This window comes from Mugil cephalus, chromosome 13 (assembly GCF_022458985.1).
Source record: "Mugil cephalus isolate CIBA_MC_2020 chromosome 13, CIBA_Mcephalus_1.1, whole genome shotgun sequence".
NCBI lineage: Eukaryota > Metazoa > Chordata > Actinopteri > Mugiliformes > Mugilidae > Mugil > Mugil cephalus.
In genome coordinates, this window is record NC_061782.1 from 5,583,589 (window position 1) to 5,655,677 (window position 72,089).

Genomic DNA, 72,089 nt, shown 5'->3' on the forward strand with positions numbered 1-72,089 from the left:
CCTGATTATACATCTGTGACAAAGCTGTGAGTCTGAGTAATAAAGCCACAGTGTATAGCAACCACCAGGTACCTGTGAGGGACCACAGTCAATTAGTTTACGTTTTCTAAACATTTTGTATTTTTTCTTATGGAATGATATTGCTAAAATTTGCACACAAATTCTTTATTATTGCTTTTATGCACTCATCTTCGTAATTTCTTTTAGTTACAGGACTTTAATCCAATATGTCAGAAAATGGAACTCGGTAGAAACTTCAACTCAGCTGTCTAGTTTTCATTTATTCTGTTTTGAGATCGTGAACCCAATGTCCGTAAGCCTCATTGTTGAGTACTGTGCTGCATTTTTATTTATTTTTTCTGTGCTACCACTACACACTTAAATATTTTGCAGGAAATAAATAGGGGTACATTTAATCTTAATTTAATCCCTGTAACCTGCAGTTCTTTAAATGACCACTTGAGGGTGGCCCCTCTAGGCATGAGCCATAGACTGTATGTAAATATGCACGATGCGTTCCCATTTCCTCACAAAGTGAAGCCTAAATCCTACGGAAAACTGCGCTGCGTTGCCGTCATTATTTGGAGCCACAGGTGCGTCTATTAATATATGTTATTGGCTGTACTTGTGTTGTTGTCAGTCACTGTCCAGGTACTCTTCTGATGATCAAATTTAGCCCTCCTGATTTATCAAGTTTTGATGTGGCCTAGCTACACAGCTAGTTGCACTGCATCTGAAAAAGTTACACATCTTAACACATTTCGGAAGTTTTTATTGAATGGTGAAATTAAACATCATGACTTAGGGAACTGACAAAACAACTATCTAGCTCAGATGATGATAGCCATGCAGCACACTATAAGTACAGTCACTATACTTGAATTTGAATTTATCCTCATTTAAGCAAAGAAAGGACATCAGCCTTTTTGAGTTCCTCCACAAAGGCCAGGAATAAATGTTAAAATCTGCAATTCAAATGTCGCTAATTGTGATTTTTTTGTATTAGATTTTTTTCTTTACGAATCTAGAATGATATAAACTGACATTAGCGATACGGATATTCGTTATCATCCTCCTCCCCTCTTCTATCCATCTCTACTCGGTAAGTATTTCAGCGATGCCCACAGAGCAGATAGTCGACATAACCGAGTACAATACCCCGATAATCAGATCAGAGTAATGTTACCTAACTCACTTTGGACACGTCAGTCTTTTCTCGTCAGAACACTTTAAATACTTCAGCTCACATCTTAATTGCTACTTGTCTTAAAATACCTCTGCCAGTACAGTCAGTGACGCAGAACTGACAGCTGTGACTTTTTAATTAGACAAAGAAGGACAAATTTTGTGGAAAAACACACTAGTAACAACTAGTGTCTGATAGCTGCTGGCTACCCAATTAGCATACTTCTTGACTGTATTTATAAAAAAATAATGATTTAACTGCAACAATAACTCAGATTTGAGGTGAGTTACTGCAGTTTACAGCAGAACAACTCATTCGGTTGGTTTTCAACACATCTCAGTCATGTAAAGTTGAGGCTGCATCCGTGAAATCCTATTTTGGAATCTGGTTTTATCTCTTCAGTGGCTTCACTTGCGTCTTGTTAACCCATCAGCCCTGTGTCTGTATTTATAGCCCCGTCGTCCCCTTTTTCACATTTCCTGTCGAGTAATCTGCCTGTTTTATTTTTCTTTTTTGGACTCCTGTGTTTGGATTTAACTTCTTGCCTTTAGTCCTCCATTAAATTGACTTTGAGCAACTCATCCTGCCTCACCTGACTGCTTGTCTCCTCCCTTCCAGTGCTATCTGTGACGTTTAAATAAAAAAATAAAAGGTCCTGGGGGTGACTCCATGTTTTGGCAGCCAAAGTCCAATTGGTCCATTACAATGCATGTCCTGAGCGGTCTCTCCGAGTACCTACAAGCGGTAGTGACAGTCAAACCCAGTAGGTACAGGAGCACAGTGTTTGTTCAAAGGCATTTTGAACAAAGGTGCTTTGGAGAGGGATCTGGGAGAAGATACTGGACAGCAGATAATTTGAGAAAACAGTAGGATGATATTCAGAAATTAGGACATGATGGCTGTGATGCAAAGCGATGCCACTGCACAGCTAATGAGACGCTACAGCAAAAGGAATGATAATATTCAGAGCGGAAACCAGAAAATTGAAAGGACAATCCTCGTTACAGCCACTCTCCCAGTCTTCTCACAGTGGACAAAGCCAGTGTTACAGTGTTGACTGCGTTTTCCCGAGTCACCCTGTCCTTGAACGGACGTGTCAGTGGAGAGACGGGGGGGGGGCGGCTGAGACAGTTGGGGGTATGAAGGATCTGGCCTGCTTGACGGCACCTGGAGTCTAAAGCCCCAGAGGGGGTGCCACAAGTGCAGCTCCTTGCCCGAGGGCTACTCCTGCATCCGCGCGGTGTCAACCACAATCCATCAGTGTTTCTCCACAGCCAAGACTGACACGCTGCCGGCTGCTGGTTAATCAGACTGACCCACTCCGTCAGTCACAACTGCCTAAAGGGGACTCATCACCAAGCCGACGCCATGAGATCCTCCCGTCCCGTCGTTGCTTTATACCCCACACATCGAGTGGAAATGTGATAGGTGCATGTCTTCTTTCCTCTGACAGCTTGTGTAACGGATGGCAGCTTGAGAAGAATTTGAATGGAGCTGTCGGACAAAGTTGCACCAGATTTTGAATTGCTGTGGAAAGCCCTTCAATCAGGCCATCGTTTCTGGGGACAGCTGGGTCTCGGTAGGTAAAGCAGAGTGTCCACAAACCAGACGGTTACCTGCAATTCATGCCTCTTAGCGTAGACCCTACACGGACCTCGCTCCATAGCCGACGTGCACCACCCCAGAAAGGTAACTACACGCTTTCAGCTTGTTGAAAGTGGAGCAGGAAGTAGAAACAAAATTAGCCTGACAACCAGCCAGGCAATAAAGACACAGCATCGTCTAGAGCAGAGGCCATGGACCCCCAAACTGATGGAGAGATTAAATAGGGACCCCCCTACCTACTATATGTGTTCTTTATTAAACTCAACCTAGTGCTATTTATAAATATACATTATTATCATTATCATTTTGTATTCAATATTAAGTTATCCCTATCCCTTTACAACAATATGTTGGTCCTCCTGTTGAAAACCTACAGTCTAGAGTTTGGGTGGTGTTGTTACAGAGCAGGCACACAAGTATAAGTGTCACACACTGATGGAGGGTCCATGTGTAAAGTCCTTGGTAAACTTGCACAGTTGTATAAATTACAAGTATTATTATTATAAATAATAATCATAATAATGCATCGGTTTTATATAACGCAGCCAATTCGTGCCTACGACCTCTCTGACCACCATCGTTCACGGAGTTCACATTGGGAGGTGGAAGGTGGGTTAAGAGTCTTGCCCAAGGGCTCAACAGACTAGGGATAGGGTGGAAAGCGGCGACCTTTCCGCTACCACTACCTCCTGAGCTACTGCTGCTACTGTCAAGTTGGGGATGTTGTATTGGACCCAAGTGCAGGACTATAGGATGAGGCAGGCAGGAAATTCAAACAAAAGAGGTATTTAATAATTAACCGAAGGCGCTGCGTACGGCAGGAAAACCAAAACACAAAAATCAAAAATGAATCGTAGCCATGGCATGGAAAAACAAGGAACGAGGAAACATGGAACAAGACAAGGAACACAGCGAGGAGACATTAAACAACGTGACAAGGAGCAAAGGGAAAGGCAGGGCTATATATACACGAGAGGGCTCAGGGCTGACAAGGCACAGGTGAGACGCATGAGGGCAATCACAGCAGGAGAAACCAATTAACAATCAAGGGACACACGAGGAAGCACAAGACAGGAAATCCAGAACTTAACAAAATAAAACAGGAAACTTCAAAACATTATCACAAAATAAAAGACGGACATAGGACTTTGACAACTTCTGCTTGATCCTGTTGTTTGGGGAGCAATGTCCTGGAATGGTCCTGTTCACACAGTACTCTTTCAGTCCAGAGTAGTTTCATCTCAATGTGGTGGATGTTATGTCGACTTAACACTAGTTATTGTCTCTTAGTTTCCACCTGTAAGCTTATAAAAATGGACCTGCATTGCATGGTGCAGATAAACCTGGTAATTTCTAATTTGTGCATCTCAACAGTCAAGTGTGTGTGTACCCGGCAGGTAGAACATATAAAGAGCAATAAAATGCCGCCCAGTGGATGAATTCTGAACGAATGGAGGCCAGCAAAGAGACACACGTGTGCACAAAGCCTGTCCAGCATCAGCAAATCACAGGTTTACGCCAGAAATCAAGTGATGAAACAGATAAATGGGAGAGGAAATCACAGCCGGGCACAGAAGCTCACTCTGCCGCCAGTAAATAAAATTCCCCTACTTGACTAAGAAGCCATTTTTACTCTGCTAATGACAGGCCAGGAGATTGCACTTAGCTCAGTCTTCTCAATCAGAGAAAATCCAGATTTCTCAAGTGCAGTCACCACGATAACACAATGGAGTGGTGAACGATCTAAAAAGTCTCTGATGGAAGCAGTCGGCCGGAAGTGACTGAGACGATAACCTAACATATCAGAGCCACTGTGCCCGTGCATAGGTCCACAAGAGGACCCAAAGCAAGTTCCCCCTCATGTGAATTAGCATGCTAGGCTGCAGGCCACGTCCTCACGTATTATACGGGGATAATCCGTTTGCTGAGGTGACGAATTCCATTGAGTCACTTTTCCGCGTGCTGTTGATTCATTTCAGGCTTCGTAGCCGGGGTGAAAACGCCAGATGAAATATTTGAGAAGCCCTTTGCAGCGTTATTATCCAGTTTTCCCATTTCATTTGCAGGCCTCAGTACCCATATCCTCCCCACGCTACGAGCAAGGGGGCAGGTAAGATGAGCACTCCTGCCATGAACGCCTTTGCCTCAAGGACGAGTGTGCATTAGCTGCTCTTGACATGCCTTTGTGGAGTAGCATACAAAGCATGCCTTTGGACAATGATGCCATAGATTAGACAAGCACCTTCCTAAATAAGTGTTTGATGGCTTCAAAAAAAAAAAAAAAAAAGCTTTGTGTCGAAGGGCCCTCCATTGCAGTGCATTACCTGCAGAAAATTGCTCACCATCCTAAATTGCTTAGGATGGTGAAACAGAGAGAGATTGTTCTTCATACCAGATTACCTTTATCTGCGTAGGCTCAAAAAATGAACCGACATTAGTTGTGATTTTAAATTGACCATCGGTGTGAATGGTTGTCTGTGTCTCCGTGTTAGCCCTGAGATAAGACTGGAGACCTGTCCACTATGTGCCCCGCCCCTCGTCCAGTGACAGCTGGGACACGAGTGAAGGAGAAGATCTTAATGACTTTCTGAAGCTGCTGCAAGAGTTTGAATTAGTCGGCCGGCTAAATCAACACACACACACACACACACACAGGAGACATGTAAATGGCACAAACCGCTCCAGAGTCAAATCAATGACATATTGACCCTTTCCAAAAACTCGTGTTCATTAGTGAACTTTTAGTGAAGGTTGGGGTCAGACGGGGTCGACCAGCAACTAGTAGACAGTGGAATCAATCATTTCATTCAGTGCTGCTTTCAGGGGCAAGAGGAAATGTGATGTGTTTGCAGACGTTTTCCAGAAATAAAGGAGATGGATTGGATTTACTAATTAAGTTAATAAATTGTGATTTTGTTGTCATTCCATTTTACTACTTACAAATGTGGTTGTCATATCTGAGCCTTGGCGTTACAGTTGCCTTGTAGATGCGGCAGATAGTTACGGCAGTTACCACTTGACCTGCCATGTGCCATGAAACACAAGCTCACTAGTTCCATTCAAAGGCAAAGCCTCACTCTACTGGCAACCAAGTAGGGCAACAATGGTGGACTTTCCCTTTCAGATTTGGGTTGGTGCAAAAAACATGATTTGTTCAAAATAGTGTGAGTCGGTTTCTTGCAGAGTCTAAAACGTCAAACATATCTTTGGCGAACTATCATCACATTTGCTAAAGCCTTATGTTTTTATTTTAGTTATTAGTCCAACAGTAATGGAGACATTGCAGCTTTAATCTATTTACCAGATATCTCGCCTTAGAGAATGGATTAGTTTGTTTTTTAGAGTTTCCTCTTTATGTGTGTGCACTTTAATGTAAACATGTAAAAAATTACCATTCATTCATTCATACCATTTATTGAAATAAAGTGCTGATTCTTTTACCTTTCTCCACTAAACTGAGAGGTGATAAAAATAACCTGAATACGTGACCTTGCTTCTATTCTTATTTGCATTTTTTTTTTTTACTTTTGAAATGTGGTCAATGCGTACGGCATCATATGCATTTAACCTTGACAACGAGTGAGCTCGGACAATATTGATAATCAACATGACGTTTGGCTTTGAAAATATTGGAGCCGTCTCTCAGAGCCATTCATTAGTTGTTTCCTTGAACAGTCAAATAGCAGCAGGAGTGAATGAGGCACAGTCTTCATGTAAATGTTCACGGCCTCTCTCCGTAAAAGGGGTCGACTCACTGTGCAGAGTCAATCGTAATTTCTTGGGGCTTCCGGTTCCTTTATATTATTTTGTATGTAAATACTGACACCTGAGCTGCTATATGCGAGTGACGTCGCGCGGATGTCGGCATCGGTCGGTCGGTCGAGTCAATTGAGATATTACCACATGCACTGAACCGTGAAGTTTGCTGGAGATATTCAAGGCCTCTGGGGTCTGTTTCTACTCCACGAAGAATACGAATGACTGTGGTGGTCGTCATTCCTGTTATCTGATGTCATCATCAAAAGTAAACGTATATGTATATATATAGAGAGAGAGACAGATACATAGAGATATAGCAATGACACAACAACCCTCCTGTTCCCGGTCAAATTAACCAGCTTTAAAGTTTGAAGATTTAAGAAAAATAGTCAATAGTATTTTTTCAATATGAAATTTCTTCTGCTTGGCTGTTTATATTACATAGACTCAGTCAAATTGGAGGTAAAAGGGTGTCACAAATGTGAGACTATTTCTTTCTTTGAAACTGTGAGACATACAGTTTTTCACCCCAGTCACGAATGTCAGCAGAATATGTTACGTTTCCATGAGTGTTTTGCTTAATAAAGGTGATATTTGTGAAATTTCATTCCGTGTTTCCATTGAAAGGTGTTTTGCAAATGAGCTGTAACTATCGTAAAGTCTTGTCTTGCGACATCCACATAATTCTCTTAAATTCTCATCACGCCAGACTTCACTTTGAGGACAATAGACTTGAATTAAACTGGTCATCTCTGGTGATGGGGATTTTTTTATTGTGATATTTGGGTTCTGTGTATTTCTAGGGGGAATGAAAATATAGAAATTGATGATAGATATAAATGATTCCCCCTGCAGCAGGTTGTATGTTTCTAACACAGTTGCAGCAGGAAGGTCTAAGGTCAAAGTAAAAGTTTGGAGGAAAATTTACATTCTTTTAAAATCGGACCTCAGAATTCCCAGGTCCTTGAAGTGCACTCAGGCACAATAACCCAGCACCGCACCAATAACAGCACGGCAGAATCTTTTGAAGATTAAATGTATTAAGTTGTTATAGGGGATGTAAATTAGATGCAGATTGGTTTCATTTAACAAAGAGAGCTCAGACAGACAAAGAAATGCTTTGAGAGGAGACAAGAGGAAAAAGCTTTACGAGTGGTGGGTTGGTAAACAAAACGATCAAACCGTACACGAACAGCACTGCAATAAGCATCTTCCCCTCTCTGCTCTTCAGGACCTGACCTTTTTCTGCATCTTGCCAATCTTCCCTTCAAACAGATCGTCCACCGAAACGCCCGAGATCTGCAGAGAATGTCAGTCGTCTTCCACCGGCCGGCCCTTTAACCTAGAGAAACATAATGATTGCACAGTAACTAAATCAACAACATGCTGGAGCCGTGCTCCTTTACCTGAAAACCGACGAACTAATCAAAACAATACGGAGTGCAAAAACACACAAACGACCTCAAAATGTGTCCGTGGACAAAATTACCAGCACACAAACCAAATCTCTCAACACATTAAAATGATGACATCGATAAAAGGCATGTGTGCTTTGAGAGCGAGACACGACCCTCGTATCATTACACCATCTAATTCTGTTCTGTTTGTTTTTTTTTTTTAGAAAGGTAGTATGATTATAATATGATTATGTCAATGGAGACCAAATGAGAAAAGCCGAAGCCTTCGCCATGCTGTAAAAGGACAGAGGGAATAGTTGGCAATAAAATGATGCCTGATTACCGGCTGTGTTTTCCCTCCCACTTCAAAGAAGAGGCAGTAGGTCTGCTGGTTTTTTTCCTTAGATGCAGTCCAGATTTCAACAGTGTCTGGCTTCTATAAAACACGTTACAGATCAACCAGGATGGGAACTTTGTTGTTGTTGTTGTTCCCAGGGTCAGGGAGAGCAACTGAGTGCGACATTAAATTCTCTAGGGCTTCCCATGATCCAGCATTCAAGACAACTTGGAATTCAACTTCAAGGTAGATGCGGGGGTATGTTACCAAATCTGCTCTTTGTCATCTCACAACCAGAGACGGTTTACTAACACTCTTTCATGGTTCAGGCCTGGCAATTATAAATCAGTTGACAACTGATTCAAAAGACGTAGTCAAAGTGAAGCCAAAGCAAGTAGAGCTCCCCCTGGTGACTGTCTGCAGTATAGACCATAAGCTCCACCCCCTCCATGTTAGTGGACGGATCTAAAACAAACTAAAACACTAAAATACACGTCTTTTTTCTTCTTCGTTCGATGAAGGTTTAGCAAAGGTAGTTAATATGACGTTGATACATGTTCAAGAGTGTATTTTTTTGGATAAGTTTCGTTGTGACATAATGGCGAGCACCTGTTACCATGCCAACTGCTCCGTTCTGTGGAATTGTGAGAGTTTAAAAAAACAAAAAAAACCCCACTATGATTCAAAACTTAATTTCTCACGGGCTGACCACCAAGAAAGAGCATTTTACAGTGAATGTTATAACACTGGATACCTGCCTGTTTCTGTTTAAATTTCAAAAAAATTCTTTATCTGATCTCAATTACTCAATCTCATGCATTTAGGTTGTTTTACGCTATTGTACAAAAAGTTAAAAACCTAAAAACAAAAATCAAATATGCATATGGATTTGGTAGACGAGACAAGGCCTCAGTTGTAGAGAATCCTATATATTGCCTAGGATCCAAGGGGTGGTCGGCGGTATCCGACCGACTACCCAGACGAAACACAATCACTTTCATGACGTCTCTATGCAAAATAAGAAAACTTTGCCAAGGGAAGGCGGCTGTCAAATCAAACATCACCATAAATCAGAGCAGTGTCTGGGCACGCCGGGTAGCGGGCGGATTTTACGGGCCTTGAATAAAGAAGCAGAGGTTCCTTGGATACTTCACAGGGATACATCAGTCAACCTTGCTTGTCAGAATGGTTGCGCATGTGTGTCACAGGCCTGCAGCAACATTGCCTGCAGCACCAAGCCTGAGGAAAGTCCATCTGAGGACGATGCGTGGGAGGCAGAAGGAAGGTGAATCTTAAACTGAGAGACGTGGACGAGGACGGCACAATTTCCTTTCTGACCCGAGTAAAAAAAGAACAAAAACAAGGTTGTTGTTGCCACAACTCAATTCTTTATTTTCTTTCCACCATGTTCCCTACATTACCTCAAATGACGGAAGTATCTAAAGTATTGATATTTTGATGTGAGAATCCGTTTTAAGAGCATAACGACCTGGTATCGGAAGCATCGATATTTCAGTATCGATCCACAAATCACTAGCAATCACAGCTGCTGCAGCCTGCTTTAACGTGAGCTGTACCTATGGACAGAAGCAGAAATGAAGCTTTACTCTCTCTACTCTTTTACCTTTCGTTTGCACCAACCGCCAGACACGCACCATCTAAAAATGTGCTTTCCTCGCATAGATAGTGGGGAAAGAAGCTAATCATAGTTACACTAGATGAGTCCCTTTTGTCATGTAGAATTATGCTAGGTTAAAATGTTAGCGTTGCAACGCTAATGCTGTTTCCACCTCCCAATGTATGCTTCATGTAGTGCTAAATGCTACATGCAATAAACCTGCAATTGTGCATTAACACACTAGCCTCTGAAATGTGCAATAGTTTCCTGCTGTGAGTGATTCTGATTCTGCTTCTGATTCTGCTTCTGATTCTGATTGTGAAAAAACTTAAAGTAGCAGAGGTCACGGAGGGGGATTTAAGTGGGTTCAGTCGCTCTGGTCGTTTCCCAGTGTCCAGTCCTAAGTGAGCCCAAAGGTAACAGGATGCGGCGATGCCGCGTCACTGCAAACCATTCCACTGACAGCGCCGCTCACATAGATTTCCAATGAACAGATGTGTTTCCCTTAATTCTGCCCATTTGTCATGAACCTCCTTCTTGCCTGCTTCCTCTCGTCCCTCTCCGCCGTGCAGAACTATGACGCAGTTAGGAAGACAAACTCGATTCCAGGACAGATGATGGAGGAGATAATAAAAAGCACGACGAGGTGCACCGAGAGATAGACTCCCCCCCCCCCCCAAGAGAGAGTCTCGACATTCGTCTCAAATTGTCAGGCCGCTGGTGGTTTTCAGGCAGGGCCACGTTTACCCAGAACAACCCCTGTGTGAATGGAAAAAGCGCGCAGAAGCAAATGAATCTCTCCCTCTTCTTTAGCGAAATACCTTTCACGACACGTTACGGGGTTTTCGCTGCCACCTACATAAACTAAACGCAACTCGAGTTGTAAATTACCTTCGAGAAGTAAGAATCAGAACTCTCCCTCTTCATTAACCCTGATGCTTTTGGTTTACAGCAGACGAAGATGAGGATGCTGATAAGGTTTATCTCCGGGGTATAGTGCCTCCAGTGTAGTGTGTATGAGTAGTTTCCTGGATGTCCACCCCTTTTCTATATGTGTTTTTTTTCTAGCAAGAGAAAACCGACTGACACATCTGTTGGCTACCCAGAGGCGTGAAAAGTCAACTTGTCCCAGGGTGGAAAGAGGAAAAAATAAATAAAATCCAGCGAGGCGGACAGACGGGGAGCAGCAGTTGTTTGTCAGACTGAGGGTAACAGGAAAAACCTTATCCGACATTAATCTGAATGTCATCAGCTAAACAACGAGCTGTCCAGACATCCGCCGCGCTGAAAACAATAATCGCTTGAATGTTATTTGATAATCATGCGCCGATCAGCCACAACATTAAAACCACTGACAGGAGAAATGAATAACATCGTGTGGATGTTACTTGCACCCACCTAGACCAGACCAGACACCAGCATAAAACTCAGTGTTACTTCACCCAGGTTCCTCTGTCATGTCTGTATTCTCAAACCGAACTAACCCGTCACTGTTTCTTAATCGCTGGTTTAATACTCGTAAGGGGTATTGATTTATTTTTTTTGTTTTTTTCATCTAAGTGTAGGCAAGAAAGTAATTAAGTTTATTTCCCCAAGTTGATCTGCTCCTTTAATTTTACTGAGAGCCCTGCACCGGTGGCAAACACATTCAGATGTACGGAGGAATTAAGCATCAAAATGGAAATTACGACTAAATATTAATTGGAGCTCAGTACAGGAAACATTTAAAACTCCAGGGCATGAAGTTGTAACCTTTTTCCCCTCCAGGGGCATATTAACCAATGAGAAAATTACAGAATTAATATTTGGTGCACGGCAATGTCTGATGGAGGCTTTTTTTTTAAAAAAAATTGCACATTATGCCTCATATTGATGAAAGAGTGAATCAGGGCTAAAGAGAGACTGTTTGGTCTCTGGTGCAGCAGGTTGGAAAAATGAGTCCTTTTTTTTTATTATTTCCTTTATCCAGTGAATATTAGAGTCGATGTAATCATAGCCGATCCAGACTAAATCATCAGTAATAATTTATGAATAATATAATTGTCACTAACTAAACATTAGAAAACATAAAAAAGAGTAAAAACAGAACTTCGTTACAGCTGAAGGATTAAGTCACATCACCACTACTACACTTAAAGCTCCCTGACTTTTAGCCAATGCTTTCTGGCTCAATAATTCCTAAGTGGTTACTCGGTGCAAAATAGTTTCCCACAAACAGTTTAAGTCCAGTGAAAACTCCCATCGATGAAACTTTGGTCATCATGGTAACCCATGTCGACAGCACAACCTCAACAATCAATATATTGAGGATGACCTGGAAGGCAGAAATCCCAGAAGTAAAACCTGTCAGCCTATTTTTCAGCTTTCTTTATTTAATAATAAAAGGCACGTATATGTCGAGTTCTTTGATAACATAGAGTCAGGCATGTTGTGTATTTTTTTTCGCTGTGGAAGTTTAAAATAACTACCTGAATCCTCAGTGGTGTGTAAATAAATAATCAATCATTACCTTTTTATAGTAATATACCAGAGTTGAATGGAGTCTATGCTCGTAATCATCTTGAACTGTAAGTGGGAGACATTGAAGGTATCCAGTCCATTATGTGACAATGATGTTGGGGAGTCCATACAGCACGCAGGTGAAGGCCGACGGCGTAAAAGCTGTTTTGTGGTGATCGCCGTCGTCCTTTGACTCTGACTCGTCCACTTGATCTGCAGAGAGAAAGAAGTAATGGCGTGTGAGTCGTACTGAATCGCGCTCTCTCTTTACATGCAGTCACTTCAGTTCAGCCGAATCCCCAATTTCAATGATTCTGCTTCCCATTTATTTTTCTCTCTATGCAAAAGAACCCACGCCTCGCTTAGAATGAATGCACGGATGCCTGTGATTATGCAAATCGAATGTATTGTGAGTAAACAGAACGGCAAATTGGAGGATGAAAGGGATTGCGAGCAGGATATACAGTACCAGATAATCCTGTGACCTTGTGGTGTAGTGTCTCTGAGCCGCCCTTTTTCCTCAACGCGTGGACGCTTTGGCCAGAAGTCTGTCCCACTTTTAGGATATCTGTAATAGATGGTGACACAATGTATTACTATAACGTTTAATGTTGTCTGCAGGCAAAGAGGAATAACCTGGTCATTCAGTATATTCGGAGTAGTCAGCTGACCTCATTCTTTGGGCGTAATGTTGCTGAACCTAAACCGTGTCCCCACAGACTGGTTCAGTAGATATTTAGGCATGATGGGGGCATCACTTCTATTAATAATAATAATAATAATAATAATAACAATGCATTGTTTTTTCCATTTTTAGATGCTTCTGCCTCTCCTCTTACCCTGATGCTCCCATCATGATGGTTCCTCACTATCGTTCCAGTTTTTACTATGTGTTGGACAGTTTTTAACCCAGTTTTAGTTAGTTTAATCTCCTTAGATGTTTCCTCTGCTTGATGCATGTCACTGATCTTTTCCACAACCACGGGATCTGTTTTCCACATGGTTGTTTACTCATTGCATCAGTTGGGGTTACATAACTTGTTGCCAGCTTGTACCTATTTGCTTACTTAAATCCAGAGGGCAACTTTATTTTGGCTATGTAGTGTACATATATATATCCAAATATATATAAAATATCCAAAACTTACTGTTGAGAAGCGTGGCCATATTATGTGTGTTCTGTTGAAGGTTGCTGTCCCACTGGTTGAGGACAATACAACCAACACCACACAAACTCAGCAGCAGCGCAGTCTGTGAAGGGTCGTCCGGCTCAAACTGCCCCGCGCTGAATGAAACAGAAAAGACCGTTAAAGACAGAAAGACGCGAAGCTGTGCCCGTAAACGGCTGCTGCTCCAAATATTTTACGTAAGGGCCACTAAAATGAATTAGGAAGGCAACAGGAAGACAGAAACGGAGTAGGAATAAAAGATAGGTGCAAATCTAGTTAGAGCTTCATTCAATAAAGCTGTTTTCTCACCTCACGTGCGCGTCGGGGTTTGAGCGGCGGCGAACGCTGGCATTGTTCTGGACCCGGTCAAAGAGCAGTGCCAGGCGGCAATCTGAGAACAACAAACTTCACTGTTAACTGGCAACAGGAAAACAAACAAGTATAGGCAGTGGCGTGATACGTTTTTCTTTTTTATGTGTATTTTCTCTGCACTGTCAAGTGTTATGCATGATCTGTGTTGTGCTAGAAGTGAAGCTGAAGTGTGTGTGACCTATTCTACGATGTGAGGTTAAATGATTGAATTATTATGAACAACAGGACGAGTCTTTTCTGCTAGTTCTGGTGTTTCATTCTCCACCTTTGACCTGGAGTCACTAAAGCTGAAGAAAGGCACTTTAAGCTTCCTTTGTATAAAAATATATAGATCTCTGTGACCTTTGAAGGGAGAGAAGTGGATCATCCCACAGATACATGATCAGTTTGGGATGTAGTGAATTTAGAGGTCAGTTCAACAACTTGTGATGTTCTTCAGCCACATGAAGGCCATGTTCAAACGTTTCCCAGCAGAACATTGTATTGTCATAAGATGATCAATGTTATCTTATACAGTTTATTTATATGTATTAACTACAACATGACATTTTAGCCATGTCCTATCAGCAGATTAGAAGTTCTTAATATATTTCACACAACTAGAATAATCAAATATAGATATTGTTCAAGTCTGTGTCTGTGTCTAAAGAAGATTCCTTCCCAAAGCTTGTTAAAGCCATTGTACTTTGTACCTTTAAAAATAATAAAACGCTTTTGTATGACACTTTAACAAGATAACGATGCACTGATAAAATAACGTAATAAAATATGAGTGCAGATGGTGCCGCATGTTCTGCATGGCACCTTTTTTTTTTTTTTTTTTTTTTTTTTTTATCTCCTAATCAAATCCTGGCGGCTAATTAAGTCTGAACAATCCTGCGTGTTGTGAAGTAACAGCTGCAATTCAGACCACGGTGTCAGTCACACTATAGTTAGCAGCCAGCGCAGTTAACGCCAGGCTAGCGGGAGGCGCATATGTCCGGCCCGGGGCTGTGTGTAAGGCCAACCTGACACTGGAAAATACATCCAAACATCCACAGACTTTCTTTTTTTTTTTGTGCTCATGAGAGAGAGAGAGAGGCCGTGAAGATGAAGCCGTGGTTGTTCAAGAAACATCTCTATAAAAGATAATCTGCAGGCAGGTTATTAGTTATTTAAAACAGTGAAGGGGGGGGGCAAGTTTTTGATAATAATTGCGAGCGGGAAGTCAAGTTTGGAGACTTCTAGTCTCGTCACTGTAAATAAATGAAAATGACCGGGGAGTTCTTTCAAGACAACTCCAAGAAAAACCTGGTTTATGATTGATTAAAGAAGCTACTTCAGTTGTAATCCTTCATTTATTTCGCACGTCATTAATAAACTGAACCCATACAGACTTTGGGTTGGAGAATGTGTCTAAAAATACCAAATGTTATCTTGTGTGACCTTCGACAATAATGCAAATTATACAGTAAGTCGTTAAAAAATATATGAAAGCAAATTCCCAAAAGAAAGAGGAAGAGAAGTACATGGCAGCTTGACCCACATCGTCAATGACCCTTGTTAAATTTATTTTACAAGGAGCAAATCAATTTACAACAGCCTTTTTGACGAGTGTGATCCACTACTAAAATTCAGAATCATTAATCCTCATTATTTTTACAGGCACTCAGTGATGTTACAGAAATGTTATGGGAAGTATTTGATAGTAAAACCTCATTGATTTCCGCCTGCGGAGCGGGGCTATTTCTGTATACAGTATATCCACTCGGGAATGAACGATTGATGTGTTTAAAAAGATTAAGCCTACTGCTCCATTTCCTGCTTACATAATTGGTAAAAACAGCTCTGCTGCAAATTTCAATCGTTCATTCATTACAGTATTTTGCCACCAATTTCCTAAACTAATTTACCATTTAAAATGCTTCAGAGAGCTCAGGATGTGTGGTTTCATAAAATCTAGCACAGTGCATAACTGAGGACATCAAGTGCTCTAGACCAGGGGTCTTCAACATTTTTCAGGCTAAGGAGAGATGAAGTAGGGACCCCCAACCTACCTATATGTGTTCTATAATAAACTCCGCCTAGTGCTATTTATAAATATAAATTATTATTATTTTACATTCAATATTAAGCTATTATCTCTTATCCCTTTACTTAAATATGTTGGATTCATGTTAATGTGTATTTAAAGAAATTTAAATTTGTGGTGGGAAATTAAAGAAAATGTCTAATCAACCAAACATATTGTCCCCTCCCCTGCAGTACCTCCACAAACCCTCTAGGGGTCAGGAAACTTCATCTAAGGGTCAAAAGTTTATGCTCATTTTTATTTTCTGATTTAAACCCACAGTACTATTCACACGGGAATGTTGAGCCTACCGTCATTTGTACCACAGTCCCTGGAGGAAAAACGTGTAGAGTACCTGACAGATTGAGGGCTGCCAGTTTGGCAGGTGGTATGTTCGCCATGAAGCGCTCCATCCCCAGGTAAATAAAAGCACTGCACCGGCACAGCAGCTGCTCCACCTCAGACAGACTTGACAGATACGAGGATGTGTTAAAAGAGGCGAACTGATCGGGTGCGTCGTAACGTTGCAAACATGGTAGGTCCATGAAACCATGAAAAGAAATGCTGCACTGCGATGACATAATGTACTTTAAGATTCAAACCTGGGAGTTTGTTTGCTGCCCATGAAGCCCTCCCACAAATGGGTGCAGTGCTGGCTGTGGGTTTCCAAAATCTCACTCATGCTCTTGCTCAGACTGGTTCCTCCTGTGGTGTAAAAACATCGTGTGAATATAAACGTTTGTATCTAGATTCGTAAAAGGCAACGAAATAATTTTTATTTAAACAATTCATGTTTTAAGCATTGAGAAAAAGGACATAAGTAGAATCGGCTGCTGTACAGTAGCAAAGCTCGGCTGTAATATGGTAAAAATAGATCATTAGTCACTGCAGGACTCGGTCTCTTGAGTCTTAAAACTTTCTGGAGTTCAGCCCCATAAACAACATAAAATAGGAGCCTATAATGTCACTGCACATGAAAAAGAGCATTATTTCCCACCTAATCTGGTACATTTACACTCTCGGAAAAACAAATATACACCAATCAGGCATAACATTATGACCACCTTCCTAATATTGTATAGGTCTCCCTTGTGAATGCAAAACAGTTGTGACTCAACAGAGAATGGACGTGGACCTTCTGAGGGCGTCCTGTGGTGTCTGGAAACACAATGTTGTCAGTGGGGGCCTTTAAGGGGAGGGGCCTCTGTGTATTATCCCAGATACTTGATCATTTTGGGATCTAGTGAATTTAGAGGCCAGATCAACACCTTATGCTGTTTTTTTAGTTGCTTCTAAAGTGTTTGAAGGAGTGTCATTGCTACAGGGTGGGGGGGCTGGTCTGCTTTAGGTGGGTGCCACATGTCTAAGTAACATCCACATGAATGAATGTCAGGTCCAAAAGATTCCCAGCAGAACAATGAACTGTCACAAGACGGTTTAAATGTTATTTACTGTCAGTGGTCATAATTTTGTGGCTTATCGGTGTGTATTAGGTACAAACACTTAGCCATGCTCTCTGCAGAAGAATGTAGTTGGTGTAAATATGTTCAGTTTACTCACCGAAGTGTCCTTCATTGTAAGGGTCGACGACGTCTTTAAAGACGAGTTTAGAATAATAAGGGCGAAACCGAGAATCCCAAATGAAAACATTGACTGCAGACTTTTAAGATTTGACAGGACATCCTCAAAAAAAGATACATTTGAAGTTACGTGCGTCCACTGGGAAGGTGTTCGGAGGCGGCGCGTGATTGGCAGGTATCTGGGTAAACAATATTTTCGTTATTACAGCTTAAAAGCAAGCACAGCAGAAGTGAATTAATAATATATAGCATGCGATTTAAACACACATGCACATACTGTCTCGAGCACACATAAATCTGCATAATATACCAGCTACAAGGAGAGAATTTGCTAGTGGAAATAAGGCCGAGGAGACGGAGCAGAAGAAATCGAAGCACGAATGAAGGGTTTGGTGGGAAAAAAAAAAAAAAAAAAAACAGAAGTGGTGCATGACAGAGGATAAATGATCCGACGCTAGAAATAGGATCTTTTATGAAAACACATTATGTAATTGATTGGAAAAGCACACTTAAAAGAGAGGCGGGAGGAATTTAAATAATTGCCAGTGCTGACAGCAGGTAAAAGCAAAAGTAATATTGCTGTCTGTATCTGGCAGACCCAGATTAATTTACTGAACTCACGGCTTTGATGGCTTGGCTTTGATCTCCCTTCCCCTTAGTTCCTTTGCCACCTTTGGTCTCCTTTTTGTTGTCACTTTCAACTGCCACAAACAGGAAGCAGAATTAATACGTACACTTGCCTGCAGGGTGGATCACACACCTTTGGGACTGGTAAATGAAAAAAAAAAAAAAAAAAAAAAAGATAAATAAACTTTGTTGATAAATGCAAAGTCGATGACATTTATCGGTGATTGAAGAATTGAAAGTTTCCTTCTGGGTGCAATACCTATTAGTCTCTGCAAATGAAAGCATTGACTATTGATTAACAATCAATGCTGCATTTAATTACCACATTCACTGGATTTAAAATAGGTTTAGCACAGACGCAGTTATGTAAGAAATTGTTTGCTTTTATTTAGTGAAGGATTTGTTTTGCAGGTTATAAATGTTCAACTCTTCCACCTGTGGATTCTTTGCATCCACTTAGAACTGTTTATTGACTTTAAATTAATTGAACATTGATCACACAGTATTCCTCACACTCTTAATTACCCCTGCTTCGTTAAAGTATAAGTAAGCTGCAAATCTGGAAAGCAAAAATAGCACCGTGTTCTCTGATCCCATCAACTTTGCCAACAGTGACCATGTCTATTGTCCACTTCTACCAAGGCTCCTATTGTTAATTTTACATATTGAATCTTTCTTGCATTACACATTCCTGTTAAAGTTGTTCTGTATTAATGTGTCTCTCAGAAAGAACAGACATTTTATACAAAAGCAAGCGTTTGCCACTTTCAGGCGATCTTTTTATAGTTTGTGCTAATTTGTCCTGTGTATACTTCATGCAAAGCACTAAACAGAATAACAAATAGCCCTTTCAAAAAGGGTTTCAGGCACTATGTCTTCTTGACACAATGGTAAACTGTAGATGTCAAAATGATGGTAATGAGGGTCCAGAAATAAAATCTTTGAGGTCTCATCATCACACATGTATTTGATCCAGACATCTGGTGTATAAAGAAAAGTCTGTTATTGTTTCCTGTCTCTGGCACGTCATATATAAGTGTCATGTAACACACACACACACACACACATATACAGGCATGCATACGTGCTAGCGTAGCAGTGACCTTTTAACATTGACTTAAGTGATGCAGATGATTCAACCTTTAAAAAGGTAGAGACGTCTGCAGGATCACTGCTCTTTCCACCCCCTTTCTTCTCTTTCCAAAATATTAAATGTGCACTGTACCTCCAAGGATTGTAACATCATTGCCAAAAACAACTTGACTTCTTTTTTTCTGGGGTTTTACCCTCATAGTGTACCTCCAGATAAGACCTCATAGTGAACCTCCATATAAACCCTGTAAATAAAGAGAGGGTCACAGGGTGATGGGTAACGTTAATTAAAATGAGGCCCATTCTCATACCTTTGTGTAATATTCTTTTTTTTTGCATTATCAGGCTGACAGCTTTAACAAATGCTATGAATTAAACTTTCTTCTACGTCTGGCCCATCAGAATAGCCACAGTCAATAGACACTTATAATTTACTGTAATATATGATGAGGACCTGTGTGAACCAAACCTTCTGTCGTATATTAAACCCGACTCTCTATATGGTAGATAAAACAAACATGCTGCATTATCTTTTCCTCCCAACCTACAGTGTCTTAGACTCTGGGGTAGAACTTCAGCTCTAGCACAGGTCTGGGGTCTTCTTTCATAATAAGTCATATCTTGTTTTGTGACCGACTGTTTTCTCAGATGAAAACCATATTATTATAAGTCTAATCATGGCTGCCTGAAAGAGTGATAGCGAGGAATTCTCCTGATGAACTTTAGACCTGCCTGTAAAACTCACTCAGTCAAGTACATCTGCACTTCCATGTTATATCTCTGCTGTATAGATTAGTTGAAGGATCTACTGTAAATGTCCCCATTAAAGCCATAAACCTATGTTTAACATAAATATTTTGAAAGAGATAACCAAGGCCTCATCTACAACCACAGTCCTTCCTTCAGTATTACATATGTGGAGCTCTAGCATAAAGATATTGAAATAAAATTTGAATTATTTATTAGACTGCATGAAACAACTACTTACTAATAATCCTTTACCTTTTAGCTGACTACTGGTCTGAAACTTTTAGGTTTCGTAGAATGCTTGAGGAATCTCTTGTGTCTTTTACCTTTCGGTGGTTCTTCTCTACTGAGGCGACTGTGGAGAAGCTGCAGGGAGAAGTCCCGTGACACAGAACTCAGGCCGTCCTCTTGCAGGATGGACAAGGACTCCAACGGTAACTCCAGTAAGTTCCCATCGGCCAGTACCACCACATACTCCCCTGGTTCTGGCGGTAATTTAACTATTTACACAACACAAATAAAGACTTTAAGGGTTTACACCTTCAGAAAATAGATACTAATTAAGTCCACATTTTTTTATGACCGAAAAGAGTTTAATGGAACTGCTCTCCACACTCTGTCTGCAAACTCTCGGGCATCGTATCATGTGAGACACTATGTGCCTCCATTAAATTGTATGTGCAACACTGGCCTGAGGGGGATGAGCTGTAGCCTATTTGAAAAGAAACCCAGGGATGGGCTGCCAGCTCCACGAACATATGGGAATCACAGACAACGCTGCGATAGTGGCTCATGTGATACATTGTACAGATAACCACAGTTCCCTCAGGGTGTTGAGAGATACAAGCAAGCTCACACCCAAGAGATTCTACCTTTACCTGGGCTCCCTTTCTCCTCCTTATCTTTGCTTTTGGTCAGGTCAGGGACTGGACGTGATTCAGTCTGCGGCCTGATGGTTGGAGATAAGAACAGGTGAAGATCAGAGGGACGACAGGATTTTGCATCTACACAAGGACATATAGCGAGGGAGACACAGACAGCATGACGCACACTGAGCTGCCACAAATACAGACATGATATACGACTGTTGCTTAGATGGAAAAACCTGCAACATTTGACAAGGACATATACAGTAGACTGATAAACATGGGAACAATGATAGATGAGTTACAAAGTGTTACTCTAATCTGACCACTTTTTTACAGTTAATGAGTAACCTAACGTGTAACTATTTCCAAACCAGTAATCAGATTAAAGTTACATATTCAAGTTTTTTTTCCTATTTTAGATTTTTGCTATCTTCTTGTGTCTCGAGGAGTGACAAGTCAGAGGCTGGAGGGAGGAAGTTGGAGGCCGAAGGGTCAGAGGTTTTCCTCCCCACTTTGCTTCCGGGATCAAAACAAACAAAAAAAAGACTTAAAAGTTTCAAAGTCAAGACTTTATTCTTATATAAACCCTGCAGACAGCATTATTCACACTATACACTCAACTATGATGCAAACGTTCTTCTGATGAGTAACTGTAGACTTCTAAACATTAGAAATCCTGACGTCAAACTGCCGATGTTTCCCTCCCTTAAGGTGAGAAAGTTAAATGGGATTTTTCAGGCCTCTGCTGTGGACAAAATGACGAATCTGATGACGCACAGTTCACCTTAAGCAAGAGAAGTTTAACTGTGAGAGAAGTGGATTCAGGTAGTCTTCCATTCCTCGTACAATTTCACCGAAGCGAGATGCTACATCTTCTTCTCCTGACGTTTTCTGTGTACGAGACCAAGAAAGAAAGATAGACGTACAGAAAGAACAAAAGAAACAAAGCAAAGGGATCAGTAGCTGTTTTTCAATATTTATTACTTTTCAATATTTATGAGCTGCTTGATTGTAAAAAAGCAGACGTGCCAAGTCCCAACAGTAAGCATCAAGAGACTTCAGATGGTAATAATTGCAGTGGAGGGAGCTTATTTATGAGGTTTTCAGTGGCTAGTGTTGACAGAAGAAAAGAAGAGCCGAGGTCTCAACAAGACAGACAATGAAAAAAAACCTGATGCTCCACAGAGGCCTCCGTCCTGCCCTCAACACTGTGCCGAGAGTCTTCCTTGAGGAGGGGACGTCTGGTCTTTCGACCAAAGGCCCGAGTCTGCTCCTTCAGCACAAGAAGAGCCTGTGGGCAAACTGAAACCTTGGCCACCCCGGAGCACGTCAGGGCACCTGCAACAACAGAACCCGGCACACAATCAGACGTGAGCGCTCGCGCACACATACAGGCTTTGTAATTGGTCCCCGTGAGCACATCCGCGCCCTCCTCCCCCTGCTCCCTTTTCTGAGATCTAAGATCCTTCTAAGATTTGTTCTTGTTCTCAGTTAATGAACCTACGCGCCAAAATATTTCCCTTTTCCTCTACTGTTACAGCTGATTATGTCAGACTAGACGCAGCACAGGTCATGTGAATAGGTAATGCTGAATGCTAATGCCCTGTGACGACTTATGAAAGCGGGGGTTTCATGCCAGGTCAGTAGGTCAAAGGGAGAGGAATGTGGTGTTTCCCTCCCCTTCTTGTCTTCATTAAATGTGAACTTTTCATTTCTCCGACAGATAAATGTTACACAGGAATACAAAATTCCTCCAGGTTCATTTAAATGCTGACAACCCCACCGCCTCCCGCGTAAAAGCAGGAGGTTACCTTAAGGTATTAAACTTGTACCTTGCGTAGTCTTTCCTTTTTGATTTTCTGGAGCTTTGGTCGTCTCATAGAAGGCCCCGTAAAGCTCTGACCTAAAAACAAAGCAAAAAATAGGCTTAGCGTTCAACCACATTAGGTATTCAGTGCATTAAATTAATTTAAAGCAACGGAGATGCACAACATCTCCATTCACAAGCACAGACGCAGTAGTTTCAACTGTGTTCAGCTGTGTGGCGGCAGGTACATCACACAGCAGTATCCTTCTTCTCCAGATACGACTGCAGCCGGAACCTGATGTGACTTGTGTGACCTGCATTCGTTTACTCTTGATACTCTGAGAGCCAGATGAAGCACAGAATTTACAGCGCAGCAAGACTCGGGGAACAGGGGAGGGAAAATGAGCAAGGACAAAAGAGAAATTACCCATCTTGAGAGTGCTGAAGTAGCAAGATCTTCAGGTTGGATGGGATTTCTGCAAGGATGCCTAGGTGGTTGGGACTGACGGTCAGGTGGCTGAAGGCCTGCAAATCACAAAGTCATTTCAAGATAACAAACAGTTGTTAACTCTTTATGTGAACACAATTATTTTTTAAATCATGAAGAGTGACATATTTTCTAAATGGAGGGTTCTTCAAAAGATATACTAAGAGGAACTGAAACTTAATTCTTCATGTTTCAATTGTAATGCATTAAAAACAACAATGTGTTACTGATTCCACTAAAATGATTTAAAAAGTCAGTATTTGTCAGAAAATATTAAAGTTAAACTTAAAAAAGTAAAAATAAAAATCTATTTTCCTTAAGTTTGGCTCAGGAATCTATAATATTAGATGTAATAAACCACGCTATCTATTTATTTTACTGGTAATATTGACACAGTAATATTACAAAATGTGCTTTTTAGACAGCAGCCTTCATGTAACTTACAGTATTAACCAAAGTATTATGCAAAGAGAACTGCATGTGTGATTTTGGAATTTTATAGTACACTTGAAACAAAGGCCATAACACCCGACCAATACCATTCCCTGTATCAGTGGAAATTACGGAGCTGCTGTGACAGCCCCCATATATCACGAGAGGGTGTTTGGTAACCCGGCACCTTGCAGAGCTTGTTGAGGAAGTCCTCCACTCCCGTCAGCACGCTGCTGGGCCTCTCCTCCTGAGAGAGGAGCAGGTTCCTGCGGATGCCGAGCAGAGCAGAGAGCTGGGACACACCAGTGTCAGAACAGACGCAACCTAGGGCCTCAGCCATTACAGAAACCGTGCAGCAGCTCTGGGAACGATGCAGAAGACGGATGGAAGGGTTGTTAGGAGCAGGAACAATAGTAGTTAATGATATCTTGAAGCAAAGATGTGAGTCCAGATACAAGGGACTATGTGGTGCATACAACTTTTATGCATTCTACAGACACAGTGCATTTGTTATTCCTGAATACTTGGGCACATGTGACCTGGTGGTGCGCTATACCTGAAACAGGGCAAGATATTGACCTGCCACTGCAGGGTCAGACTGGCCGTGACACTCCAACATGTTCAGAGAGGCCTCGGCCAGGATGGAGGCGGACAGGCCGTGTTGGAGACACAAGCCAACTGCCTCTGCCAGTGCTTTACTGGCCTGTGACAACAACTGCTGGACCTTAAACCTCCTCTGCTGAACAAAAAAGACACACAAACAGATTCACACACAAGCATGCAGGAGGGATAAACATAGACTATAGAACATCCACAAGTTCAAATGACATTGATGCATGTATCTGCTTCAGGAGACGACGTGAGATTCAAAACTCGTATCATCATTTTATCTATTTCGAGAAGGTTTACACTTTTCAAGTTTTCTAGTTGAAAACAATAATTGCACCTTCATATTGCTTGTTCACTGAATATATAAGAGCCGGCGTTGGCTTCAGCTGAGTTGCTGAATGGATTTGATCTCAGATCACTTATGTAAGAATTGCATTTGGAGAGGATCAGCGAGGACAAAGTACGCCTCTAACATGTTATTAACTGCAGTGAGTGTTCCCCTTAAGGCTAACTCAGGGAACGCTGTTTCTTCACTTCTTGTCATCTCGTCTGCCTGGTATCTTGTTGTGGCACCAGAAACAGACCTAGACATCATGTGAACTCAGTGTCGAAGCCTTTTTCTTCACATACAGATCTTCAGATAAAAAAGTGTAACTTCCACTTGCACCAGTATGAGGTCTTGTATCGGTTTCAGACATGTCTTACTGAGAGCTTGGTTTAAGCTTGTACAGAGAATATTACAAACAGTTCATAGCATCTAAGCTATTCACTAGAGAGTCATTTTCTTTAGCAACAATTATTTTATGTTCCCCACTGACAAAAGCACAACAGAAGGACTGATTAAAACTGTGGAGCCGATTATCTCACCCTGATCAAACTGAAATGGCACCTAGATAATACAGTTTCATATTATTATGGTTAATCTCAACATCCCGACGTCTATGTCAAAATTCAATCCAGTAACTTAATATTCCAAAATATTGCCCCATACATGTTGCACTGCCCTGATTTCCTCCTGCACAGAGTTTGATGTTAACGGTTGATCTGTCTGTGCTCACTTTTAATATGAAAACTATGCAGAATACCCCGAGATTTCCCCTCTGAGGGATTTAAGATGTGCGGAGAAGCACAGTTTAAAGACCTCAGATTAGAGACGAGTCAGGAGTGATGGGGTCACTTGTCAGGAGGTATGTACCTGCAGCTCAGAACTTTTGGCAGAGGTCGTCCGTGGCTCTTTTCGGCTTGATTCGCTGTCTTTCTCAGAATACCCGTCCTCCGTGAAAGGAGCTTTAGGTTCAGACCAGGCCTCATTCTGCGCAAAGTTATTTCAAGATCACAGAACAATGATCGTGATTAGTATAAAATCCCCCCATGATCATAAACCATGAAGACCTAAGCTTTCCTGTCTTAAGTTGTGTAACTGTACATTCATCTCCCTAATCACTGTGAACTTGTGACCTTGTGTTCCAACTCTTTCCAGGTTGCTTGCTCGTCGGTGCATCTATGTGCGTAGGTGGCTCTTTCCCCCAAAAGGCCTGCTTGTTCCCAAAAATGTCTGTGTATTACTTTCAGTATTTAACTGATTGATTCCATGACTTCTGTAATTACATTCAGAGGTCACAAAGTTTTTGAAGTCGAACAGTCTTAGTGTTTTCTATAGCTCATACGTTTCCCGCTCTCAAATATATACGTGCGTATTTGTGTTATCTACCTGCTTATGTCTGTTCCAGAGAGCGCACGAATAAGTGGGCTCCTCCAGGACAGCTACGAGTCTCAGGTACTTTCCCATTAGGCTCAGGCAGCGAGCTCTGGACTCCGCGTTGTCCAGTGAGTGAGCGCTGACTGCGTCCAGCTGGCTCAGAGCCATCTGTCCCAAGGTTCCGCTCACACTCAGCCATTCCTGGACAAGACACACAGAAAATAAGGTCAAACGAGGAGCTGGATCACAAGCAAAGTACTCACTACGTACCAAAATCTAACGAATACCTATTAGCATACACAAACCTCTCTAAATTTGATTAGATTAGCTCGTTAATGTTCAGGACTTTGCTGAAGAGAAAATCACTTTAGAAGCAAATGCTAAACCGGGATTAACCTATTTCGGCTGGGATCTTATTTTTCTCTCAGAAAAGCTGTTGCAAAACTTTTTCACAAGAGGTATGACTGCCGCCTGTGAAGAAAACACGAAGCACTGTAGTTTTAGATTTTATCACAACATAACAGCACAACAGGACTCCTGACGTTTGGAAAAAAGAGCGATGAAGACAAAGAGAATGACAGAAAGAAATGAGAAAAGACCCAGAATGTGAATATACTAAATCACAGCATTATGTTTGTTACATATTGTTATAAGACCAGACTAAGAAAAGCTGCAGGACTTAACATGCTCACAGCTCTGCAAGGCCTTCTTAGCCGCCTCACGTAAACGATCAGTATTAAATGAACCAGTTTGGAGGTCTAGCTGATAACATCTTATTGGGCTTTGTAAACACGTGTTAAAACTCAATACCTTTTATTATTTTGCTCTCTGTCTTCCTGAAGATAAATATACGATTTCCAATGAACACTGACAACCTTTCAAATTACTAATGCACATAAATCACTACAACTGTGTCTCTTAAACCCAGAGGTAACACTTCACTTGCTGGGGATCATGAACAGTGTTCACAGCTGCAGAGCGTAAACCCGTCTGTGCTCTCTTTGCATGTTAGCACCCTCAAGTGGCGACGACATACACTGGCTCACATACCTTATTGGTAGTTGGTGTATATAGTGTAGGTGGCATAGCTAACATCCACCTGCTTTGTTTAGATTCCTATTATTATTTTTTATTTTTTATTTTTCAGATTTACTATTCACACATACAGTGCGCCGCACCCTGGTTATGTTCAGTAGAATCTATTATAGCCACTATAGCAGTCGCCTTAAATCGTTGTGAAGTGGAGCGTAAATTCATGTTCTATTTATGCGATAGATGCAACTTGTTTTTTGGCATCACCTATAAATATTAATTGGTATTAAAGCAAAGACAAAGCAGTATAACATGACTGTACTAAGTGATGTTTGAATATTTTAAAAGAGGTTTTAAATGTTTGCCGTCTAACCTGTTCTGTAGAGTCGGGCTCGGGTGTGCAGCGCGTGAACTCCTCCAGTGCTATTTGGGTCGAGGTCTTCGTCTCCCGGGCTAGAGCTTGGCGCATCTCCTTAGCGCAGTGCTCCTCAAGCATGGCCACACAGAGTTCTGCCAGGGCCAGCCGAAGGGAAAGGAGCCTCCGCATGGCTGCCAGTGACAGTCCATAACCCTGGCGAGGGAAAAAAAAACCCCAACGTGAAAACAAGACGAGTTGACCCAGCTCATTAAGATGAATAAATTAACACAACTTTGGTGATTTCAGCTGCGTTTTTTGTTTGTTTGTTGTTGTTTCGTTGCCGGTTGGATGTCAAAATATGTACTCTGCTGGGCAGCAGCACCATCTGCTGATAGCACGGTGCTACAAGCTGGGCCACTAGCCTCTAAACACCCGGAGAAGATTTAATCAACAGCTAAATTGGACAAGGATTTGCAGCAGGTGTGAGGTTTGTTCAATCAATCTTTCTGTCGTGATTTTATCAACATGTAAATCAAAGCTGCAGCCAGTCCGTCAGAGCCACTGAAGCCACCAGACAACCTAATCTGTGTGAAAGTGTCAAAAGCAGCACAGAAACACACACACTCACACATATGTAAATAATATATTGAAGATAAGAGAAAGACCAAGATCCCCATAATATGGCAGTGTCACACAAACAGCAGCTGAACGATGCTGAGTGTAAAAGGGATTCAGCACAAACTAAAACTTCACTCAGCCATCATTAGGCCTTTTCACAAGAAAATCGGTCCTCACTCATCACCCAAAAACATGCTTGGCAACTTCTCTAAACAGAATCAAACATTTTGCCATCTGCATCAATCCTTAATCTGCCAACAATTTCAGTGTTTGGCTGTTAAACTCTGAGACTGAAACAGCCAAGGAAATCTACTTCCACAGCTGTTCAAGCTTTTTTTTTCCCCTCAAAAGCTGCAGATAAGTGTAGATAATTACAGAATACAGAACACGCGAGAGATGACAGTCTAGTTTTTAAGAAGACGTTAGAATGAAAGAGGGGCTTTCAAGGAACATGCTTGAACTTTATATACCTCCTCCTGTGGGGGCAGCAGACGCTGAGCGTTTAGCACCACATGCTCCTGCACTGTGACAGCGAGCTGCATCTGGGAGAGGCCATCAAGCAGGAAGCGCTGTTTCTCCTCTCGGTCAGTACTGTTTCTGGCTAGGATTCTACAGAGAGACAACAGTAAGAGGAACACATAGTGTAAGACAGCAAAAAGAGTATCTGAGTCTGGTGTAGGTGTTCAGTGTGATTCCCAAAACACGTCAGCAGAAAACACAATATATCAGAGGTCAGTTACATTTAGATTAGGTGTAACTGCTGACTGACTAACCTCAGACCGCGTGCGCACTCTCTATGCGCCTCTGCCGCCCGTTTCCAGCTGCTGAGTTTGGTGAAAGTGCTGGCGCACTCTGTGAGTTTATCACATGCAGCCGTTAGCCTCTGCAAAGCCTCGGTGCTGAGCTTTTCTCCAGGTTCTCCACCACCACAAGCACGTATACATTCTGCAGCACCTCTGAAACACAGCACAACACCCTTCGTTAGATCAAGACTACATAAGTCACGTAGTGAGTGTAGTCACCTCTGATTTTTTAACTTAAGACAACGCAACAAAGCACTGACACTGTACAGACAATTTCACAAAACAAGCACACACAGACATAGGCATTAAAATCGTCACGACACAAAACTAAACCCAAAGTGTGGTCCACACATAGATAATTCACAATCAGTAATTATTTTGGATTTCCAAATATGATCGTATAAGGACCCAGGGTCCTTCCCTTCCAGGATCATCAAGTAGGGCTGATGCAGCCCGTTCCATCATCCATGAAATCCTTCCACCATTATCCAGGTTAAAGCGATTTGTCTTGTGTGATTCATCATAATAATACGTTTTGATTGTGATTGTGTGAGAGCCGACTTTATGTTTCCTATCCTTGTCCCTAACAGGCAGACTAGTGGATATTGGGGTAATTTCACTTGAAGAATATTGGACTAACTTGAAATAACACTAACGAAGGGCAGTGCCGTAGCATGGGAACAAGCGTGCCTGCCTCTCCACATTCATGCCAACACAAATGATTTCTTTAATCTGCATGGTGCAATATATGCTCTATGCACCACTTTGATTTGCAAAATGTTGTATGTCACTTCTGGTTACACTTTAACCGGATAAACTTTTAAACTATGACATTGAACATATAGTTGCAAGTCATTACACTGAGTGTACATCACGTACAGTAAGCGGAGCAGATGCTATATCTATATGCAAAATACTGGTTAATGTTTTAGAACCAGCTCACCCAGCCGCCAGCACACCATTGTCAGACACCACCACATCAATTAAAACCATCTCTGTGGTAGTTCTTCCTATAATAAGTGTCTCAAAATAGCAAATTTTGCCATTAATACATTGATAATACCAGCAATACTCAAAGTTGAGTGTGAACTTTCCTCATTTACAGAAACTTTACAGCTTATGAATGACAAATCATACACAACAGGAACTAAATGTAAAAGACAAAAAAAAAAACACAAAAAAGTTTGACCCTACCGCTTCTCTAATGAGGTGATGAATGAAGTGAGCTCTGGGACTCGATTTACCCGCTGCTCCAGAACCAGCTTCAGAGCCCCACACCCTTGTTTTATAATCCGATCAACCTGTGAGAGAAAAGAGAACATGATGGGGGTATATATCTACTATAAACTTATAGTAACTGTGCTGTAAAGTGTTGCTAGAACATGGGAAATGTATACCACACCTTGGTTTGTGGATCTCGGTCTCTCTGGCCTACTACAGTGGTGACCTTGGTAAGAGTGAGCTGGTACCAGAACTCCTCATCACCACCTAGGGTTTGGGCTTTGTCCAGCAGGATCAGAGCCTGAGCATAGTTCTGCTCCTTACAAGCCAGAGAGGCCAGACTGAGCAAACTTCTCGCTGCTGCGTTCTGATCTCCAAGCTCCTACAGAGAGAATCTGTTAATTAGAACTGAGCATATTAACAGTAAATGTGCATTTTTCTTACATGCAGCTATAGAAAATGTTGTGTAGATGTATTAAGTGATGGGCTAGCACTTGTGAAACAATTATTTGCAGTTTTTTTTTGTGATTTTTTCCCCCCTGCAACTCACCGTAGCAACTAAATGAGCCTCTGCCATGAGCTGCCTGGCTGACTGATAGAGCCCCATGCTGAGGCAAACCTCCGCTTTGTCCAGCCAAATGTCCTGAACACGCACATCAGTATTCGTTTCATTTATCTCTGGTTGCTGAAAAGTCACCAACATACAAGACAATTAACATTTTATAAACTGACTCTTTGACTTTTAGATCTGCTGGGTACACACAAGAGTTAATGAATGTATATCCAAGAGAAAAACTGCATACAGTTAGACAGGATTTTTGTCATTTTAGCTGTGTAGCAACCATATTCCATCTATATTATTATATATTGAATGTGGATATACGGCGCATACTTTACTTAATTACACTTTAAACAGTGGTGGGCCATCAGGGCCTGCCAGGCCCTCTCTGCTGGCCTAAAAAATATCTGAATAACAAACTTAATTACATTTTCCATCAATACATATTAAATTAAATGCTTCCAAATTGGATTTTCACATAAAAGCTCTTATCCAATCACATTTCAGCCATGATTTGTTGCTAGGGTCAAAGAAATCTGCCCGGAGGCCTTCAGAATCAGTTCTGCAGGTCCTGCAGCATAAAATAAGTGACACGACTGTCAGACAGTGAGCTAGCCAGAGCTAGCGAACTGCATCTGCTGTGAGCTGGACAGACAAAAACATATTTGTGTTGATTTAATAGCTTGTTTGTCACACCACAATGGCTGGAGGAGGAGAAGAAACAGATCTGTTTGAGGATTTACTGTCAAGGTCATTTTCAAGAAAAGCTGGACATTGTTAAAGTTGGGAAACTCAGAAGTTACAGAAAAGGATTTGTCAGCCACTTTCAGTCCACTAACTAGGAGCAGTAGCTCTGGATCACAGGCTCAGAGGATACTCAACTCATCTCCTAATACTGCTTATCCTCACTAGGGTCACGGGGGTTGCTGGAGCCTATCCCAGCTAAAGGAGAACTCTAAGTAATTAATTAAGTTCTGGTGAGTAAAATTAATTATATTTACATCTTTTATGTGTCTTTTTGACATTGTATTGGGTCGACATTGATGCTTCTGCTGGACTTGATGTGTGTGACTCTGGTGCAAAGCTTCAGTGCAGCTGTAGCTGCAGTGAGGGAGGGAGAGGAGATTTGTTGTCTGTGATTTGAATTATTCTGAGCTTCTTGCTTTAGTAATGGGACACCTGTCTACTATGCAACGTCCTGTTTTATTGCATGTCCCTATGATGTTTACGGTTTCTATAGCAACGTTGTAACGTTTGCATTAAGAGGCGGTGATTCTCCTGGGTTTATGACACAATGTTAGCCCCAGTAGTCTAGTTTTATTCTATCATTCTGACCATAGACATAGACGTATATATGTCTATGACCGTGGCTGGAGGTGTATGTTCATGTGTGTGTAGTGGGGAGAAGCGGGGACGCATGACCGCGAAGAAAATGACATGAAATATCTTCGCTTAAAGTAGATCAGTAACATCATTGTTTAATAAAAGAACACAGTCCAGGTGTGTTCTACAGTAAAAGCATCTGAAATGACTTCTGTTGTAATTTGGTGATTTAAACAAAATGAACTTGACTTTTCAGGGTAGAGGGAGTAGGTGGAAAATGCACTGCCGGCCACTGAGTTTAAATAACTAAAATCGTTCTAGTGGACCTAACTCTACGTGACTGTAAGAATAATTGCTGTCCTGGGATAATATACTATTAAAGTTTATGGGCTTTGTCAATTTCAATATGATATTCACCCCATTAACAGGCAAAAGTTATGGAGAAAGACTGAAGGAAAGAAAACCGAAAAAAAAAGTCATTCATAATTATCATAAGAAAATCATCATCTTCATCTAGGATGATTGACTTCCAAGTTAACACTCATCACAGGTTTATGAGACATGTAATTTGACTGTCATGAGCCTCATATATTATCTGCCATAAGTCAGCGCTACATTATAAAAGTACTAATTACAGCATGAAGGAGATTCTTTCCCCCAGTATAACTTGGTTGTCGGTACTTGCCAATGATCCTCAGAGTAATAAATAAAATAAATTAGTAGTTAAATTAAAAGTTATTCTTAATGATAATCTCTTTAACATGTAAAACCTTATGAATACACAGAGAAATAAAAAAAAAGCATAGATGGATTTATTTAGTGAGGAGTAGCTGACCTGGTTAGAAGCTTTGTGAAGTCTCCTCCTGTCCTGTGAACGAGCTATGGCTCCACGGCACCTAAAGTCATGAATACCATATTACAGGTTATTAAAGACGTACAAATGTTACATTTTTTTCAGCCGACTTCACATACCTCATTTGTTCTTCTTCTTTTATTCTGCTTAGAGTCAGAAGCTTCTCCTGATACGGTGAATGTGTCTCCAAACCAAGGTGAACACAGGTCCTCACAATTCTACTCAGGCAAATGAAGAGCAACAAGAAAATATGAGATTCTCGATAGTATTACCGAGCAACAAATGGAGTCACAAGTTGGTTTATGTTCACTGCCGGGTGTTGAATAGATAATAAATAATAGATAAAGAAATCATTGTCACAAAGCAGACTGAATTACTGTCATCGTTGATATTCCTGTGAAGTTGATATTCCTCATATTACACAGCACCCATTGATAAGATTTTCAGAAAGCTAAATGAATCTCCGACATTACCCACAATGTAAATTGCACCTCTACTGTTTGATTAGAGATTAGAGGTATGTTATGTTCTGATGTCCAGCCTCATGCAAGAATGATGCTACAGATATCTGCTCCACATTTGTCAAAATCCCCATGTGCAAATGTTTGTCTATGTTTGATATTGTTTAACTTAAGCAACCGATATCAGACCACACACCACCACACATTTTTCTTTCATATTGCTCCTAAACGTGTTGGTGTAAGGTCCCAGTGTCGTTTCACCATCAAATTCTAATCACTTCATCCAACATTTGCGCCAAATTTGACAGAATTCATTTAAGGATTTCAAGGGAAGGGGAAGACAACTGAACAGATTTTCACAACACTGAGATGATACTTTCAGCTTTACCTAAGTCGGTAGAGGTCAGAGAGGCTCCTCCTGTCCACGAGGTCATGAGCAATGGTCTCAGCTAGGTGCATAATGGGCAGGGTCAGGTGGTCAAGTGATAGCGAATGCAGTTCTTTTTCCAGCAGGTTGAGATAAAACAGGCTTCGTGTCTGCAACCAAACACAAATGGAAATAAGATCCACCAAGAAAACCTGCAATCCAGTGTATTAGCATAACAGAAAAGGGCCGATGACCCCTTCTGTTTGGTCCATTCTCTAACTAATGACATTCATTCTTATCATGTATTTCCATCTGATTGAGGTGGCAGCTCAATACACTGATTGTAATACACGTTATTTAAAATACAGGGGTTTCAACTTTTTGTCATTTAAAATATTCCCCAAAAAAGAGTGTACTTTCTCATGACCAACAACAGTTTATTTACTGCCTTTGAGCCTTTCATACTATAAACCCAGGAGATACCACCTGCTACGTCGAGAATCTCAGACAACGCCGCGAATAATACATTGTTATGACACAGAGAGAAATGTGAGACAGAGGTGTGATCCGTGCCTGCTTTGTGATGCTGTGTGTATTGATACAGTGGGGATTGTTGTTGGTTCGGAATATTTCCCTGGCCTGGTCAGGACAGGTGTAGCGCGCCCAGTCCCTCGGGGTGGAAGGAAGTGTATGATCCAAGATGACGGGTTTGGGTCTTTCTTCTGCCGGGGTAGGCTGCTCAAACAGATGAGACACACCATGGCTCATTATTTTGCTTCATTACTAATGTGTACTCTGCGTTTAAAGTTTGATACCTGCCAAGAATCTGTTTACAGCTCCAGCTTACTTCAAATAAAAACTGTGCACATTTTTTTGTAGTGTCACATAACACTGAGCTTATATTTCAGAATCAATAACATGATGAAACACAGATGAGAACAACTACGTAGAAAAGCTATAATATATTGTTTAATATCATACAGACAGACTGATTGGACTTTGAATTACAGTTGGTTATACACTCAAATATGAACTGCAGGACTTACATCTTTCCCTTTTTTGCCCTTCCCCTTTTCCTTGTCTTTTTTGGATCCGGTAGAGGGAGGAGACTGTAGTGACTGACTTTTTGACATCTCTCTGGAAATTTCACAAGCCACAGCCATAGAAACCTGCAGCAGAACATTGTGCACATAATGCTCATGGAAATTCGTCCCTCAGCTCAGGAATAATTTGCATCAGAAACTTTTTTCCACGTGGTAAAAGTTGAGGAGACGTGTGTAAGAAGCAATACCTGCCATGTCTGGAGCACAAACGTGTAGGCTCTGAGCAGGTTGAGCTGGTGCTCGGGCGAAGTCTTTTCAGCCATGACAGCGAGAAGAGTGTGTGCTTGTATCAGGTAGTCAAGGTTACACACATCCTTCAGACTGGACACATCCTGTATGAATAACAAGCCGTGGACATCCTCTGGAAGAAAGATCCACACATAACATTGACTGCAACAAATGATTTAACCTGATATTTACAACACACACATAACACACAATCACAGTCAAAATGTTGGACACACCTTCTCGTGTTTAATTTAATAGGGCTAATAAAAAGACATTAAAAATGCATTAGTCTTTTAAAACGTGACATATCATTCAGTTTCTTTCACTCCCACAACAGCCCCCAATTCACGAGGGGAAACATTAAGTGAAAGTACAAACACTTAATCCTAATGCTGATGGAATTTAGAAACAGCTGTGACATGGCTCTTGTCTGGATCAGATGGATCAGATGTTATCCTCTGTGTGGTCAGCACAAATGTTCAAACCCACACACAAACTGAGCCCATATGTCAAAGGACCCCTGAGATATTAGCATCAAGGGAAACACTCAGATCAGTTTAGTTTAGATTTTAGAGTGCACAGTAACATAATCAGACATCGTACACGAGGTGAGCCAGTGAATCCTACCTGCTCCGTCTGCTCGTCCAGCCTCCAAGTGAAGAAGAATGTCGATTGCCCATTGAACCTGTTGTTGGGCATCTGCTTTGGGGAAGTTGTGACAGTGCAGCCACGCTCCAAATTCAAGCAGGATGCTGACTTTCTGCCGCTGAGTCTCTGTGCTCTGATCGCAGATGGGATTAAAAACAGTCGATCACTTTCTTAAACAGACGACGGGTAAAAGTCTTCTCACAGAGACATGTGACTGTGTCACTCACTCAAACCTACCTCTTACCCAAAAATTAACACAAGTGAGAAGAACGTGAAGCCTGAAAATCTGTTATTATTTTTTTCAAAGAGGTACACGAGGAGGAACGTGTAGTAACATGTTGGCTCCACATGATGGTGCTAGAGTAATTGCTACGAACATTGTCTTCCCTGACTGTGAAATACTGATAGTGGAAATGAAATGACATATTGAATAATACGTGATGTTAAAATGGTTTTACCGTGAGAGAGCTGATGGCTTTCTGATAGCAGGTCAGCTGTTGGCTTATTTCTCCATCACACAGCGCGACTCTGTGCCACATCCAGGAACAGCAGCGCTCTCCTTCATCTTGTAATTTCTGCATGTCCAGCTGCACGCTTTCCCCCAGACGAGCTTTTACCACGATACCGTATTTGAGCAGAGGTCTGGGAAAACACAGAGGATAATAAGATCTCTCTCTGTGTATGTACCTTTCCAGTCTCATGTCATCCCATTTCTTCTCTTATCTCTTTCCTCCATTCCTCACTGTGATCATTTTTTTACTCACAGTCGGTGTCTGGAGCGTGGCATGTCTCTCATAGCTGTGTCAAGCACCTGCAGAGCACTTTCAAAGTCTGCTTTATCAACGCAGATGTGGAGCAACAACATGTAAAAGGCTGCTCTGATGCTCAGGTCCTCTTCATCTGCTCAAAGAGGAGTATATGAAAAGAACAAATATAGTTAAAATTCTGAAATATAACCCAAATAAAACCTATAAACACATAAAATACGAGGCCTCGGTTAAAACCTTGGGAGAGTCAACCAAATAAAATCTTCACAGTAAACAACAGAAACAAATTTCACGGCTGACATGACTTTAGGGTTCATTTAGCACCTACTTGTTGCTCCGTGTTTAGAGCTCCCGAGCTTCGCTTTTGCCTGTTTCTGAAACAGAAGAAGAAAAGGACTCATACTTTCATAATTAATAACAGTTGAGATTATTAGATTACGATTAATGAATATAATTAATCCGAGTACTAAAAACTTGAAAAAAGTACAAACATTTTAAATAAAAGACAGTGGAATTGCACGTGTTTGTACACGTCAAGGAATAAGGGATATGGAAATATTATAATATATAGTTATTGCACATGGTGTTGAGTTTCATGAATCCAATGTGTATGATCGACTGGAACCAGACTGGATTGTAGCAGCAGCAGCAGCAGGATGGAAAGACCTGCGATAAAGCTCATTACCACAGCGTAGATGAAGCAGGCACTTACACTCTGCCCACAAACCTGAAAGGGAACGTTGGTAGTGGTTGACAGTGAATAAAATATTCACTGTCTGTCTAAATTGCTGTCTGACTTTATTTTGTATAAAAAACTGCCTCCATCATCTGCAAATCTGCCTCCTACACACAGAATATATTCACCCTTACGTATCTAAGAGAGTTTTTTTCAATGACAAGACACGACTATATGGGATCAACGACACCTTTTCATCTTCCTTTAAGCTGCCTTGAATTATATATTAGAGAGTTCGAGTTATTGCACAGTAGAGGAAACATTTTTCCACCCTTGCTGGATCTCTGTCCAGAGGCAGAACGGGAGAGATGTTTTCTTTTTTGTTTTTTTCCTCCACTACTTGTCCTTCCCCCCTGTAGATTTTTCTCCCTCTTCATCAGTTCTACCAACAGCTACAGATAACAGAGCAACTCTAATGTGTCAATAAGATTCAATAATTCAATGTAATAATGAAAAGCTTATAGTGTGTAAAAGGCTGTTTCTGGCTGTCATCCAGTTCTTGTTTTGCACAGTTGTTTTTCTTTGATTGTAAATAATTTTTTGGCTGAACGTTTGTCCTCTGGGAAAGACTTTTCTAGTGCTCAGACTGGGAAGGAGCTGGAAGGGACTGGAGCATTTCACAAGGTAGATGGCCTGTGTTTTTTAATGCTGCGGTACTGTTATATTTCATCACTTATGTGTTAGCGTGCAACATTAATAATGCCACAGAAATCCAGGGTAGCGTGTATAAATATTTGGCTGGTTTTAAAAAGCTATCATCAGATCTACAGTCCACTTCACCAGGACATAACCAGCTAGGGAAATACTTTGAGGAGTTGAGTGAGTTAAAATAAAAACTTCATTTTCATAGATGAAAGTGTGGATATAAATGTGGCTGAACTGGGATTCATACATCTTCATGTTTAGTGGTATGAGCCAGAGCATTGAGGATCTTCTCCAGATGCTCCTGTAGCTGCCATCTTTCCTTCAGGCTCTGTGTCAGAGGTAGACAAGCGTTCCAGAAATGGCTGGCAGCTGTTACACACAGTGTTGGACTGACAGCTTTCTCTGCAAAGCTACGGACGAGAGAACCAAGCAGACTGATAAATGGCAAGAAACGATAAATGTCAAATCAATGCCGAGCATGCAGATTAAGAGAGGGATTAAGCAGCCTATGGCATTAGTCAATACGTAATGCTATTATTTTGTTTTTCGAAACATTACCTGACACTGGACAGAAGCATCTTCATAGCTTCCCTGTAAGCATCTAGATCTCCACTGGACTCGTGGATTAAACTCAAACCTCTCAGACAGGCCGCGGTGCTCAGCATCTCATTGATGGCAGCGCTGCCGTACCTGCAGATGTGAGGAAATGCATTAGCTGTCAATAAAAATCTGTCAGTCAAAAGTCAATCATCCAAAATGGAAAGCGGACGTGCTTAATTCAAACTTAATTCAAAGGAACGCTTGCCCATTTACATCAACTGCAAACCTTTTTAACATGCACAAGATGTCACCTGCCGTTCAGACAGCTCTGAAAGCTAAAGTCAGTCTGATTATCTACATGTAGCGCTTCGCATAACGAGGCAAACTCATTCCCATTAAGTGTCGTCTTCCACGGCCATTTATATGAATTAGAGAAAAAGACGGATCTACCTGGGTATTTCTAGAATTCATCTTTAAATTGCAAACAGTCAACTACGCTTACAGAACACATGGCATGGAGAGGAGGCTCTTTGCCGCTGCTTCTTCCAGCTGCAGAGCGCGCTCAGTGCAGCTCAACACCAAGCTGTGGTCCTTGACGTAGTGGCAGGAGGCAGCCAGCTGGCACCACACCTGCAGCTCCACCACGGCGTCGTACCAGCTGCATTCAGACGCCATGTTCACCAGCTTTAGGTGAGGAGAGAAAAGAGAGAAATGGATGTGGTGACAGGAAAGGAAAGGAAAGGAAAGGAAAGAGAGGAGGGGTGTGAGAAAAAAAAAAGCAGAGCCACGCAGAGAGGCAATGAAATAAAGAGAGAGGGGTTAACGGGGAGGCACAGAAACGGGAGAAAGGGCGAAAAGACAAAGAACGTGATGCAATAGAGAGGAGGCAAAAAATGTCCAGAAATGAAAAGAAGAGAATAAAGCATATAAAGCAGAAGGCATGAAGGACACATGCAGAGAGAAAATGTAATAGAGGGAGGGTGGAAAGTGATTGAAAAAGGGTATGAGTTGATAGAATTCAAACGGAGAGAAGATTAGTAAAGAAGAAGTACAGAAGAGGTGAAAATGGGACACGGGGGGAGGGAGGTATGAATGACAGAGCAAAAGTAGAGTTACACTGGAAAAAAAGGTCAAGCTGTCACGAGAAAAATGTGCATCACAACTCTGATATCTCTGATGACTGTAATCTAACCAAAGCTTGTGATAAAGTCGGGAAACATATTATTTTTTATATATATTGACACATGGTGAGATGCACACAGGGCGCATGGGTCAGCTTGGCATCTGCCGTTGCCATCTGAGCATCAGCTACTGTAGGAAAACAGAGGAGTACATACTGTGGAGAGGTTGGGAACAGTGAACTCCATATGCCTCGGGTTCCTATTGCTCCGGAGCATCTCCAGCCCGACCAGCACACGCGTGGTCACCGACACGTCCTCACCCTGCAGATGAGGGAGAGAGCAGAGCGCTACAGTGCAGTCCCCTTCTAAATATATACCAATCCCTTCAGTTTAATTATAGAAAAGATATATATATATATGCGTTGCTATTTGCTTATATATTATACATGGACTTGCGGTATGACTATTGCATGCGTTCCAAATACTGCAGAGATGGCCTTGTTGATAATGCATGACTTCCTATTGTGTGGAAAACGAGAAGATAAATGATTTATTGATTGCAATTAAATATGAACCCCATTTATAATAACGCTGCATTTCTTAATTCGCACGGCAAAAAACAAAAACAAACCCCATCTAGCTCCGAAGCGAAGCACGGGCTGAAGGGGCTAATGTAGGGCGGGAAATTCTTGGCTGACAAATGGCTGTGGGGATTATGGTGACTAATCAAACAGTCCATTTCACTGACAAATCGCATAAACGTTTTCCCCACAATCTCGTCCCATTGTAAGCCGGCACAATCGGCAATGTGTCATCTGGAAATGATCACAGGCCAGCAGATACAATGGTGTAATACAGAGAGGCTGGGGATAACACCTACGACATCAAGAAGACTAATGAAATGTCAGCAATCATAAGGAAACAGAGACAAAAGCACTGTGTGGAGTAACTGCTAGTGGACCATAATGCAGGATACATTATGAATGGGACATGATCATGTTATGACACTGACTCAGTTATCTTGGAAAGAATTCAGCGTCTCTGTCATTCCACATATTCTGTTGTGCTGAAGAAAGGCTTTCTAATTAGCCTTTTCTAAAAATAGACATATATATAAAATATGAAGTGAAAATGAAAGTAATTGCACAGAGAGAAATTAAAATAGCTTAATGTGCTTCTTAATCATCTTTGTTACATTAAGAGTTCAAGGAGTTTATATAGTTGATTGTTTGCAGCAGTTTTTTCCACTTTGCTTGTTCACTTCTGCAAAGTGGCAACTAAAACCTATGTAGAAATACAGTGACGACAACTCAAGTGTGTAGAACATTAAACTCCTCGTAGGGTGCAGACATGACCAAAACTGGGCTTCTGATAATTACTTAAATTAGGATAGGGCACTAAGACAAAACATATATAGCTTGCTTATTTCTGAAAACAAGACATCCCACTCGTATTTTATCCCATTAAGATTCTAAAATTAACCTTACTGTTTGGCGCACTTCGCTAAGCCTGAAGAATCGAAATCAACAGAGCGTCCCAAAGCTCTTAAACAAGCTGCCAAGGAGCACCCATCGTGTCACGTTGGGGGCGCTTGCGTGCTTGAAGAAGGCGGCTGATACGTTCCTAATATTATTTTTATGCACTCACAGTAAAAGTGCAACTAAGTGTGTAAATAAGAAAATTAATTTCATGCATGTTAACAAATGCCACCAGTCATCTTTGACTCACAGGTTAAGCTTGGCAAGCTGCAAAAAAGAAAGCAGCATAAAAACGCTTTGGATTGAAAAGAAAGGTACCGTATCACTGAGCTCCTCCATCTTTGAGTCAATCTGCTGTTGCAGGAGTCTCTTGATGTTCACCCACGTGGCCAACAGCTGCTTTCTTGCTGCGACGGGGATGGTCTCCCCTGGGATGTGGCAACTGGATACATGAAGGGCGTAGTTGCACAGCTAGGGGGCAGTGTAGACAACAATAATGAGCTTTAATTCTCTTAGATAGTACTCAGTGTAGGTTATGGTGCCTGTGGAATACGACCCTAGTCAAGAAAATGCATGAAAGTAGATGATAAGAAACATGTCAAAGTCTGTCAAAGTTTCTTTCAAAGAGTACACAACATTATGGATGTTTGAAAGACTCCTGACACGCCCTGGACTTTCTTTTAGACACGACACGCACAAAGTCTTGCTGAATTCAGCATTCAGCAAGACTTCGTTCAAGTCAGACACTGTATCTGACCCCGCTATACAGTAGACTATTTATAAAACATGAACAGCTAAGGATCATTTTCATCTTTGCTTCAAAAGGAAAGACACACTGTGAAATTTAGTTAATAATTCACTGATAATGTGCCTTTCATTTGAACTTAGAGCCGATATTCACGGTGATTCCTTTGAGTAGACGGGCTGAAAAGAAGCTGAGTTTAATTGGCAGCAAAGAGAACATTGAGATGAGACCTCAATAGCACAAAGAAACCCAGTCATGAAAGCTACATGTGAGTGTGTTGTGGTGCTTCAGTGCACTTTATGTCATGATAATAAAAGACACATTAACGTAAACATTATCTTTGACTATTATCCTCCCTCGCCTCAAAATACTGTATGCAAAGTGACTTTTTTTAATGGCCACCTTATTTGCATTTAACATAATGTCACTATCAAATAAAACCAATAGTTTCTAAATCAACTGAATGATTAAATGCAAGCTACGGTGGTTTAAATGTAGATTTGAAAGTCACAGACATATAAATGAGACGGTTTAAATGGTTTTCATACACGTGATACCTTCACAAAAGATGTAAATGAGATTTTCTCAACATGATTCAGCAAAATGCAGTGGTAGATTAAAACCATGCTCCCCAACACAACTGTTTTCTGAGAATCCAAACGGTTCTTATGCTTCCACAGTGGGGATTTCACACATTTTTGTCCCAGTGGAAATATCATAAACTGAAGAAAACTAAACTAAACACAAACACGTCAGTGAGTCTGGGGGAAAGTAACAGAGAGCCAGTCATGTGTGCTCCAACCAAACACGCTTTGTAATGTGTCATATAAGTAGAGCCTCCTTGTTTGAGTTACATGTTACATAATCTACTACAAGCAAATTAAAGCTTCTCTTCTTCTCTTTGTGGAGCTGAATTAAGACGCTGTTGTCTGGAAGAGGAGAGAGTGACTGGTTTATGTGCATTGAAAGCTGTGAAGACAAACTGGACATGTTTGATTTCAAAATGGCAGCAGAGGACCTTCAGGCCGATTTAAAGGATCCAAATCTCCAAAAATGTAACTGAAACTTAAAGTGACTAATTCTGTGACTCTTTAAGACATGTATTAAAACATGCTCATACTGCTCATACGGCCACACACAGGGGCCCACATCTCACTCCTCACACACACAGTGACATACCTCTAATGCTTTGCGGACATCTTGCAGGGCAGCTGGGTCTAAGAAAACCCCATGGACACTGCTCGCTTTCTCCATCCCCTTCTCAGCTCTCTTTTTCTCCTTGTCTCCTTGAGGGGCAGGCTCAACGCTGTCTGGTCCCGACAGAGGCTGGATCAGCCCCCGGGCCACGGCATCACACAGGAGCACTAACAGCGAACAGTCCCTGAGACACACAACACAAAGAATGTTCCAAACTGACTATCTTGTGTGGGTGAATAAGAACTGGCTGAACGTTGGCCTTGGAGGCCGAACATCTTTGTTTCGGCTCTTCCTGGAACGAGAAAACCAGGATTTATGGATGAGAATGTCACTGCATCCCAAAATTCTCACAATTATTGCTTAGCCCAAGGACAGCAGGGTCTGTTTTCATAAGCGCCCGCTGCTTCTTTCCAAGGCCAAAAATAAAAAACATAAAAGCAAAGTTGAAACTGTCTCAAATGTATTAGCATTTTTCACAGGCTGTGCCTAAAACTTTCTAAAGAAAAAAGCACCAATTGCTATTACCAACAGAAAAAGTTCCCATTTGCAAGGTTCAGCAGAAGTCAAGGATATTGTAAACACAGTAGTTCGTTTGGTGGTAGATAAAACCACAGGAGGGGTTAATTTCTTTAAAAAGAATGTAAAGAACTCCAAGCTAAAAGCAAATGTACAGACATACGTAACAGACTCAGCCTACCCTATGTACTCTGTCTTTTGGAACATGTCAACCAACTTCTGGAAAGTGGGAAGCAAGCATTGGTATTCTCCCTCTGCCAGCAAGTGGCTATTATGGTTCCACAGGTAAATGGCTGCATTTGCAACCACCCACGGCTCCTTGATCCGTGCTCCAAGCTCCCCTGCCCGCAAGAAGCTGGAGGTGGCGTAGGTAGACAGCGCCTGGATCCAGTCTCTGGGCGAGAGAAGTGCAAAGATACAGTGGAGAGTGGGAAAGTGATTGAGAAGGCAGAGAGAGGCAGTAGTGGCTACATGGTGGGGTTTCAATTGAATAATTTCCCTGAGGGTGGGGGGGGGGGGGGGGGGGGGGGGGGGGGCTGGAGCCTATCCTGGCTGTCACTGGGTGAGAGGTGGGGTACATCCTGGACAGGTCTCCAGTCTATCTCAGGGCTGACACAGAGAGACGAGCATTCACGCACACACCTACCGCTAATTTAAAATTAACCAATGAACCTAACGAGCATGTCTGTGGACGGTGGGAGGAAGCTGGAGTGCTCACGCAGACAAAGGGAGAACATGCAAACTCCACACGGAAAGACACGAGTCCACAGATGGATTAGAACCGCCACAGCACTAGGTAGTTTTAATTAATAGTCTCATTTTCTGAATAAAAGAGGCAGATTTTTATGCAAGAGGCGTTTAATGAGTTGCGGGGAAATCTAGTTGCATGAGAAGTGGCCAAGAGCAGCCCTTTAAAGCACGACTGACCTTGAATAAATGACAATTACAAAGATGAGCATAATAGCAATAGAAAGGCCTCGAAAGGAATTTGAATTAAAAGTGAACTGTTCCCAGAATATAGACTCCACCCACACACAGACTACACTTTCTGTGGTGACAGCGCGTTGCTGCAGCAGCCACATCATGATTCAGTTCACAACGTCTGGCTCACTAAGGGTAACCCTGGGGAACCTGGTCATGAGCCAATAGTCTCTATTGAGCCTCCATTTGTTAAACCACTGAAGGCAATGACATTTAATGCAGATTAATGTATTAATAATGTTTTTAGAAGAGGGACAGAACTTTCTCTGTGTCCAGTGGTGTAAAGGGACACTTGCTAAATGGTAAATGATAAAGTAAACTGGTGTGAATCTGACTATGACTTGCTGCTTTTGACATAAAATGATTGCACTGGAAGAGCAAGGACCGTGTAAGTGACGTGAGAATTATCAGAGACGGGGCCTAATGTATTGTTTAACTGCTTTTAGATTTTGCTCCAATACCAGGGTCTTGTGGAATCAAGGAGACGCAGCCATTGCCTCAGGGGGGTTATCAGTGAGAGGCTATGGGAGGAGGATTCATTAAGAATTTGTGTCACGTGTAGATACTCTCAGTCCTCATAATAATTTAATATGCCAGAGGTAAATTACAGGCAAATTAAGTGAGGGCAGTAGCACAGTAGTTCCACTGCTGAATAAAATGAAATAGGCTGTTTCTTGGCATTTCGTCTGCAACAACCATGACTGCCGTGTGGTATGGTATGATGGAAACCCTGAACATGAACATGCAAGAGAAAAGCTATGATTAGAATCTAATTCTGTTGTAAAAGAAACTGAGAGGTGGGAAAACAGCAAGGTTCAAGTTGTATCTGGTTGTACATCTACAATATCTTAGTACATTTTTAATAAAGCTAATCATATCATAGACAATGTTTGAAGCTAGGGTTACTTTTGATTGAAAAGATAAGGAAACTAAATCTTATTTAGCTAATAGGTTTCTAGTGTCATACGCCTATTATAATGTCCAAACAGTTACGCATATTTATTCTCAATGCAGCATTAAATCAGCTTCTGTAACTAAGGAACATACTGTACACATATGGTTACATTTTACTGTATCCTTTATAATATCAATAAATATAAATATATAATTGAAATACTCAGTTGTCAATGGAACTTTTCACTTAAAATGAATAGAAATGTATAACATTGTATGTGCTAAATATGTAGAAGAAGAAATATACGGAGCAAAACTTATTTTAGTTTTACCATGCTGGAATGTGCGTTTGCATATTGTGTTTTCACCTGTACACAACCCAGTGTGGATCTTCTTCAGACACACAAACCCCTCTGTCCCGTGGGGGAACAGCAGGTCTGTTGAGCTGCGCTCCCTCTGTAAGCAGCTTTTGGACGGTGGCCTGAGCAAGAGGGAAAACATTCATTTATCGACCTCAGAGGATAATATTACAGGTGACTTGACGACTTTATAATTAAAGCAGAAGAGAAGACCTCCTTGGGTACAGGCAGCTTCTCTATGGTAATTAAACCTCAACCGTATCAAGATCAAAGGTAAAGAGCAGGAACTGGTTTTCATCATCAGATTAAAAGAAATGTAAGTTTTAAATTAATGAATTATAACCTAATTTCCAAATATATATATATATATTTGTCACAGAACAAAGACAGAGACACATGAAACGAACAAGAGCAGAGGTTTTGGAAAGGTGGTGTCATTGCTGTGGATAGTTGTCTCCATTTTCTTCAAAGTGCTGTCATGTTAACATCTGTATGGACTTAATTAAGATGTGGAGCTGCAGGCTTTGTGGGAAGTGAAATTACACAATAAGACAAGTTCAAAAGACCAGTACAACAATCTCTATAGACTCCAACCAACATCTACTTGTATAAAAACCCGGTGTCCTTTCTACTGTGCTTGGTAAATGACGTAAACTGAACATATCAAAAATGAAGGTGCAACAACCAGTCATTATAGTGTATGCACATCGAAAATATAAAACTTCCCAAAGACTATTTTTAACAAAGGGAATCCAAATGTAATTTCAGGGACAGATGCTGCTGGAACTTCACCGTCTGGCCGAAAAAAACGTGGCCACATGGATTTAACTAAGCAGGTAAATAGGTACGAGCCTCCTATTGGATATTTACTGCATGGGCGATTCTCTTTCAGTTGGCATCAATTATTTAACCCCAACTGATGAGCATCAGTAGCTTCTCATTTCTCAAACAACCATGTGGAAAGACACATGGTCCCGTGGTCGAATTTTTGAGTCTGTAAACGCTAACATTAAAACTGCAGTACTGTAAAACGTGTTACAGTTACAAAGTGGGCATGTGTGGACACACCTCAGCATTGACAAAGTGAATTTCAGCGAGAAGGCGGAGCAGGTGGGCACAGGTTTGTCCCCCAGTGAAACTGCGACGACACTCTGCACAGGTTTCCTCCTCCGAGCATCTGCATTCTGGAGAGGTGGAAACAATCACTGATGTGAATTCTCTCAGTAACTGAAATCTTCCTTCTTTGTTTTATGTCACAGTATGACAACTATGATTACTACAACTATTACTAATACTGCTGCCTGTCACTCATTTTTCTCATTTAATTAGCAATGATTATAGTCAGATTAGATTTCATAGTTAGATCATATTACTGTCAATTTCATGTCACAATCAAAACATTTATACATTTAAGACCATTGCTTCTCCTAATATTTATAACTCTGTTTTGTTATTTTACTGTCCGTTTTAGGATTAATCATCATCTTACTCTCAGCCTTGGAAATCTTCCATCTCCCATCATCATAAAGCAAACAAAATCGACAAGCAGCTCGGCACACGTCCCAAACTTCTTGCTTCCTGGCTGTCTTTGCCAGCGTTGCCCACAACTTCATCCTGAAACAGCCCAAAATAGAGATTGCAGTTACAAGGCCACAGTCACACATTATATATGATCTAAAATAGTTGCAGGCTCGTGAATTATAAATAGTTGCTCTCGGATCCTGGTGGTTCTGAACTCTCCCAACTGCCATTCTGACGTGAACAGTTTTAGCGGTAATGACAGGGGCACACATGGGGAAATCAGCCCCATGCTGTGAATAAGCAGATGTAACGGGAGGATGCATACTCCTACAGTCACACAGCTTTAACTGCAGAAAGGAACAATAGATCAAACATTCATTAGTATCTAATGTTCAGTAAAAGCAATGGGTGATATATTCAACAAGCCATAAAAGTCTGATTATATGGGCAATTTTCCAACTGGTTCGTGGGGAAGAAGACAGAGAACAAAGGCGCTTACGCACATTCACATACGTACTGTATAAAAGTGCACAGTACAGTCACAATCAATACATGTAAATGTAGAAACACACACCTCTCTATGGTGTCTGTGTCACTGCTTTGTTTGGCCAGGTGTTCGTCCACCCTCTGTGCAGATGTGGAGTGATGATGAGCCTGAGCAGCAAGCTGAGCCGCTGGTCCAGATCCAAGGCTGCCTACGGGAACTAGACAATTGTTGGAGTATTGTGTTAATAAGTTAAACTTAATTAATACGGAGAGCTTTTCATTTTCTATAAATAATTGAAAGCTTGAAAGTCGTAGTAGTAGAGTCCTTTTGAAGAGGATACACAATCATCCTCATTATTCTATATCCACGTATCCGAATGAAGCACCGGGGATGCAACAGAGTATTGCGAGAGAGAAGTGCAGTTCTTACTGAGGACCATCTGCAGTGACAGGAGTAGTCAAGCATTCGTAGCGTGGACCTAAATTATGAAGGCTGTGACTGTGAACGCAGTGACGAAACACACACTCACGTACACACCTCTCCGTGATGAACATCTGAGGCACAACTGCCAATTGTGGTAACATTACATGCTGCTATTAATTAATTCTTCAAGTCTCCTGGGTTGTTTCGTGTGCAGGCTTTGAAGCACGCACCACAATGATTAAGTGTCTTTGTCTAGGGAGGTAGAGTTTCATGGGCAAAAACAAGAGGTGACTCCGGGGAGGGAAGCTTTTAACCCATGCCTTCGGCGGAAACCTTTTTCCTTGCTGTCAGAAGCGAGTTCTTTCCTGGATCATTAGGACTGCTGAAGTTTCATTTGATGCCGTGGAAGAAGGAGCCTGGAGTAAGTCAGAGATCAATGATGCTCCCCGAGCTCAGGCCCTCCTGCTCTTTGGGACATTGCACTCATGCTAATGTACCGCTATAATTCAGAATATAACAGTAATCCAAAATTGGTGAGGATCGTGTAAACAACAAATTCAGATTCCAAATTAGGCTAAATTTCAAGTGTAGGATTTGCTGATAAAGACCTTTTGGAACACAAACATTACTCAGGTTTAACAACATTCATCGAACATAGAGTTGAGAATCAACAGCTTTCTGGATTATCTGCCATTATTCCACTAGAAATCTGCACTAAGACGTGAAGGAATGGAAGATGCTGCATGCAAAACGGAATATTAGGGGATGACTTCCTCTCATTTGACATGTTTGGCAGAAATGCTAGCTGGGGCAAAAACTGAAATGTAGCGGGAATGAAAACGCGGTAATGTGAAGCACACTGAAACACGCTTTGTCTGGGAAATTGCAGATAGCTGGCGACAAAGTTTAACGCTGCCACAAAAAGTCTCTCTGTCCAAATCTGAAGATGGATGGATGCATTTACATACAACACAGCGCACACCAATTTATTTTTTCTGCAACGTGGCACTTAATCTGTGAATAATGAGGGCCTGCTTTACTGAGGCATCACCAAGTCATGCAATTACTGCATGAGATCGGTGCATTCTATAAGTAAATAAGGGCTCAGACAGCACAGATCACTGAGTTTTGTCTGTCGTCACCGATCTCATGACAGTCATGCTATATTGATTCGGTCACAGTACAGATAAATGTGTATAAAATTAGATATTTGATTATTCAGTATCTCCATATTTGTGCATAATTTATGCATCCATTAATTCATTAAATGAATTTCAATGAATATGAAAAAACACAAAAATAAAATTTGATGAAATTGTAAGCACTGCTTAAATGTGCACTACATAAATAAATGACAAAGGTGCACTCTTCCCTTCAAGATCAATAAACTGCCTATTTATGAACATTTAGAGGAATGCATGATTCCTGATTCCTGAAATAATCTGGTTGCGTCTTTCAAGCTGTCTACAAAAGCTTAAGGTAATCAGACGTTGTAAATCAATGTGTGTTAGAGAAAAGTGGGGAAGAAAAATCAGTACTTTTTGAGGTGTCGTCTGCATCGAGTACCGTCTGAAAGTCATCGGGAGCCAAAAGTAGACCCACAGTTACCAGAATGGGACGACGCTCTGTCTTATCTTGGGGCTGCATGTCCCTGGCCTGTGAAAGGCAAAGAAAAGAATTGATGTCAGCGTTTACTTATAGTCAGTGACTTTACTTAGAGTCTATAATAAAGCATGGCATTATAATTTACACTCACTCCCGTCACCATTAAGTCTCCACCCTGTAATTAAATTAACTACCCAAAACCATGTAATGATTCCACTTTGGGAGATAAGGTCCCTCCTTTCATTCACTGTTGCTGTCTGTCTTTTCAGTTGATAGGCCAAGAGTGTTTTGTGTAATTTTTAGACAGTGTGACATAGATGGACAGAAAACCTGCTGCATTAGCTTAGCGGCTTTATCCTCGTTCCGGGACGGCACTTGGTAGCGGGCTCGTCTGAGCTGCAGCAGGTGGAGCGCTGACGACAGACGCTCTCGTTGCGTCCCGCCATCCAGCTGCATGGCTTTCTGGAGATGAGTCAAAGAAGCTTCAAGGTGACCCTCCTCTTCTTCAATCGCTGCCAGTTCTGAGTGGATATGACAGCGCATCTCTGGGAACACACTGTAAAAGTACACGCGGTTCACTGGATATAATCATAATAGCCAGGTTTAATACTGGTCATACGAGGGTAATAGTTTTCCTCAGAGTTTGAAAGTAATAACTGTGGAATTTGTAATTCTATATTTCCAAGTTATTGAAATGTTAAAGTTTGAGGACATGGAAGAATTTTAAAATTCAAGAGGTTCTGAAATGTGGGATGATGCAGTATTTCTACATTAGCAATCAAACTGAAGCAAGCTACTGGCACCTGTCTAAAGTTTAATCCTACTATGTTCAGCTACTGTTGACCTGCAATAACAATTGTGGGATTTAGGCTGCAGCAAGATACTGAACCCAGACACACAAAATCATCATCAATCACATAAACTAAAACTATAGCACAATGTTGAACTGAAAAGCTAAAACATGCACACATAACCGTAATGAGTTTGAAGAAGCTGATAACCTTTGCATATCTTCCAGTGCTTGGGCCATCCTGAGAAGAGGTGTCCTGATGTGTTTCCTGAGGTTGTGCTGCAAGAGGGGCAGGCAAACACTCCACAGGGTGGCACACACCGCCTGCACAGCCTGAGGTCCCCCTTCTTTCGTCGCTGTTTGGAGCCACTGATCTAACCTGCCTACCTCCTTCAGGCGGGCCTGTGGGATATCAGCGAAGAACTGAGTATCTCCTGCAGCAGCAACAGCACAACACCTCTAGAACCTGGCAAGTCTACCTGGATTAAAATGGGATGAGCATGTGAAATGTGCCAATTCTTAAACGCGACAGTTCCCACTTTGCGGTAGGAAATAGGATTACATGACAATGCATTTCTTGTTAGAGAGGGAAAAACTCCAGAAAATGAATTAGGGTGATTATACTATAATTACAACTGTTCCCTAACGCACTCACTGATGTAGTGCTTCCACATGGACTATCAGTTCACAAAACGCAGAGACACACATTTTTTTTTTTTTTTGGATTTACTGCCTATAAACAAAGATCATCATCATAGATTAATATTGGTGAACAGTTAATGAAGTTTCTCCCAACGAACCCACTGCCTGCGTTACAAATCTTTGGTGGAAAATCATGGCCGATACTTCACACATATGATCAAGCACCTCCACAGTGGCTTTGGAGTAGTCATTCATCTTGGCCCCTTTCTTCAGGAGGTTAATTTCACAGTTGACACATTCCATTATTATCCGTTGCCCCATACTCTAAAAAGACAAATATGCATGTGACATCTAGAGTCAGCTTTCAGCCGTGCAAGGTCGAAGGGACAAATCTAGAAAATTACTATGACCAAACTCTTTTTTTTTTTTTTTTTTACTGTCGCTAATTATGTTATCACTCAAGAAAAAAAATCTTTAGCTCTTGACCATAGGCTAACCTAATTAATCTTCACTATTGTTAAGTGTCTACTTAAGGGAGGACGTCAAATACCATGAATAAATTTACATGTTTCTATAATCTAGTTACAGCTACTTCCTCTACTGCCTGAGATTTTAAGAGAATATCGGACACTCACAGCCTCTCCTGATGACTTTAGCTCTTTCAAACAGTCCACAGCTATTTTCTGATGCCTCACTTGCAAGGCCAGCAGAGCCAACTCCAGGAGGAAGGCAACTCTGCAAATCCCAGATAAAACATAATTTATACAATTCACAACACTTACAGTACAATAATCTGAGCTGCCCTCGGGGAAATCCATATGCGGGTTTATGGTAGTGCAAAGTTTAGGAAGAGGACAGGGAGTTATAGAAGGTAATCTCAGAGGAGATTTGATCAGGACATTTTGGGTCACGGACCTGTCGGATGGTTGGATGGGCGTTGGGCTCTGTGGAGGGCAGGAGTTCACAGGGGTATCGAGCGATTTGGTACAATCCACGAGGAGACTGAAAATCTCCTCAAGCTTGGCAGAATCCTCTTTTGTCAGCTTGTTCTCATTTATTTCTGCCAACCTGCTACAAAAATCAGTGTACATTAACGTAAGCACATGCATGCACATCCAAGGCTACACATGCATAAGTATTTTTATCCCCCTCTGATAAAGTCAAAACAAATAGAGCATGAACCTAAGGCAAAATAACCTATATGTTGATGACGAATGCTGGGTCAGGCTGAGTCATGCTGTCAACGTTTATAGCTGAAATGAAGAGCCATAAGGAGATCTGACATGGCGTGCACATGCCTGCAGAAAGGGGTCGGGTTTGCACTACAGTATGCCACATCAGAAGACATGGTACTACGGCATAGTATCAACTTATGAGGGCGGCCAGATAAACCTGCCGACAATTGGACACAGGGTGGGCAGCCACCATTAGGTCACCTAGGATTAGTGTTCGCGTTAGATGGAGGAATGGAAGATTTGTCTGTGGACGTTCTCAGTCATCCAGGTCATGGTAATACAAAAGGCATCGAATAAAGGCAACTGGACTTGTAGAATTTCTTGAAGACGTTTCGCCACAGGTTTAAATAGTGACCCAAGTATCTGGTCAAGCAATTTTCTAGTGGGTGTACCCACAGAGATTTCTTATTTAAACCTCAATTTCCCACTAGTCTATCAGAACTGAAGAAGCTTCCCGGACGAGTGGAGAAACGTCTTCAAGAAATTCTACAAGTCCAGTTGCCTTTATTCAATGGAAGATTTATACTCAAAAACACAATGTACCTCTGTAAGTCTTTAGACTTTAAGAAAATGTAAAATTTAATCTGCAGCCTTGGAATGAGCCTTAATTAGATCATAACTAATAAAGTTTAAAAAAGTGTTCCAAAAACAGGAACTGCGCATTTAATCACGCAACACACTTTCAGACACATTCTTTCCTCCACAGCTGTGAAAAAATCAATCATTAATAAAGCAGATCAAGGGCTTCTGTTTTTCGTGGAGAGCTACTGCTACAGTATAAGTTGTTTATCTCTGCTGCAGATAGATGGAGACGGCTTTCATCATGACAGCACTAAAAACAATACCTTTTGCAAAATAAATGGTGCAGCATGTCAAAAAAAAAAAACCTACAAACAAATACTGTATCATACATAAACTTTCCTTACTTTTTAAATTCCTGTATTGTGTAAATGACAGTCAAGGCAGTACTCTGTCTGCTTGTTTCAAGGAGGACATCACTCTCTGACAGCTTGTGTTTTACCTAAGAGAAGTATAAAGAGAAATTACACATGTGGAAATCTTTCCCTAAACGTTAAACTGTATTTCATATTTAATTAAAATGAAGGGATTGGCGGCACTGTCCAGTTCAGTACAGGACAGGAGTTCTATCAATAGACAATATAATATATAATGTATATATAAAATAAATGAGAATTTATTGATGATTTTCTGTAACCTGGTCAATGAGTATTACTTTTGGGCAACTTCCCTAAGGGTTGTGTATCCGTATTTCATGATTTTAGATATTTAGACACACTGTAACACTGTATGACTTAGGTATGCAAACTACCAACATAACTGCAATGCATGAAACATGTTGTTTACCAGTAAGGTAAAAAGCCTTGGATAAAGGTGTGGAGTGTGTGACTTGACGAAATCCTCTGTAACTTGGGCAAAACTTCCAGCGTCCTCAATCTTTCCAGAGTCCACAAAGCATTTCATCAGGTGCCTGAATAGAAACAGAGGAACCACATGGCACTGATCGTGGTATGAAGATACATCAACTTCCCAGTCTGTTACTCTACATACACATAGCTGTCATGCTACCAATATGCCAATACATTCATATATAGTAGCCATTCCTATATGAAGCGTGTAATGTTCAGTTTTTTTGATGCTGTTTGTACTTCAGAGCTATTGAATGACTGATGTCTCTCATATTTTGTTCATCCCTGGACATGGAAGGCACTATGGAAGGAGCACAGAATATCATATTCAGATGAAGCTTAACCAAGCCTCCTCTAGATAACAAGATCGTAAATGTTATTCTGTCTTCTGAGCATAGATTAAACTAACATCTTGTCCTGAGGTATCAAGGGAGAATATGATTAAACAACTTGCACTGAAGCAGTTTCACTCTCTAAAAGAGAAAAAGGCACCCACTTAATGGGGGAGCTGCAAATAGGCAATCATAAATGAACTGCAGGTTAATTGGCTCTGTGTGTTATCAATATGACTTAATTATAGAGAAAGGACAGGCTCAGAGCTGGACACATGAGGTCAGTAAGTGAGCCCTGCAGGATCACTTGCATCATGAGTTCAGCCCTCCAGCTGTGGTCTTGGTCCTCCACCTCCTCCAGACTTTGCACCACCTGTTTGAGGGTGGGTGTGAGGTGGTGGCACCGCCCTGGCTGGAGGAAAGGACGCGCTGTCTGGAAGTACAGTACCGAGGCATTAAATACCACGAAGTGGGATCTGTAAGACACAAATGGCACGCAGGAAAAGCAAACACAGGACACTGAATTATTTACGTGATACACGTGCAAGCAAGTTAGTTCGGAAAAGTGTCAACTCAGGATGCAGAAGTTCTGTGAATTACAAACGTTAGAGGATTAACCATTGTACAATAAGTCACGGGAGACTGGCCTGTGCAATGCTTTCAATGTGAACTGAGTGGAATTTATGAATTGATGCTGCTGCATAGAAAACAGTGTGAACAGACTGTTTGAGTGCTGCTAATTTATTCACCAGAGAGCGTGTCGGGCATTAGTCTGGGCTGGATATGATAGATATGTAGTCCCTTTGGTGTTAATTGGGATTCCTCATTCAGCCTTTAATTGACAGGTTATGAGTTCATTAGCAGATAGAAACTGTACACAAAAGCTAAGGCACTATCTACAAAACACATCTCTCACTACTTTTATAGTGTCTATTATTAGGTTTCTATTTTTCACTTCTTTCATCCTGCTCTCAGATACTCCCAGTGAGCTGGTAAATTTGATAATACATCACATCTGAGCATGACTGACCTGGGAATAAAGGGTCATGGTGAATAATGAGGAATCATGTTGTACTGTATGTCAAATGTTATTAACAAATCTAATTTTTGGGGTGGTGTTTAGGTCACTCAGTAGAGCTGCCTCCCTGTTTCCCGTCCATCTCTCCACTACACTATCAAAAAAAGGCTAAAATGCCAAAAAATATACTTAAAAAAAAAAAGAAGAAATTTTTCACTTCTAAGAATACTTCTACATATCATTCTAAGTATGATATATATATATAAAAAAAAAAAAAACACAGTCCCTGCTGAGAGTTTGTGCTGAGAAATGTGTTTTACAGGAACGCCCTCGCATTATAGCGACAACTGCACACAGCATAAATCGATCAACTTTCTTGACACTGAAACAACAAAGCCAAGCACGTTTCTTAGAGGGTGGGTACCTTGGTTCCTGCTTTGAAATTTCAATTGCTTTCAGAAAATATGTCACAGCCTCTTCAAAGTCTTCCTAAAGTAGAAAATATAAAAAACATGTCATGTCAAAAAAACAAAAAAACAAAAACAAAACAAAGAGCAGACAAACAGATTATCCCATGTAAGCCACAGTTTGAATTTAATTTACTCTTAGTTTAGCTTTTAATGTAGTTTTAAATGCAATAAGGTGTGAAAAGACAATATTTGGTGGACACTGAATTAAAATGGTACAACAACAAGTGCTTGTTTACAAAGCTAAGGAGATCTGCTGCATTTTTAGTGCACACATACTGTATCTCTACAGTAATTGTGTATGCACCTCACTGCGCAGAAACACAAACACACACTACACCCTTGAGGAAATGTGTCCAATTTACTGTCCTCACCAGACTCCCGGTGGCCGGCGGAGACTTCAGCTGGCCCTGGCAGAGGTAAGCTCGACACAAAAATTGATTAGCCGACGGATTCCCTTCAAAGTACATCTTTAGACACACTGTGCTTATCTCCAAACAACCCAGCTGAAAACACAGAGAAAGGCACAAGAGCAAATAAACATTTTAACCTCATTTGCAGTTAAATCATGTAATATGCATTTTTTTGAGTCTGATGCATTATTAAAACTATTCTGATACACATTTGTCTCAAACGTGAGGAAAAAAAACAACAAGCATCTTAATTATAGGCTGCTGCCCTCAGTGTTACCCCAACAATGTTGTGTTACATCTACTGTTAATTGTCGGATGAAGAGAAATAATCATGTGCATACTGTAATGCTTGTAATTCTGTTATGATTAAATATTTTTTCATGCTGGTTAATCACAAAATAAGTGAAACTTGACAATAATTACTGACAGATCAGTGTGAAAATGTATCGTAAAGGAACATTCATCTTTCTCTCGATTATGGAAGTACACCACAATGTCTTTATGCTGTAGTTCAGTATTCACTTTAGCCTGAGACTTCAAGACAAGCTGCATTTTTATAGTTGTGTGATAAAAAGAAGCGAAAGCAAATCACGTTGTTGAATATCCCTGTGTTTCATTATTCAAATATGTTTCCCTTGGCGTAGGACAGTTCGATCTACATTAGTAAATATTCATTGCTGTTCCATACGCAGAGAATAATTAGACAAGTAAATTAAGTAAAAAAAAAACAAAACAAAAGCAAATCAGTGATATTATGAAATTTAGTGAGGAGCCCAGAGGAGGAGGAGGAGGAGGAGTCTCTGTCTAAGTACCTACAGATCAGTTTAGAAACAAAGTTTGAAGTTAATCAACTAACAAACCCAAAAGGATTTACTGTAGATAGGTAGTAAAAGCAAGCGAGCCTGTAATTGTTCAAGAACTTCCACAGTAAAAGACACATATGATCATAGGAGCAGGCGTTTACTTTATAGAAATGAGCTCCATGTCTTTCACAGTCAGATGCGAATCTTTCATTCTCGGAGGATGCTTGAAGCATCATGTCTTATGTGACATCTCAGCAGTTATTAGCTCCTTGCAACATAACAACGCTCCTCATAGTACTCGGAGGAGGAGGTTGCAGGCACATTCAGAGCATGTGCTGTTCACACTTCAAAAAGATTTCAGCATCAGAGTCTAACGCTGGCTCTAGGCCAGTGTGTATATAAACCTAGTACACTGGCTGTCCAGAGTGTATGTCTGCACACATTCATTTGATTTTTTGGATTATTATTTATATTGTATGACATGGAGTATTGTGATTTAATTTATCTCAACTGTACCTATAGAATTGGTAACAACAACTTCATATGTAAAATTCCAGGGATGCAAATATAGAATTGATAAAAACACTAAAATAAAAGGCAGAACTACTGCTACTGTTTTTATAACTATATTGACAAGCGATTGACAGGTTTGTGATTTAGAGAGTTGCATCTTAAAGTAGACACTGCGGCCCATTTAACTTTTATTTATGTATTTTGTTCTATTTATAGTGTATGACCTACAGTATTGTGATTTAACTTCTAACTGTACTGGTTGAACTGGCAACAACAGATGAATATGTAATGGCACAAATGCAGCATTAATGCATTCAGTCTTGTAAGATCATGATGATGGCATCTGGATACACTGGTGGATCGCACCCTTTCCATTAATTCCTTTCAGCAGTCTGCACTGTATGCATATACTTCGTAACAACAAATGTATATATTATGGTGCAAATGCAGACTTACTGCATTCAATATTTTAAGATCACGATAATGTCAAATCATTGCTAAACATTTGCAATCTGTTGAAATAAAATAAAAAGATTAAAATCAAAGGCAGAACTACTACTACTGTTTTTCTAAAGTATATTGACATTGGGATTTACAGTATTGTGATCCAGAGAGTTGCATCTTAAAGCTGACACGACCACCCATTTAACTCAACATATTCTGAGCCTTCAGGTGAGTCCAACGACTCACCTGTAGAGCTGCTTCCGCACAGACGACGTACAACTCCGAGGCCACGCGTGGAGTTCGTCCGCTGGTTCCAGCTGTTGTACCATTGTGCTTCATTAACCGGTAGGCTGACCGCAGAGCCTCACAGTCTGTGGAGCGGTATGAAATAAACACGGTGAACACGGCTCGGTCTAACAACTCTTCACACCTCTAGCTAATAACATAACAAACCTCGATGCTCCTTTGCCTTGGCTAGATACTGACGAATATCCTGGTCCATGTCTGCGCGAAGTTAACTGACTTTTTAAGGTTAATATTTGCGTCTGTTGGCTAACGTTACCATGCTAGCGTCAAACTCATAGCGTTCTTTTTAAATGCTAATGCTAATGCTACCCCATTAAAACTGGCCAGGTGAGGCGTAACCGGCTATTCCTAAATGAAAGTTAAAATGAATAAATGAATGTGGAGCGCAATAGTGCCTTTCGTTAATTTGGTGTTAATATTGCCCCTTTAATAAGCAACGAACAAACTGGCTACGAAAACACCAACTGGACCTGAAATATCCAACTGTTAGTCTGTAGTTAGGTAGTTAGGGAGCGTTGCTAAGCAACCGGAGATGGCGCTTGACTCTACGGTGAGCGAATGGGACAAAAAGGTTTGAAGTCCGAAGCAAAGTTAAAAGAAAAAACAGTAAAACAGGTAAACAAACCAAAGTCAAAGACGGTTTCATAAACTTTTTAACCACATATATAGCGTTTTTTTTTCGTTTTTCTTTTCTTTTCATTTTCAGGAAATCTCCTCTCTTCAAGAAACTCTTGATGCTCAGAAGGAGACAGAAACAGTCACAGATTCACTGATGAAAACATGTGACCAGATGAAGACTGACTTTGAGAACGAGCTGAAAAAGCTCAAATCAAGATATGACACCCAGCGCAGCTTCTGACCTGCAGCAAATGGAAACCGAGTGTCAGAAGAGGGTGAACCAGCTGCAGGAGCTGATCACCGAGAAAGACAAGTTGATCAACACTGTAAGAAGTGACCATTTCATCTGAGCTCATCCTCAAACAAGCTGAACTGGACCAGGAGCATCAACAAGTGCCACACTCTGGAGGAGAAGTTCAAGGAGGAGCTGGCTGAGAGAGAGGAGACCTCAAAGACAAGACTGAAAGAGATGGAGAAGCTGTGGCTGGAGAAAGAAGAAGCCCTGAAGAAGGCGGCTTCCTCAGTCCTAAACTTATGGAGCACCTAAGGGGATATGGGGTGAAAAAAAATAAAATAAAAAAAATCTTGTGCTCATGAGAAACTATCTCGTGCTCACAAGAAACTATCATAACATAATTTGAGACACGATTTAGTCTAACCCATAACGTTTTCCTGACCTGATATGAAGTGTGCTGTTGTTGATGATTGTCTCACTCCAGTCCTTTCTTGTAATCACCAAAGCCAAACCAAAATTGTCTATGACTGGCAGTGGCTGGTATGTGATAAAACTTCAAGTTAGTGTCAAAAATACAAGATGACATTTTCATGGTTAAAAGTGACAGTTTGCCTCAAGATCCCCTCTGTTCTGCCTCCAGCTGACATCATGACATCAAAGTGATGTAGGCCATGAAGGGGCCTATTGTTTCAGTGTAAAAAGAAAATCCTTCTATAGGTCAGAATTCGGGTATTATTGTGGTTGTAGTGAGTGTGTCAATTGTGTATGATCGGTCCAGTTTCAGCGAGTTCAAGAACACAGCGTAACCTCCTAAAAACCAAAACACAGACAGTTTGACTTAAAAGTTGATGTTGCTGGAGCTACTCTTTTCCATTTCCATTCTTTTTTTTTCATTTCAAAGACATACAGATACAACATGAAAACAGGACGAATCTCCCTGTGTCTTTTCTCTCTCTCCTCTTACACACACACACACACATCCCACACAGATTCAGACAGCACCTCTTCAAGCTTGTGGTCTCAACGCTTCCCAACTTCAAAGTGCATCATTAGAAATCAGGCCACTCAGTGTGCAAATGTAATTTACTTGGTCAAGCCAAATACTGCAGATGATGTGACAGGGGACAAAGTAGAGAAGCAAGCCGACCTCCTTCAGGTCTCCCTTTAACAAACCTGGGATTCTAAGTTGGAGGTTTGACAGAATTATGTGTTACTTGTCTGTCGTTTTCAAAGCTGTGCACCTGGCTCCTCAGTGGCCCTCAAGCAAATATTATTTAAGCAGTTCATAGTGGGATCTGTCTGGAATTACACACAAAGAAGATTTTTTCCTTTAGAATCTGAAACGGCTCTAAGCGTGAATTATATGATTATTTTCTGGCAGAGAATTGTCCCTTGACCTACTTTTATGTGTAAGGTTCACAACTGTCATGGCATACAGTGCTTTTGCTTATGATTGGATTTTTACTATATGCCTTATTGTTGTGATCCTGGGAGAAGCATCTAGATGCCAAACAATTCTGAACAAAATCTCTGTAACTGGGCCATGAAAAGTTATTCGGTATTCAGATTTAAGAAACGTTTGCAGCACGCAGTAAGATCTTTGCGTGCACCAATTCCAAGTATCGGCCACTGTTGTCTCGTGCTCATCCATACTGGAAGTGAACTGAGTCCAAATGTGCAGAAAATACTGCGTTGTGTTCACAATAGTGTGACTGGTCTTCGCAGAAGGCAATCTGGCCAACACAGACGGTGCAATATGATGATGAATGGGCTACTTCAGCGCAATATGTGTTTGTTCAGACTGTCATCCAACAAGCTGTCGTCACCATACAACTGCCCTGCTGTCCACATGCAAATATTTACTACGGTGTAATTAATGTATAGAACATGTTGTTTATAGCGGTAATCTCATTAAATTCAACCACTGTCTGTCGAGATGGAAAAAAAAAATGTTTAATGTAAAGGCAGGCAGTGGAAATTAAACCGGGTCTCTCTGTGTTAGCCCTGAGGTAGAGTGGAGACCTGTTGAGGGTTTGCCCCGTCTCTCGCCCAGTGGCAGCTGGGACAGACTTCAGATCCTCCCATGATCCTCCGGAGGACAAGCAGTGGCAAGTACAATGAATGAATAAATGCATTTACTCTCACTGGAGCTGCTCCATGAATGGCTCATATTCACAAAGAAAGACTTAGCTATCTTGGATTACATGAACAACAAGTCTGGCCTCTTTTCAGGATTTAATTTAAGGAACTGAGTTGAAGTTCTATCCAATGAAGAACTGCTAAGCTCCTGCTAGGGCTCAATAGCAGATTTGAGTTCCATTCAGCTCCTGTTTACTCGTCAAAATAAATGAGATTTTCCTGAAAAGCGGCATGTTTGGGTCGGGGTCTCTAGTAAATTGAGAAAGGAAATTGGAAATGTCATTAAGTGTTGATCCATGAGCTGTGTCTGTGAGTTATCTGTGGACCAGCACACATGCGTTGGCCTTATATAATGAGGATATAGTCACACGACGCAATCTTGTCAGCCACACCAATGCACACCAAGGTGGAGAACAAAGATAAACACAGCATCAAGAGCAGAGAAATTACATCAATCGTCAGCCTTTTCTAGAGATGAATGGACGCAAACCCCAAAAGGCTCCAGACTCCTGTGTTTCACACCAGGAAGCTCATTATTAACATGCATAAACGGAAAAACAAGATCACTCCAAACCAATTTTAGTTTTAAATGACTATTATTTCGACTGCTTGGAAGTTATGATGCGGAAAATAGCAACAAAGTGTATTTTTATTTTTTTTTAAATTAAAAAGTCATCTCTAACAACCCTAGGTTTACAACAGCCAGTTGTTATCTGACATTGTGTTGAACTGACATGCATAGAAAAAAATATGTACATGTAATAAATGGCAGTGAAACCTACCATTATGTACCGCAGTAAACACAGTAACGTTACTGTGTTTGAGTAAAAGCTTGTCCATGAGACAAAATCACAGTAGTTTTAATATTCCTGTAAAAACTGCAGTAACTGGAACAGTACTGTAAATAGTAAAGTGATCTACTGTATTTTTACAGTATCACAGGTTTCGCGATTTATATCTTCTTCTGTCTTCTTAGCTCATAGTTGTGACTTTTAACTCATACTGACTTATTATCAGACTTTGTATTACTACCCCCTTAGTCACTGTTGTCACCCCATCAAGCTTGTGATTGAACAATGACCTTTTGGTGGCGGGCTTTTAGAAAGATCAAAGACGATCAAATGAGCCGAGTTCAGCTGTTGTGCTTTTATTGGAAGACGAGAGAGTAGTGAAGCGGAAAACTTCAGACATGACTTCAGTGACTTTGATTGACAGACTCACATTTTTTTGTTTTCTTATAGTTATTTTAAATAATTTAGAATATCTGTCATTCTCTTATTGACGGATAATATTAACACATTTTAGTATTTAAATTTTATAGCGACAATGTGAATTTACAGTGATCAACTGTTAATAGTACTGTATTGCCATATACAGCAACATTAAAAACTAAAAAATTATTTGTACAGTTAATAAACAATTTAAATCACAGTATTTTATTGGTATTTACTTTACAATTAAACACTCCATACTGTAAAACTAGTAAAAATTAAAGTATTTAATTGTTTTTTTTTATTTTACAGTGATTACACTAATACTGTAAACATGTTTTACAGTATATCTACTGTAAAGCATGTCTGCTGGATAATTGTTGCCACTAAGTTACTGTAAGTTTTACAGTAAGATGATACATTTTACCCGGCAAACATCTGAAAAGCTATGAAATTTGAGGTTATGATATATTGCACGGCAGCTAATTAAATCTGGACCCACATCGTGTGGTTCTTCTAAGAAACATTTACGTGTCAAATGTTCCATAAACATGTTTGTTTGCATCGGTACACGTCTCATTCATTATGAATCAAAGCCACTATGTGCAGTAAACTCTTTATCGCATTATCTGGCCTCCTGATGGGATAACTCCAAACATATCTGAAAATCCTCGCAGCGGCAGCATATCAGTGCGATGTTAAATCCACAGACTCCATAAAAAATGAATCGGCTCTCAAGCTGCTATCAATAATTGAACGTTTTGCACATGTGAAACTATACGCAATGAGGGTTAGCAGCTAAACAGCAATTACATCAGGCCAAATAGTACAGACTTGTTGCTCCTCTGCATGTACACAAGTCTTAATACACTGTGCTATTTGGAAGCACACAGTAGAGAAGTACAAAAGGTCTTGGAGTCGGTCGAGAATCTCATTAAAATCATCTGCACCTTGTGCAAAGGTTTACATTCGTCTCAATTAAAACAATTCTTGCAGGGATTTCACCTAAACACAGATTCATTCCATGCTCATGCTGACATGCTGTTGCAGGTGCAATGTTTATACACATGCATGTATATATATTTAGTGGTGAAGTGGAAATCTGTAAGATGAAAATGAAAATTTGACTTTAGTGCTAGGGGAAAGAAAAGGAAAATCTAAGCAATTGTACCACCAAAATGATCTTAATGATCTTAAAATGTTTTTACACTTCTGAATTTGTTCAGCGATGTTGATGTAGGTGTAAGAAGACCCATTTTCATTCATTAATTTAATTTGTCTGTGTATTTAAAAGTGAGAAACAAAAACCACAAAAAATATAATTAAACACTTGAATCTGGTCACAGGGGCATGTGGCCACTAAACCTCAGTGTTTACTAATTATGTCTTTTCCGTTATTAAATGAATATGAATTGAAAGAGCATGCATTTTTAACATATACAGTACATTTGTAGTCACAGTCAGTTCACAATGCATGAAAAATAGAAATGAATTATGTAGTGTAAGTGTATATTATGCATGACAATCAATTTTCCTTTTTTTTTTAATTTTCAAACCAAACAGTTGTAAAAAATTTGTTGAAAATTCTGCAGGTTATACTTGTGTAGACCTCTACTCTTGATGGACATACTGGTATTTGCAGCAATGAATGGTTGTGTGCAGTTACTGTCATCAGTACCAATAAAAGTGCAGATAAGAGGGTAATGGAAGGTCAATGGTTTGGTAACCTGTGCTGATTCTTCCAACTAGTTGTTGAAGTATTTTATTCATATTCATATTGAGCTTGAGCTTATTGAGGTTCATATTGTCAATTGAGTTTGGCCCAATGCAGAGTAAGTAGGAGAATTTTCAACTTCAGCAGGCTTATGATCATCTGAACGAAATTCAGAGACAATACATTCAGTAGGTGATGAAATAGTAACCATTTGTTTTCAGCAAACAATCACCAACACCGCCTACATGTACGGTGTGACTCAGTCAGCAAAGGTGTGATTTAAATAAGTGCCTCCAAAATTCACGGTGAATTTGATGAGGAGGCCCACACTCTGCCGGGTATAATTACTTAATTATGAACCTAAGACGTACGATAATAGAAAAGACATACAGTAAGAACAGTCATTGATTGGATAATGAGCCCCTGGCTAAATTCTAAGCCCTTCCCAAGAGCCCCTTTCAAATCCTCTCTAGCAGGAAATCAGTCGGTTATTAGTGTGAAATCAAGTGACTTTCCAAACAAAAAATGAACTGTAATACTCCTGTGATGTCTCTGTTCTCTCATACGTCACTGGGTATTAATGTTAATTTCCCTTTTGGAATGAGGTATTCTATTAGATAGGGCTAATTAGTGGTGTGAATCATGCTATGGGAGCATTTCCATGCATTTGTTACACCTCATAGGAGTTTTGGCCGAGAACGCCTACCATCCCAAAAATGAATAATTTATATAAGAAATAAATCATTTAAAGGTTCTTTGCTTGGACACTTCATTATCTCAAGACTGCTCTAAATGGTAACACAAGTGTTAATCATCCATCTCTAAATTTATACCCTACACTTCATCTGTACCCTACTACTAAAGTGTCCCGCTTTCTGCATAATAGGCATGAGCACTTTTAGGAAGGCTTGGTTTCCCAGTCTGTTACTTTAAACAGTTGGGCATTTGAAAATAATCTGGCCTGCCAGAGCCGGACCGTCACACATACAGTTCCTTATCTGCACAAGCATGTGTTCAGACGGCTAATGAGGTTATTGACTCACTGTTCACACTCTCTTTGGAGATGACGGATGTCACTGATTTGACTAAACATCAACAGTGCGGGGATTAGATTTGGTGGCACCCTGGATGCATGCTTAGCAATAACTGACACGATGCCCAATCCTTCACGTCATGTGTTTCCTAATGTGGCTGCACTCCATAAAGATTAGCCTTTTTCATCGAGCCAAACGGAAGCACGGAATTACCCTGCTGCATATATTTTACATGTGCCGTATGCTGTAAGTTGTATCTCGAAGCAGACTGAATGTACGGAACAAAGTTGTGAATCATGAAGTACCTGTATTTATAAATCTCATTAATATGCATGGCATTACTCTGTCCCATATTCCCCGTGCACATCACATATAAGACTTATGATTGGTTATCGTTTATTGTTGATGGTGTGATCAAATAGTACCCTATGCAAAAATGATTTAGAACTCTTAAATCATCCCTGGGCAGTTTAAGTGTTTAATTTGACTGCAATTACTCAACATACTGATTAAAAAGCACTAATGTATCTGACGCAGGCTGAAGATCTGCTGAGCAGAGATTAATCAGTCGGACGTGCGCTGAAGATAAATGATACTGTTCATGTACAAGATGTATTTTTAGTACAGACGTGACTCTTAGGATTTCAAATTTATTTGGTCGGTCAGTCAGTCAGCTCAATAAATTAGTACTCTATAAAGGATAGTTATGGAGTGAACAGATGATGAATTCAGTATATTTACCACATTAACCACAAAGGGTTAGCATCTCATCTATTTAACATTGACCTCTATGATATTATATTCAAGACAGAAACTAACTGGATGGACACTGTTAAGTCTACTAACATGAAAGCTGAGTCGAATCTATTTATTATTACACAGGATAACATGTTACAATCACTTGTGCCAAGATCCCAGGAGGCAAAACACATTTAGAAGCCCCGGGTTAAGCAGTCAGCTAGTAACTAGCAACCACCAAGATGACACCAGCTAACTAGCGTAGCCTTACCCATGTAATCCCGTCCCCTACATCAGGGGTCGGCAACCAGCAGCTCCGGAGCCGCATGCGGCTCTTTCGTTCCTCTGTTGCGGCTCTTTCGTTCCTCTGTTGCGGTTCTCTGTGGCGAGCGGTGCGGAGCAAGGACACTGATCAAGGCCGTTCACTTTTTTTACGCTAACTACCTCAGAATAGCGGCAACTAGTCATTCATTAGTGAACGAGCGAGAGCTACACAACAACTGAATGACACTGAAGGCCACACCACACTCACGATTGTAACATTAAACACTCAAAAAACACTGAACTCCCACAGTGCATTGCAGCACATTTACAAGTTGCTATCGATTATTTAATTCAAATTTATTTTTATTTTAGTGTGTTAGTTTTTTTAAATATAATTCTAAATTTGAATTGATGATGATATTTTAACATTAAAATAAAATGTATTTAATTTTTTGTCGCTCAAAATATACGTCACAACTGCCGACGTGCGACACCCGCTCGCAGGTCCAGCCCGCTAATTATTGAACTTTTCGACCCCAGGTAAGCCAACCACGGATAAATCCCTGGTATGTTACATAAATGCAATTTCGTTTTCTCTGTAGCAGTTATTTCATTTCATAAATGCAACACACTATAGGCCTAGCATAGAGGTAAAAACGATATATGCAGTGTTATCTTCATTTTAGATGTCAAAGGGGTTTTGTGGCTCCCAGTGTTTTCTTTTCTGTGGGAAACGGATCCAAATGGTTCTTTGAGTGTTGAAGGTTGCTCTAGGGTGACTGGGAAATGCCAGCGTTTCAACTACCCTGAAAGTATGGGTCACCAACATCGCTCAACAAATTCAGAACCGACCAACAGGCTCAGGCTAGCAGTCAGCTACTAACTAGCAACCAACAAGAAGACACCAGCTAACTAGCCTAGCCTACAGCAGTAGGCAGTATCATTGGGGTTTTTAAGGGGGCAACCTCCCTTCACCGATGTTTCGTTAAGTTAGGCCCACGTCCATATGTCCAAACTTGGAGATTGCTTTTACGTTTACATACATTATACATTATAGGCCATATGCATTGTATTTTCCAAACCACAATACCCTGACATCTGGTTGAAAAGAATGGGACAGCTTTGTAAGTGGCACCGAAAACAGGATGTCAACTGCATGTGGTCAAACCAGAGTAAAAGGACAACACCATATTGCCAAGAGAAGTGTTAAATTTGCACATTTCTGTTTGGAAGTGACATTACGTGACAACACAGTCTGAAGTTTAGGCGACATCTGTAAATCAGATGTTGATGTTCTCCAAAATGAAAATATTTGTGTGACTGAACAATAATCCTCATTAGAACCAGACCTATTCAGAAGTGGGTGTTAATTTTGGGTGTTAAAGCGTGTGAGAGTGAGAGACATGGGAAACATTATTCCAGCAGTTTTCCTCTTAAGTTACTTCCTCAACTGTTTGGACACATGCCCTCATTTTTTTTTTTTTTTGGATTTTTTTTTTGGATTTTCTGGACATCTTGGTTTAAATTAGCTATGACGTAATTTGGAGCTGCTGGTATCCATAGTAACAAGTAAAACCTTTAGATTTTTAACTTTCCCCCTCCACTAACAAACTGAAAATATCAAAATAAGATCTCCAACTGCCATCTACTGTCGCTTTTTTTTTTTCTTCTGACATGTACATCGGTCACTGTGGCCTCACAGGGCTGCAGCATGTCTATACATTTTGAGTCTAGAGGTAGGCCGGCCAGATTGTCCTTATTAGAGAGTTCCACCACCTCCATCTTATAGACATTGTTCCACCATAGGGGGATGGTTTTAAGCCGTGCTTAGCCACACTATGGCTCCCTGTTGACATGCATCAATAAAGCACTTAAGGACACAAACAGACTTCAGTTCTGCTTCTCATAGTCCACTGCCAATGAATACTTCAAGCTTGAACTGAGCATATCTCATAATCATATGCACAAGGACTCAAGGTAAGGTTCTGCATATGGCTCTGCATAATTATACCTTGAACTTTTTCTTGAGTCCACAGAGGATTATCATTCACATACATTTCATGTAGCACTTACAGCCCACGGTGAAGACGTATTTCCCAGGAGTATGCCGTCTGGATGCTGGGGTGAGATCTGTTGAAGACGCTTAATTGGAAATATTTGATCTCAGTGTTAAATAACTTAATAGTGTTGTAAGTGGAACTGAATAAGAAGGTAAAAGGTCTCGACCCCAAACTGCGCATGAAGCTGTACGTGCAGCTATTAGGATGTACATTAACCCTTCCAAAGTACTGAGTAAAGACCCTAAGACGGAGATAGTCACCCCCACCAGGGCTACACAGATGGACAACCAGGTGATGAGGGCTGTGTCTAACGTCTAGTACAGTGGTGTCAAAGTGATTTTAGATGGTCCAGTACCTTACAGAATTAACTTTTCAGCAGTCATGTGTGACACGCTTGCAGGCAAGCTCTATATCTATGTTCATTTGCAGTTTGTCATGCTAGTACATTGAGGAAATGGCTTTCCACTACCAGTTATATCTGTTGCCTGCTAACAGAAAGCATGGCTGCTTGTGATTTATGCAGCTGGACTAATCAAAATACATGGTTTGATGACTTTGCTCTTATCCCATATTCACAGAAACCTCCCTTGCTTGAGCTGTAGCCCAGTTAATTAAAAAAAAAAAAAACACTGTTAGCAATGGCCACCTGAACAATACATCAAATTAGATTTCACGCTGTTTCATGTCAGCACGTTGTTTCCCCTGGCTCAATGACTTCTGCCTGAGACGCAGGTATGAGAAATGTGCTTCCAAACGGGGAAAATACGAATGATGACGACGGGAGCGAATTGGATGTTTTTCATGTCACCTTTCTATATCCACTCATGTCATTTATCCCGGCGCGTCGAGAACAGCGGGGTTCCTCTTCAATGCAAATTCCCTCACAGCGGGAACACGATTCTTCATTTATTTATTTATCTTTTTTTTTTAACCAGGGGAGGTAATGCTCTATAAATTATGAGCAGCGTCAATATAAATATTATTTTCGACACAGTGTCAGGAAACTGCTTTAACTTTTGAAACCCTGACAAAAGATCTGACACCACCCTTTTCTAAAGGAGGTGGAAATAATACAGTTTATGAATATTTCAGGAGGAACTTGTCATGTGCAGAATAGTGCACCTGGCTAATAAGAATGTATATTTCATCATGCTGTACCATTTTGTGTGTACGTATGTGTTACAGGTATGGATGTGTCTCTCCTCTCATGCTGCTGATGGGTCTCTCCAGCCAGGTGGCGTTGTGCCAGACTGTGGAGGAGGAGCAGTCTGCGTCTGGAAGAGCTGGATCAAAAGCGAAAGGACCCTCAGTGATATTTAATACTTCTGCAACATTGCCGAGCTGAGGTACCATGGTAACCAGCCAGATTCTCCTTCCCTTCTCGCTCCCATTTATCTCCCTTACCTAATTTCCCTCTATTCCTGTACTTTAAAGCAGTCAGGAGAACGATATTAGCAGTGTAGCAGCAGTGTGCAAATGCTCATCATTCCATATCGGGTTGATTTTACAACACGTGTTTTTGCTAGGGATCTACTGACGCGCTAAATCCGTGACAAAGTTCACACCACGGTCACATTATGAAAGAAATTCGCGAGGAAGCAGTTCTCCCTCTCACCTGTCACTCTTTCTCCCTTCTTTTTCTTTGATGGCAAGTTAAAGTAGAAATATATAATGCTGCGGCGTCGGAACAGGTTCGACAACAGAAAGAAACTTAAAGCGTCAAAAAAAGGCTTTTAATCCAACCTCAATTAGGTCAGAAACAAAATGAGTGTTTTGACAGCGACTTTGGGAGTATTTTTACGGGCATTATGTTTCGTAATACAGCCTGGAGCGCTGTCTTTTTCTCACTCGCTTCTTGGCCGCTCGCCCAACAGATTGGCTCTGGCCCCAGGACACGTGCCAAAATAAAAGCCTCCCACCGGCCTTCGCTACATGGATCATTTAAAATAGAGCAACTCAAAATACAATATCTCATAATTAAATCCTAATAAGCCTCCTCCGTCCCACTGTTTGTCAAATCGCCTTTTTATTCTTGAAAGGAAGTGTGCACAGTGTCTTTGAAACGCTGATCTACCTAGCTTTGGCTTTAGGAGGTCTCCATAATGACTTCTGGAGACGTTTCCAGGCGCAGCAGTCTCTGGCAAAAACATGCTGGTGAAACTTTGGCTGCAGATCCGTGCCACTGTGTCCCAAACAGTAACTTCAGTAACAAGACACATAATGGCACCTTGGACAAGTTCCACACTATGAATGTGGCAGACTTTTTCTTTTTGAATGGCAATACACGATATGCTGCTGCTTTCAGATTGTGTGTTATAGCAAAACACACTATGTAATTGGGCCATTTATAGACTAAGTCTCTGTTGTGTAGAGGAAAAAAAAACGCTGTAAACAAGGGGTTGGGAAACTAGATGGATAAATGGATATATTGCTCATCTCTGGATGTTATTTACCAGCAATTTCTGAGAATTCAACCTGTAAAGAGCAATTATAAACCACAGGGGTACAACATTATGACCACTGACAGTAGAAATGCATAACATTGACGCAGCTTGTGACAATTCAATGTTCTGCCCTGAAACATTTGGACCTGGCATTCATTCGTGTGGATATTACTCGTAGCACTTGCAGACATGTAGCACCCACCTAGACCAGACTACACACTCCCACTCCCTCCATGGCAATGACACATCCCAGAAAGATGCAGGCTGACACAAACACACAAAAACTGTTTAGGAACAACTAAGAAAAAACACAAAAACATGAAGAACAGCACAAGGTGTTGACCGGGCCTTGATATTCACTAGATCCCAAACTGATCAAGTATCTGAACACCCTCAGAGGGCCCATGTCTATTCTCTGATGGGTCACCACCATCACTTTGACTCAGGTGAGTGGACCCTGACATCCAGAATCACGTAGACCAAGGAGAGGCTGCTGCTCCATCACATCAGGCCCCAGGTCCGCCACGCTCTCGACCCACTGCAGTTTGCTCATCAGGAGAAGGTTGGGGTGGAAGATGCCATTCTTCATCTGCTCCATTGGACCCTCTCACTCTTCGACAGGGAGAATGCTGCTGTGAGGATCATGTTTTTTTGACTTTTCCAGCGCATTAAACTCCACACACACCAACCAGCCCCTGTTACTGAGGGACAAGCTAAAAGAGATGTGTGTGTGGGCTGACACCTCATTTCGTGGATAGTGGACTGTCTCACTGGGAGACCTCAGTATGTCAGGTTGGGGAACTGCACGTCATCAGCAGCAGCACTGGGCCACACACAGGGGACCGTGCTCTATAAATGTCCTATTCACCCTGTGCGCCTCAGACTTCAACAACACATCATATCTTAATAGCATAACTGCAAAGTCATTTTTGGACTGACTGTTTTCCAAAAACGAATATGACAATTATGCTATTAGGCTAACGACATGCACAGTACAAGAACCAAAGAGATGGTAGTGGATTTAGGGGTAGGGGTATTATTATTATTATTGTGTTTTATTCCATTTGATTAAGCTACTGGTCACTGAATTTCCCTCGGGGTAAATAAAGTATCTATCTAATTTAATCTTGTCACTTTTAGGAAGGTGGTCATAATGTTATGCCTGATCGGTGCCCTAGGATGAGCTAGCAGCAGGTGTTGGACCATATTAGGCATGTTTTTGTTGCACCTATTTCCATATTGCGTTCACTTAAAGGAGTTGATTGGTGCTAAAAGCAGTTCATAGATCATATATGAAGACTAGAGCAAAAACTGTATGTGTGGTTGTGCACACTGGTCATTCAGCAGCATACAGTCTCTAAATGAACACGTTAAACGCTGCAAGCTGATGCCATCGCACTCATTTTCAAACAGTATCAGGCAACTCTACAGCCCCTCTTCACAGCTTGTTGCTTATCAAAGATCTCTGGCTAATTCACTATGTTTAATTGAAAAAGAGTTGCCTATAATGTGTCAGTAAGATTAGACTTTCACATTAGTCAAGACTGCAGATGTCAGACGTTTATGCAGATTTATTCATGCAGATTAAGTAGTTGTAAGTCGTTTGTCTAAATAAAGGCTAATGAACACAGAACAACAATGCTCCTTTTGTCCTTAATGGCTACAAAGGCCAATAAGAGCCATTACACAGCTTCACAAATAAACTGAGCATT

At 41.0% G+C, this 72,089-nt stretch overlaps 1 protein-coding gene across 2 annotated transcripts; it reads right to left on the reverse strand.

Moving 5' to 3' along the window:
• Positions 1-12,346: 12,346 nt before the first annotated feature.
• On the reverse strand, positions 12,347-58,405 carry LOC125018424 (cilia- and flagella-associated protein 46). Of its 2 annotated transcripts, none has more exons than XM_047602289.1 (59): positions 58,068-58,405; positions 57,861-57,985; positions 55,816-55,947; positions 55,399-55,463; positions 54,268-54,432; positions 53,563-53,686; positions 53,124-53,218; positions 51,878-52,033; positions 51,598-51,697; positions 51,188-51,286; positions 50,532-50,722; positions 49,861-50,086; positions 49,464-49,581; positions 47,590-47,719; positions 46,984-47,108; positions 46,563-46,678; positions 45,504-45,616; positions 43,442-43,654; positions 42,727-42,928; positions 41,121-41,273; positions 39,541-39,645; positions 38,706-38,887; positions 38,222-38,353; positions 37,911-38,073; positions 36,611-36,656; positions 36,280-36,415; positions 35,974-36,157; positions 35,495-35,648; positions 34,828-35,000; positions 34,583-34,705; positions 34,110-34,271; positions 33,558-33,706; positions 32,828-32,926; positions 32,691-32,751; positions 30,524-30,658; positions 30,155-30,355; positions 29,947-30,053; positions 28,723-28,905; positions 28,420-28,558; positions 27,347-27,544; positions 25,954-26,142; positions 25,438-25,554; positions 24,190-24,369; positions 23,821-23,994; positions 23,142-23,239; positions 22,740-22,810; positions 22,079-22,245; positions 21,692-21,798; positions 20,917-20,987; positions 20,365-20,538; positions 18,194-18,273; positions 17,691-17,751; positions 17,553-17,585; positions 16,595-16,697; positions 16,348-16,460; positions 13,880-13,961; positions 13,550-13,686; positions 12,871-12,969; positions 12,347-12,614 (listed from the first exon to the last, which is right to left on the reverse strand). In XM_047602289.1, the coding sequence occupies exons 1-59, from the start codon at positions 58,114-58,116 to the stop codon at positions 12,502-12,504; spliced, it is 7,698 nt and encodes a 2,565-aa protein (XP_047458245.1). In that variant the 5' UTR covers positions 58,117-58,405; the 3' UTR covers positions 12,347-12,501. The 2 variants fall into 2 exon arrangements, with proteins under 2 accessions (XP_047458245.1, XP_047458243.1); XM_047602287.1 differs by having other exon boundaries at positions 24,190-24,372.
• Between the last annotated feature and the right edge of the window lie 13,684 nt (positions 58,406-72,089).

Bases quoted from the DNA above. Each gene is read 5' to 3' on its own strand.
- LOC125018424 (XM_047602287.1), bottom strand. From the start codon at position 58,116: ATGGACCAGGATATTCGTCAGTATCTAGCCAAGGCAAAGGAGCATCGA. The intron at 24,373-25,437 runs GTACATACCTCC...TTTTTTGTTCAG, and splicing joins CCAAAAGTTCTGAGCTGCAG to CAGAGGAGGTTTAAGGTCCA. The intron at 22,811-23,141 runs GTAATTTCTCTT...CTTTGTTTTTAG, and splicing joins CTTCAGCACTCTCAAGATGG to GTCAGAGCTTTACGGGGCCT.